The 72089-nt window shown below is 41.0% G+C and overlaps 2 protein-coding genes, 1 long non-coding RNA gene and 1 pseudogene across 3 annotated transcripts; 1 reads left to right on the forward strand and 3 right to left on the reverse strand.

The window, feature by feature from the left end:
- Window positions 1-8978: 8978 nt before the first annotated feature.
- LOC131696725 (zona pellucida sperm-binding protein 2-like) lies at window positions 8979-17429 on the reverse strand. The gene is made up of 19 exons (XM_059021072.1): window positions 17383-17429; window positions 17040-17115; window positions 15837-16007; window positions 15611-15707; window positions 15118-15341; window positions 14627-14780; window positions 14256-14464; window positions 14011-14128; window positions 12991-13193; window positions 12613-12730; window positions 11955-12124; window positions 11534-11631; window positions 11160-11293; window positions 10997-11044; window positions 10656-10839; window positions 10055-10190; window positions 9658-9754; window positions 9504-9593; window positions 8979-9115 (listed from the first exon to the last, which is right to left on the reverse strand). The coding sequence occupies exons 1-19, from the start codon at window positions 17427-17429 to the stop codon at window positions 9000-9002; spliced, it is 2490 nt and encodes an 829-aa protein (XP_058877055.1). The 3' UTR covers window positions 8979-8999.
- A 906-nt stretch (window positions 17430-18335) lies between these two features.
- LOC131730562 (uncharacterized) lies at window positions 18336-18974 on the reverse strand. Its single transcript, XR_009324100.1, has 3 exons — window positions 18881-18974; window positions 18619-18671; window positions 18336-18380 (listed from the first exon to the last, which is right to left on the reverse strand). It is a non-coding gene; the product is annotated as an uncharacterized LOC131730562 (long non-coding RNA).
- Window positions 18975-26315: 7341 nt separating this feature from the next.
- Window positions 26316-33828, forward strand: LOC131732158 (inactive ubiquitin thioesterase OTULINL-like). The gene is made up of 4 exons (XM_059021073.1): window positions 26316-26360; window positions 27438-27707; window positions 28177-28353; window positions 33748-33828. The coding sequence occupies exons 1-4, from the start codon at window positions 26316-26318 to the stop codon at window positions 33826-33828; spliced, it is 573 nt and encodes a 190-aa protein (XP_058877056.1).
- Window positions 33829-40861: 7033 nt separating this feature from the next.
- LOC131730567 (uncharacterized) lies at window positions 40862-51843 on the reverse strand (annotated as a pseudogene).
- Between the last annotated feature and the right edge of the window lie 20246 nt (window positions 51844-72089).

Consider the following 72089-nt stretch of genomic DNA (forward strand, 5'->3'; position numbering starts at 1 on the left):
AGAGGTAACATAACTTACCTTCTAGCCTTTAGCGAAGATGAACCGGTCTGAAAATTCCAAATCTTCTCGCGCAGCTGTTCAAATTTTATTGCAACTGTAAAGCTGCATCAGTAGCGCGCGTGTAACAACCATTAACCGACAACGGGGAATGACGACAGAGACAAGAGGAGCCAGCGGTTTCGAGAAACTTCCAAAAGGTATGTTAAACCAAAAATTAATCACAATACTTAACAAAAGTATATAGTGTATTAAAACTTAATACCCTTTTGTTTGTAATATTTTTAGTATTTTTTATTATAAATTAATAGTTTTTTTCTCTTGTTATTCATAATTGTTAAGTGAAAGTAAACAAAAATATTGTATATGTTTCAGCAGAATTAAAAAATGGAAAGGCCTTCAAAATATAAAAGATATTTAGAACCTGGAGTAGAAGATTACAGGCCGCGCTCAACACAGTGGCTGCATGAAAGAAAACATCATATTGCTTTATCAGAGGTGCCTTTGGTAAGTATCCATTCATTTGTTTTGCATGAGTTATAAAACAGCAGTAGCAGTTTATTTCACATTTTAAATTGATTGCAAGTTGTCTGTAATGTTTTCTAGTGATAACATCCTGTTCCCCCCCCCCCCCCCCAAAAAAAAACAAAAAAAACCAAAAACATAACGTTATTACATGTATTCTGCCTTTATTTAACAGACTGAGAATGATGAAACTATAGAACAGTTAGTGGGAGATTCTGACAGACTCTCAGGCAGCAGTTGTTCTACGGTAAGAAACACCATGAATATAACAAACAGTAATGCATAATATATTGTAGCTGGGGTAACTGCTGCCGCTGCTCCGGGACTCATACCTGCAACTGGGTCTGGGTCTGCCGCTTATTATGTGAAAACTAAATTATTCTTTATAAAGCCAACACTTTAATTTTACTCTTTTAAAATACATATTTTACAGATACACTCTGGAACAGAAGACATAACTTACAGCCACAACAGTGAAGAACTGGCTTATGAAGTAAATATTCAAGACCTTCCTGATGAGTTTGATGAACCAGACAGTGATCAAGAACACATGTCATCTGGAACAGCGGTAAATGTGGAAAGTCCTGGTCCTGGTTTCTCAAATGATCCCTTACATATGTTGGGGTCAAATCCAGACCTGAATTTCAATCTGTGCGATTTTGTTTCTACAACAAAAGCAGAGGCACTTTTAATGGTTATGACATTTGCCATGAGGCACTCCCTTACTGGTGTTGCTGTAGTGGATCTCCTTCAAATAATTAACAAATTGTTTGAGAGAGAAGTTGTCCCAGATACGAAACATCTTTTCAGTAAGGTTTTTAGTAAATCATGTGAGTTGACAAAATTTCATTTTTATTGTACATTTTGTCAAACATATGTAGGAAATTACTGTAAGGGTTTTGATGAAAAAGAGAAAAAATGCCCCCAGTGTCACAGTGTTTGTAACATAGACAACTTGGATGAAGGAAATTTCTTTATAAGTGTACCACTTGATCCTCAGATTCAATGTTTACTAGAAAAGCTGGAGGGTACTGATGTGTTGTCGTATAGAATGTCCAGAAAAATGACTCACCGTGAGTCTATATGTGACATTTATGATGGCGAATGTTATAGGCAGATATCACAGCCTGGAAAAATTTTAAGTAAACCAGAAAACTTTTCGTACAATTTCAATTGTGATGGCAGTTCGGTGTTTAATTCATCTTCCTTCTCTATATGGCCTATTCAGATAATGATTAATGAACTACCTCCCAGTGAAAGGGGTAAACATTTGATTTTAGCAGGTTTGTGGTTTGGCAAGGGGCATCCAAATATGGATATATTTCTTGGGCATTTTGTAGAAGAGGCCAAAATGCTTACAGAATTAGGTGTAAAATGGAGGAAAAAGGACAAGACCATAGTAACAAGTTAAATTGTAGGTATTTGTTGCTGTGTAGATTCTGTAGCAAGACCTGCCATGCAAAATTCTGCACAGTACAATGGATACTTTGGTTGCAGCTGGTGCTATCACCCTGGTATGTTGGTTTCAGGGCAGGTCAAATACCCAGTTTCAGAAGTAGAGTATGCAGATAGGACAGACAGGGGAATGCTGAATGACATGAAAACTGCATTAAGAGAAAGGATTATATACAACGGAGTTAAAGGTCCTTCTCCTTTAATTAATCTTCCCTACTTTGGAATAGTCTGGGGCTTTACTCCATACTACATGCACTGTGTGCTCTTGGGTGTTACACGGCAACTTACAGAGCTGTGGCTTCAGTATGCAAACGAAGAATGTTATATAGGCTCACCATCATGTCTAGCTGTCATAGATTCAAGACTACTTAGCATTAAACCACCGCAGAATATGGCACGATTACCAAGATCAGTAAAAGACCGAAAGTACTGGAAAGCATCTGAATGGAGAAATTGGTTACTATTTTATAGTTTGCCCTGTCTGAAAGGAATACTGCCAGAGAGGTATCTGAAGCACTTTGCACTTCTTGTTGAAGCAATTTATCTTCCGTTACAATCTCCGATTTTACCTCAAGATGTGAATAATGCTGATATTCTCCTGCTCGAATTTGTAGTAAAGCTGCAATCATTATGTGGTGAAGCTAACATGACATCAAATGTCCATCTTTTGCTTCATTTGGCAAAAAGTGTGAAACTCTGGGGTCCACTGTGGGCACATTCAGCATTTGTTTTTGAGTCTGGTAATGGTAAATTATTACAATTAGTGAAAGGTACAAAAGGTGTAGCTAAACAAGTCGCTAACAAATTTCTGCTTTACAAAGCAATTCCATTATTTAAAGAGATCCACAATATTAAAACAAGCATTGCTGAGTTCTGCACAAAATTAACAGATTATCCAGAACTTCAGGCTTCTGATACAAGCAATGGAATAACACTACTGGGTCCAGGCTATGTACAAAGTAGTTTAGGACAGGAAGAGCAGACACTATTCAGAGAAGCTGGTAAAGAGATACCGTCGACTTTGGTTGTTTACAGCAGAATGGTTGTAAATGGGCAAAAGTATGAAAGTAACAGGGCAAAGAATGGGAGAAATAATAAAAATTGCTAGAAGCAATGCCACCATTGAAAACGAGATTACTATATTTTTAAAAATGTTTGATATAGAGCAAAGACAAGACATTGCCGGTATCATATGTGGTATCACATTGCCGGTAACAATGTGTTCAGAATACAAACGAGCACGACTTCTTGTACCGAGTGCAACGGATATTGTATGTAAATGTATTTTCATTTGTTTTGGTCAGACTGCATATATTTGCAAATTTCCAAATGTATATGAGAGGGACTAAAAAGTGTAGGGTAAATGTATTCTGTAAGCCCACCAAATCTAGTTTACACATGTCGTCCATGTGTGTTCCAATTAAGCCCATATATTCAAGACTCTTGTACTAGCCTACAGATGCCTTGACCAGTCTGCACCCAGCTACCTCCAGACCCTCATCTCTCCCTACACCCCCACTCGACCTCTCCGCTCCGCCTGCACTAGAAGACTAGCTCTACCACCGCTACGCTCCCCTGCCTCCAAAGCCCGCTCCTTCTCCACCCTTGCTCCGCAGTGGTGGAATGACCTTCCTACAGATGTCAGGACTGCCCAGTCCCTGACCACATTCCGGCGCCTCCTTAAGACTCACCTCTTCAAAGAGCACCTGTAGAACTCCTCTGTTTGTATCCTGGGACACTATCACCCTTCATGTAAATGTGCTTTATTTTGCGCTTATCAGCCCCTATTTTACTGCATTTAATCCTGTACTTCAGAATACTGTAATCTGCCAAGTTTTTAACCTGTAGTACTTTGTATTTAATCACATCCTGATGTAACTATCACTATTTAATCATATCCTGATGTAACTATCACTATTACCTGCTGTATTATTGAATTGTGGTTTGTCAAACTTGTACTTTACTTGAACAAAAGTTATTGTATTTCTTGCTCTTATTGTATTACTTGTATTGTAACGCTTGAAATGTTTTTGCTTACGATTGTAAATCGCCCTGGATAAGGGCGTCTGCTAAGAAATAAATAATAATAATAATAATATACAGTGCCCATCGTAAGTATTGGGACAGTGAAGTCAGAATTGGTATTTTTTTCTGTATACTGGAGCAATTTGGATTTGAAATGAAAAGATGAATATGAGGCAAAAGTACAGAACGTCACCTTTTATTTTAAGTGTTATTATTCTAAAATGGTAAAACATATATGCACAGAAATACCCAGAAATAAAAGGTGACATTCTGTACTTTTGCCTCATATTCATCTTTTCATCTGAAATCCAAATTGCTTGAGTATACTGCAAAAATACAAATTTTGACTTCACTGTCTCAATACTTACAGATCGTGCAGTGTTAGAGAATACAGCTGTGAAATGTCAAGGAATCAATTCCACTAGATGCTCACAGATATCTGTGAAGTTATGGGACCACTCAGCTCTGATAATAAGTGCTGGTGGGGGTACACTTACCCTGATATATTAAGACGCTCCCTGTCATTTATTTCTTTAGGTATCCAGACTGAAGATTTCATTAGTTACCATTACATTTTGTGATAGAAAAAGAACCTTGGTAGAACCTTGTTTTGGTATTTTTTTATTTACATATTTTTTACTTGTTTGTTATTTTAACCTCTCATAGACTAAGAGAAAAGGTACATTTTAAATTGTAATATGTTTTCTATGCAATGTTATTGTGATATGTTAAAAAAACCCCAGCAATTCTGCAACCTGTTCATCAGTCCATTGTAAATGAATTGTAAAATAATATATACTGTTTGTTTTTTCATATTTTATAACTGTGACCAGTTTTTATAAAATATTAATGGAATGACTAGATTTTGTACTTTCTTATTGTTCTTAACATAATTAAACAAATATAATATCAGAAATTAAGTGTCCTTTTCTTTTTAAACTTCCATTGAAAAAGAGGTAGCTAAGGTAAGACATTGTATTCATTTCTAATACATTATTTTGCTATAATTTAGAATTTTGAATAAAAGCTTACACGAGTAACATATATATACTCAAATAGGAGCCTATTATTGTGGATGCAGACACATACTACTATAATTAGCTACTATCAGTAGCTTGCAATTACACCGTGTAACAAAATGTATTTATTTTTTTTTGGTTCCTGGGTAGTAAGTGTTATTTCCTAATAGCTGATGCCTCAAATGTATAGAAAACGGCTATTATTCCCCACAAACTTTGCTTTTGTGACAGAGGACAGTGATATTTTGAAACTTACCTATTTCCAATGAGAAAACGGGCGAATGTGTGTCTTTTCGTTCACATAAAGTCAGAAAAAAACAACATATGAATCCAAATTAACATGTATTTATACTAAAGTAATACAAAAATGACTACAAAAGATTTAGAAGTGAGTAGTTTTTCGAGATTTACGATTATACTGTAAATCACTTTCACGAATCAGCCCCCAAATGTAGTCTCCCATCATGTTCCCGTTATACTGTCCTTGGTAGCGGCGTTCAAAGTCCAGTATATCCTGGTGGAAGCGCTCGCCTTGCTCCTCCGAGTACGCTCCCATGTTCTCCTTGAATTTATCAAGATGAGCATCAAGGATATGGACTTTGAGGGACATCCTACAGCCCATTGTGCCGTAGTTCTTCACCAGAGTCTCAACCAGCTCCACATAGTTTTCGGCCTTGTGATTGCCCAGGAAGCCCCGAACCACTGCGACAAAGCTGTTCCAAGCCGCTTTCTCCTTACTAGTGAGCTTCTTGGGGAATTCATTGCACTCCAGGATCTTCTTTATCTGTGGTCTGACGAAGACACCGGCTTTGACCTTTGCCTCAGACAGCTTAGGGAAGAAGTCTTGAAGGTACTTGAAGGCTGCCGACTCCTTATCTAGAGCTCTGACAAATTGTTTCATAAGGCCCAATTTGATGTGCAGTGGTGGCATCAGCACCTTCCGGGGGTCCCAGCCATACTCATGATACTTCAAGGCGTCCAGCAAGGTCTTGATGCTGTTGTAATCCTCTTTGAGGTGCACCGAGTGAGCCAGGGGAAGAGACGGGTACTTGTTACCATTATGGAGTAGCACGGCTTTGAGGCTCCTGGATGAGCTGTCAATGAAGGACAGTATAACGAGAACATGATGGGAGACTATATTTGGGGGCTGAATCGTGAAAGTGATTTACAGTATAATCGTAAATCTCGAAAAACTACTCACTTCTAAATCTTTTGTAGTCATTTTTGTATTACTTTAGTATAAATACATGTTAATTTGGATTCATATGTTGTTTTTTTCTGACTTTATGTGAACGAAAAGACACAAATTCACCCGTTTTCTCATTGGAAATAGGTAAATTTCAAAATATCACTGTCCTGGTCACAAAAGCAAAGTTTGTGGGGAATAGTAGCCATTTTCTATACTTTTGAGGTATAAGCAATTAGGAAATAACACTTACTACCCAGGAACAAAAATTGTGTTACATAGTGTTCTCTTTATTTGAGAGATCTACTGCTGCACTACTCACCAGTAGAGATACTGCTGAGTAGTGCAGGAGAGTTCATACCAGTTGGGACCCATTGATGAAATGGACTAATATACCATAGACCAGTAGAGATCTACTGGAGAGTAGTGTAGACCATTTCATACCAGTTGAGACCCATTGATAAGGTCTACTTGTGAGTAGTTCATACCAGTTGAGACCAATTGATACGTCTACTGGTGAGTAGTACAGACCAGTTCATTCCAGTTGAGACCAATTGATAAGATCTACTGGTTTCAACTGGAATTTTTCTGCTCACGGGCCAGATCATTTTGTGCGTGAGCGTGCTTGCGAGCGCACAACATGCTAGACGGATTTAAAAATATATATATATATATCACATATGTTTTCTTCTTGTTCAGATTAGTTTGTATAGGTTGTTTCGCTCACTAAGCTACTAACAACCAAACGAGCAAGATGGGCTGAAATGACCACCTCTCGTTTGTAAACTTTAAGTAGCACGAAGTGGTTTAAAACGTCATATGTACTTTAGTGGGTGTAAAGAAAAACACAGAGTTTCGGTTTTGTCACTTGCACTTAACCCTGGTTTTACCATTTTGTTTTTCAAAGTCAGCGTAACGCTATGCAACACAGTCCGTATAATTACTGTATGAACACAGCCTAAGTTTTAAATGTTTACAAAACTCGACAATGTTGCCGAATTTGTCATTCAAACTTGTTTTGTTTTAATCAGTTTTGTCTGCTTGTTACTTTTTTCAGCCAACACATTTAAATGACCCTTGTTTGGTACATTTTAGAAGACTGTTTTAAACGTTACAATGTAAATGTTGACTCAGTAGCTACCATTAAATGTTTCAACCTTGGTGACTTTCTTTGATGCACTATTAATTTTAGTCAACTTGCAATAGAAATGTTATATATATATATATATATATACACACACACACACTGTATATATATATATATATATATATTTACATGAGACATGTACTTTGTATATAGGTATATAAATGTCAGTTGCTATGGATAAACGCATCAGCCAAATCAATTAATATGACGTAATTTTCTAGCTTGCTATTTATACATTTATGTATTCATTTCTACATTTATTTAAATTATTTCTAAATGTATTTATGCCTCCTATGTATTTGTTTAAATCGTTTATTTCTACCAAATAAATCCCTTTATCTTTAATTTAACGAGGAACTACAATTTATCAGAGATTTAGACAAGGAAGCTACATACCACTCGTGTACAATTCCATGCTGTGGTATCTACCAAACAAACAGGAAACTAGAAATTCTCAAACAGGAAATCGAACATTCCTAGAATCGCGCAGAACTTTCAGCAAAAGCTGGTCAGGCTCGGATGCAAGCTTAAAAAATAAACCGCATTTCAACAACTGCGCAGTGGGCCAAGGTCGTGTGCTCGTCAAGAACGTCATGTTGCAAGTTCACACCACGTATTTTTTTCTGCGATGTGCCGTTTTAAAACAAATGGTTTCATATAAATGGTGTGGATATCAAAGTGCTTGCATTCTCTGGTTTATTTTGACGTTGATCAACATGTGGAATCAGTGATTTAGCTTTTCCGTTTGAAAAAGTCGCTACACACCCTTAAGAAGTAGACAGAAGAGGAAGAATAACAATGTTACCTTAGTTTGACGACTTCTATCGCATTGTGTACAAGAGGCATGTACGGTTTTATTCCCCCCACATTTGCTGTAAGGAAGTTTCAGACTTTTGATACTGGTACAGATGGGAATTCTAAATCATTTAGTTTTGCCGCTGCTACATGGCAAAAACAGCTAAACTCTTTGCGCTATACAGAGATGCTTGGTAGTTTCAAACAAGTTTTTCTAACTTGTACATTTGAGAGGAACGGTAGTTCCTCGTAGAATGGATAGACAAAATACACAGCCCCTCCCTGGATTTGAACTAATAATTAACCATTACAGCAGTCCTAGTAGCAGGTTCCCAAGACACATTGGCTTTCCTCCCCTCCTTTTCTCTAGGGCAGTGGTTCTAAACCCTGGTCGTTTTGGTTCCAACCGAGCTCTTAAGGGTTCAATTAAGTACTTGAGAGCTCGGTTGGAACAAGACACGTGGCTTGCCTGTGAACACTGTGGTAGAAACTGGACCAAATCATTACACTATGATACCGTTCCCTTGAAATAGCAAAAGGCATGTAAAAAAAGGTCTAGGTTACCGATAGAGATCTCGTCACCCTCAACCAATGCTTGGGTCACACAAGTTTTACTGCAAACCCTCTTCACTTCATGGCTGAAAACCAAAAGGTTTAAAGCATCATTTAGTGAGGCAACAGCAGAATCCTCTCATGGGAAAGAGTTATTGAAAAAGGACATTCAAAGGTTAGCTGAATAAGACTGCAGGCATCATTTTAGCCATCCAATACCCCAGTTAATTCAGATCCATTGACCGATGCAAATGGGAAAGCTAGCCACACGAGACAATTTCACATTCAAAGATTTTTATTAAATAGAAACCCAACATCTCCTAGCTTTGGCAGCAAACACTACAACAGCAAGTAGAAGGACTCCCACTGCAACTCCCAAGACTGGAATATAGGGGACCAGAGGAGGAGTCGCACCTGAAAAGTAGACAATGGCAAGCATTAGGACCCTGAGGAAGCTAAACAATACCCAATGTGTGCACTGGGGGAAGAGATGCAAGTGTTGGGTAGAAGAGGCAGAGCTAGTTAGCCTGGAGGGCTTAATTTGAAAGCACAGCTACTGGTTACATTATGTAGCGTGCCTGGGACAAGCATTTGTTTGGCTAAAACTTGCAACAGAAGAGGTCTAGAAAAAACTACAGCCCCTGCAGGTGCCCTTTTGGCGCCAGATTCCCCTTTGGTGCAATACACAAAGCTTCCCATGCAAAAGCCAAAATGGCAGCAGTTTCCTAACCTTCATCACCATGCAAAGGAACACAGTTACAGGGCAGGCAGGGGATTAGTGTCTTGGTGCTTTACTGCTTACCGGCTGCTTGAACACTGGCAACTTCCCCCTCGGGTACAATTTGGACTGGTCCAGCAGAAAGACATAGCCCAAAAGAGTTGGATCCAAAAAGGAGCAATTGGGAGTCGATAGAGCATACAAATGGGTATCATCCACTGCAAGAGAGGTCCTACACCCTGCCTACCTGATCTCTTGTCTCCAGCGATACAGGTCTGATTGCAGACACCTGCCTTCCCAGAAGCACAAACAAGAGCTAGACAGTGGAAGTACATCTGCAAAACACGAAGGTCAGACAGTGTTAGAGCCCTAGTTCAGCCTCATACACAGCCAACCAATATGTCAGCCTATAGAAAGCCATTTCTAGAGCAGGACTGCCCATTTCTGACCTTGGAGTCATTCCACACCAGTTCAAATAGGGAGCTACTTCAGGGTCTAGATGGAGGTTTAAACTATCGTTTGACATGGGAGCTTTCCTCCCCCACCCCAAACCTAGAGTAGATGGCCGTGTATTAACCAGAGGGTGAGAATGCAGATCAAAAGGCTCGGGTTGAGCTCACTGAAAAGTTACCAACCTGGTGCCACAGGGCATGGTTTGCAACAGACTGAGCCTGGACCTCAAGCCTCTTGAGGTGGTGGGGGCTCTTGGTGAGAGCGCTGGCAGACACTGGGTGGAACCGGGTCTTGTAGGAGTCGCCACTGACCAGGCAGCTGCAGAAAAGGAGGAGACGACATTGGAGGCAATCGCACACTGGGTTTCGTGGCATGGAGCTCGAGGGGTGAAGTACAGGACAAAGGTATTCATTTTAGGAAACGACTGAATCCTAGCACATTAGGAAGCCTCCAAAAGACTTCCAAGTGTGTTCTACATGCACTTCCCACCAGAGGGAAACTGCCATGGTGTGTGTTTACCATATATAGATGAACACCAATCAAGGCAAATGCAACTCATTGCAGAAGTACATGAAGCCAAAGCCCATTGCAATGCTGAAAAGGCCTTTGCCAGGTCACGTCCATCTAGGCATCCAGGTTATCATGCAATGCAAGTCTACAGCATAGCAAGAGTAGCAAGTAAAGTTTAGACCTCTACCAAGCACACATTCTAAAAGCTGGCATAAGTGACCATGAAACTCCAGCTCAATACCATCTGCCTGCTTACTCTCGCCACCCCCTTACCCGTCAGTGACCAGGTCCCATTGAGGGGTGGCGTCCAGTTCAGGGGTCTCTGTGGCCCAGCAGTCCCGCAGGACGAGGTGGTCAGCCAGGTTCTGGTGGTGGAGGAGCACAACCTCCAGGAACAAGGGCTCCAGCCCAGACTTGGACACTGGGAACTCCCGATAGAACTGGGAGAAGGTCACATCTGGCAGGAAGGAGAAAGGTTGACTGAGCGCCCATCACTGCTATGCTTTTAAAGCGCATTATGTGTACAGCCACCATTCCTGGTGGGTTATGGATGAAAGACTACAGAACCTGGCCATTAAAGGTAGGTGGGTATGAAGGGTGTACCAGGTACCAACCTCTTGCTAGACGGGCCTTCAGATTCAGAACATCTCTGGCTTTGGGGCCTGGGAAATCAAGAAATGGAGTCATAGTAGTAGGTGGATACTGGTAGTCAGGATAAAAGTTGACCAACACTGTCCCGGGACTGGGCAAGTTAAAACTAGGCACTAGAAGCCATACCTCTCTGCTCAGAGCTGTAAGGATAGAACTCCAGGGATCCAAGACTTTTTTTAGAGTAGGGGGCAGGGACAGCCTTCCTTTCAGCTAGCAATTTCATGGTGTCGTTGAGGGGGTAGCGGCAACGGATGGTCAGCCTACGGGAGACACGTTGCAGTAGTATTTGATAAGACTACCAAGGTCTTTAAAATGCAGTTGAAACACATTACTGTACACTACTTGCAATTTGTTAAATGGTTCCTTCAGAGGCAAATCTTCACAGGAAGTATACCATTATCTATTGGGCAGCATGCCCCAAGTCTAAAAAGTCAGTATCGAGAGGTGCCAGTGTAGGCCCATTTCAGGCCTTCTAGAAGTGCAGGACTCCTCACGCTCACCTGTATTCAGAGTCCCTGGTGATGACTGGAGCATTGGCTGGGAACAGAGCTCTGGTATACACTACCTCATTCTCATAGATCAGGTAGTTCTCCACAATCTGAAACATTGCCAGATCAAGCCATTAGTACAAAGCACCCCCACCCACTACTAGAAATTAGAATAGCAGCCCCATTTGAAAGAAATCTGTATGCCAATAGCACATTTAAAAAAAAGACACACAAACAGGAGTTGTCACTTGTCAAACATGCAATTTTAAAAACAGTTCAAGGGGAAGCAATCTTGTAGTCTTTACTAGGGCAGACATGCAAGGCTAGTCCACAGCACTTTTAGGGATACGTATTGCATCTAGTACAGTCCACCAATACAAGACCTGTATGAAGGGCTATTGCACGAGTCTACAGCACCATGCGGGAAACCCACCTTGCTCCTGGTCCCACACGTGTTGACAGTGAAGGTGAAGAGAGCCCTGGTTGAGTCAAACTCTTTGGGTTTGCAGGTCTTATCCAGCAGGGTGGTCTTGCTGGGTACCACTACTGGTATGGGCTCCATGGTGACAGCCACCACCGTCATCACACCATTAGGCATGCACACTGAAGAGAATGGGGTGAAGTTGAAGCATTCCATGAGAACTTGCTGCATGAACCAGTTCAAGATTGCCACACCAAATCGTGTACCAAGTAGCCTCGAGACGATACCTACAGCTATGGCGAAAAGTGCTGCGGGACCCTGTAGAATTAATTTTGCTTCAGGTCAAACAAAGCCTGCCGAATACTAAAGGATCACACTGTGGTGCACGTACTGGTAGAAGCCTTCACCAATATGCATAGAGACCTGACCGCAGACCAAGAGGCCAGGTAGACCATTTAGAAGTTGGGCAAGTGGCACTACGGATTGTTGCAAGCAATATGTGATCAGTGGAATACTCTCTATAGCAATGGAGAAGGAGGAGTCAGGTATACGGCTAAAGCATATGTTAGAGATTGCTTAGTCAACACGTGTAGAAAATGGCAAGGCATGGAAGCAGGGAGGTGCAGAGCACCAAGACAGAAAGTCAAGCCCACTTTGGGGAACTACTTACCCAACAGCTGCTTGGTAGGAAATTGACAGCGCTGTACAGCGGACAGCACTGCCACGAGTGTCCCAATATCGATTAGGGTCAGTTCTACTCGAACAAAGAGGCCTCGGAGAGAGATATCCTGGAAAAGAGGGAGACAAGCGACACGGGGGGAAAAAAACATCCCAGTTTGATGGCACACCAACAGAGGGGCAGGCTTTCCAACCTAGTCATGCAGGGAGAACTACAGATTTAACAAGGCTCAGGTTTGCTCACACACCTAAACAAAGGAAAAGAAAAAGTCTCAAACCCAGAACGAGAATGTAATCCTACAAAACACCCAGTTCAGCCTCTAGGGAGACTCTGCCAAGTACATTCCTAATGGCCCCCAGAAATGTGTACCTCATAGATGCAGCCGATACTGAAGAGCGGCACCTCTAGAATAAACTTGGTCTGGTTGGTGAGGATGTAGCCCCGTTGAGCCGCCAGCTCAGAGGTAAGCTGGTGTTTCTCAATGTACATGGCCCAGAGGTGGTCCATGTTCCCACGCGTCACTTCAAAGACTAGGCTCTTTTCAGTACAAGAGCCCTTGATCACAGGAAGTACTGGGGAGGAAAGAAGAGTCAAGAGCCTGAAGTGTATGCCAATAAAAAACTACCAACCACACCTTCAGTAATGGTCAGGCGTCGACAGTTCAAGCTTCAGCAGAGTGCTGGCAGTCTTCTTTGGGCAGCAGTGCTTTAATGAACATCATTTCTCTCAAACAGCAAGTGCCAATAGGGGTGCATGTCTGTTAGTGTGGGAGGTGTATGCAAATCCCAAGAAAGATGACAGCATGCTAGCAGCAAACATTTTTCAGGAGGCTTTCAAGAGCTTGCAAACTAGCTCAATTGAAAAAAGGGGAGACATCTTCATGATGGAATTCCCTGGGTGGGCACACAACCAGTGCACCAATCCTTTGGTTGAGAGACTTGGTCTAGTCCAGGGATGTCAACTCCAGCCCGAGGGTCGCAGGGTCTTCTGGTTTTCATGCCAAAACTCTCAATTAACAATTGAGATAATTTGTTGAATTATCAAACATTAAGGTCTTTTACAGTGGATGGTTTTAGAAATGCACTGGAGTCAAGGTACACTACCTATGAAGCATGGAGGCCTGAAGAGAAGTGTTGAATGTGTCCGGTTAATCATCATTAGACCCATTAAGTAATTTGCTCTTATTGTATTACTTGTACTGTAACACAAGAAATGTATTTGCTTACGATTGTAAGTCGCCCTGGATAAGGGCATCTGCTAAGAAATAAATAATTGAGAGCTCAGGGGGAACGAAAGCCAGAAAACACTGTAGCCCGCCAGGAACAGAGTTTGACACCCGTGGTCTAAATCAATCAGTGCTCAGGGACACTTCCCAGCCCCAATACTTACCGACATCCTTAATCTGACACACAATGGTTGCAGGGTGGAAATAAGGCGCATTCTCAGGGATGATGTTCAAGGTGTAGTTGATATTCAAGGTGAACTCCCTCACACCATTGCCAATATACTGCCAGAGAACAACAAATGGTGTAAAGAAGCAGTAACAGTCAGCAACTGTACTGGAGAATAGACCGGTACAGCTTGGGTCTTAAGCTTTGAGTTCCATCAACATATAGGCATGCTTTCATCCCTACCTTTTGTGGGATGAGTGGGTGGGTGAAGGGGACCTTCAGGACAAAAGACTTGGTGCCATTGGGGTGCTGGACCTCAGTTAGCACAATGCCTTGGTTGATGGCCTCAGGAAGGGTCAGAGGAACCCCATTGATGGTGAAGTTCTTCAGCTCAACATCAGGGTTGAAGATGCCAAGGGTCACTGTGAAGACCTTTTCTGCTGGGATGGTATCTACAAACGCAGGCATTTAGGAGGTTAAGATGGAGGAGGGTTTGCATTACAGATTTAAAGCCAGGGCTAGTGTTTTAGTCCAGGACGTCCCCCACTGCATTACACATTGGCACCACAGCAAGGCCATTAAATGCCATGCTGGAAAGCAGGCAGCGTACTCACTGTTGACAACAAAGGGGGTCTCAGCAATAGAGGGGGTGCGGACTGGCTTGAAAGAACGGTGCTGGGTCGCTTCCCACTGGTCATCTGCCCACTGGTGCTCAAGGTACAGGTCAATGGCGTAGATCCGGTTGTACTGGTTATTTATAACACGACTCTGAAGAGACAGAAGGGCATGGTCACAAGAGTAAAGCAGGAGGTGGACTCCATTAAAAGCATGCAGAACCAAGGCTGGAAAGGAAGGGTCACTGGCCAACGTGTAGATTAAAACCAGGATTTACTCAGGGTCAGCTAAACTTCTCTGCCACGGGAGCATTTCCCAGGTGTCTGGGATATCAGAAGCAGGTGTACTGTCAAAGTGCTCATCTAGAGAAACACCAAGGGCACGCAATCTAGGGGGTAGAGAGAGTCTGCAACACATCCAGAACCTGCCTGGTTGTCAGTGAAGGAACGCCAGAGCTAAACCAACCCCCCCCCCCCCCCCCCCCCATTACCTTCAGGTAGCCACCCTCCGCGCCATAAGGAACAGAGATATCTATGAAAGTCTCATTGACTTTCAGTTCATAGTTCCGTCTTCGGATAGTGGCAAGGTCAAGCAGCTTCCCCTCCACACCCATGGCAATACCCTTGTCCTGGAACTTCTCTATATGCAGGACCAGTGGAGTGAGGACTCTGGGTGCAACCCAAGCCAAATGTGTACCATCAAAAGTGCCAAGATCTAGGAGGGAAAAGACAGTTGGAGTTAAAAACTTGTATCCATTAGGAATTTCTGTATAAAAGGAAGTGCAAGCAGATGGCAATCAATATGGCCATGATCATGGCCCTTGTTTGTAGAATTCTGTAGTGCTAGCATGCAGAGATGTTCCTTTTGTAACCTAGTAGAAGTAACTGCACTAGTAATTGTCCAGTTAAAAAGAGGACCACACCATGGCAGTCGTTTTACATGGCCTCTGGACCATGGCAAGATAGCCAAGCTTTAGATCTTACTCTTGGTACAGGCAGCAGAAGTGTCCACCAATAGCAGCATCCACCTTTGCTTGTAGAAGACAGTTGCCCGGATTGCTTCCACTTGGATTCCATTAACCTGGAAGAACATAGCATGAACTCAGGCACAGAAGCAATACAAGTGTGCTTGGAGACACCGATGGAGCAATATGGAACTCTGCTAAAAACAGAACCCGATATTTTAATAGTGCTTTTGGAGAGGTCTTACTGTAAGCATTTCTGATTCCGGCATGTTATAGGGCGAGCGGAAGAGGATCCTACTGGAGGTGGAGTTGATCATGTAGCCCCGAGACTGGGCCACGGAGGCATTCATGGATTTGGCTGGCTGTCCGGTCTTGTGGAACACAACCTGCCACACTGACATGATAGCTTCCTGGGCCTGGAACACAGGAGAGACAGCAGCTGGTCAGAAGGTCTAGGGGCTAGTCTGGTTTTATGGGACTGGGGTAGGAGGCAAGAAGCCAAGTCGACTGGGAAAGTGTGGAGTGATTTTAGCTAGACAAGTTATGAAGCTTAAGACAGTTCACACTTGCATAGAGTAGCAGCAAGTCACAAGCCTGCATAGAAGACAAACTAGGACTGAAACATAGGCACTTAATATACACCTAATTAGGACACTGTTGTGCACGAGAGACCAATCGGTGGGGAGGTCCAAGTGTGATGGTCTAGTTGCTACAGAACTCCGCTGCTAGTGAGGGATTGATGGAAACAGGACTCCACAGCAATACGTTGATCAAGTCCCAAGGCCTCACTTGGTGCCCTTCTTGCAAGCCCATCCTAATAGGCCAACGTGCATGGTCTTGCAGGAATGGCCACATGTTGCTTATGTCACAACAGCTTTCTTGCACAATGGGAGAGTCATGCCTTATTCCCCAGACCCAAGCCCAATTAAACATTTGTGCGATGAACTTGGGCGGCATGTGGCGTCTAGGGCTCGGGAGACCACTGAACAGGCAGATGCTTATCCAGGCATGACAAGAGGAATGGGCCAGGATTCCACAAGACAACATCCGAAACCTGGTGCAAAGCATGCGTACTGCTTCCAACAGTGGCCACACACGCTAGCCTGTGACTAGCATAACTTCAGATGGTAAAATATCAATTGTTGGTCAGCACAGTAGAGTCACTGCACAGAGACATGTCATTTTATCCCAATATGAGCGATACATTTGATGCTCATTCATATATATGGCAGCATGAGCATCAGACATCATGTTATTAAAAGATGAGCTATACCTTTTGTTAAATTAGAAATATAGGACAGGTTGCAGAAAGACACAAGCCAATAGCCCTGCTCACAGCAGCCAACAAGATGCTACTGCGAGCTGGATAGCAGCTTGTAAGCACCCTATACAATTGCCATGCTGCATGAACATCTTCAGACCAAAACAGGAGTGGCTTTTAAACTTACTGCAGGGAGAGCAGCGTGCCAGTCTTCAGTATCCATCCCCTCCTGAGCAATAACTGGCACATTTCTCCTTAGATATCTAAAGATGACAAGGGGATAACGTTATACAATCATTTAGGTTCAGACCTCCCTATAGCTTAAAGACGATCTAGCAGCCCGTCACTTTACAGAAGTGGATGGCTAGATCAGCCAAGAGGAACCCTGTTACAGGTACTGGGCTCAAGTCACAACCAGCTAGAATTAAGCCATGCAGCAAGAAGTCTACTGAGAATTTGATACAAGCTTCTGAAGGAGTACAAGGGACAACTGTAAACAATCATGGACACTGCATTTTAGCAACACCAACAGTGGCAGGTTGCAGTTGTTGCCTGGGTTTGGTAGAGGACTGCACATCCAGATTGTGTATTGTTACTAAAGAAACAAACAAATGCACAAAGAATCAATAATTCACCTTCAGTTTAATGCTGTAAATATAAAATGCACAAATATGGGAAGCAAAAAGGCAATGCACACCAATTTGGATTTCTAATCCAAATAAATTCTACAATACTTGTAATTCAATTAGTGTTTGGTATTCTGTCCTAAACCAGTTTCAGTTGCAACATGTTGACAAAATAAGATATGGGGAAATATTGGTTGAATTAGAGTATTGTTTTATTAAAACTGGTACCACAAAAAGGTAGTTTAAAAAGAAAAGAATCTGCAGAAGGATAATGGACCAAAGGGTGAGGCATTATTGTGGGCAATGTATTATAGCTAGTGGGAGTACAGGTCAAACCCAGGACTGGAGAGGTCTTACCTCCATGTAGTTCTCTTCACAGACGATTTCGCGGGGGTACCACTGCTTGGTAATACTGCACGTCATAGAGAACGGGTAGTAAGTCTCTCTGCTGAACTGGTCGATGCGAACGAAACGGAACCTCAAGCTAAACTCCGAATCGCTCTAAAAAGAGAGAAAAGCCATTAGTTTACAAGGCGACACTGTCGCTTGTAATAATGCTGACATACATACGGAGCTGGCCGTGTGAAGTGTGACCGCACAGGACTCACATTGCTGGAGACGTGACAAGCAAAGAAAGAAGCCCTGAATATCAGGTCGCCGGGGATATTAACAGAGTAGGTAAAGCCACAGGATGCGGCGTATCTATCGTCCAGAGGGTGAATGCCGTCGTTACCTAAATACAAAAAAGGCTTAATTGTATGTTGAGGCATCCTACAAATACAAGTTCCTGTTACCGATCAAATCATATTTACCAATGATATCGAAGCGAAAGTTCCCTCCAATTAGGAAGCTTCTTTTCGTCGTCCAGAAGTATCGGTCCCGACACTCATTAACAAAGGTCCCTGCGGGCAAAGAGACAAGAGACTTACTCTCACTTGCAGTGGTTCAATAACTATTCAGAGAACTAACCGGTTTTAATGACGAACACAACGTTGGTTATGCGGCAGATACAGTGCGCTTTTAAGAGCAAGACCGTGCTAGGGCAGAGACAGCTTGTAACATTTCAGACAAACTTCCCGTTTAAGCAGGTCAAGTGGCAGCTACAAAAGACCACGTAACAATTAAATAAACGCCACTTACCTGGTGGCGCTTGCGCCTTCGCATCCAAAGGTAACAGCATACACAATACAACTCTGAGGATGAAAAAAAATACATGCAAGAAGTGTTATTCAGACACACGCTGTATCCTACACAAACTCGGGTGTACTCAAGACACTGCATACCTTTACACGGCAACGCAAGAACAAAACATATCGAAATGAAATACAGTAACGCAAGCATCTAAAACCGCGTAGCCATTAAAGACATAAACAAACCAAACACTATAACACATCAAACTCACCCTAAAAGGAGTTTACAATCCATGATACCCATCCTTCGTGCCAAAGCCAGCAACCAACCCACAAGCTGCACAGTGTGTATTTATACTAAAGAAACCGATATACTCGCTTGCTAGAGTAGGACTGGTTACAGGATTATAAAGCCGCCTGAATTAGCTTGCAACCAATCGGGGCGGCAGCACCTGAGTTTAATAATCCGTTTATTGGAATGATCTTAATTATTGACAAATAGGAGCGTGTTTATCATTTGCCCCCTCCCGAGGCAAAGCCGAGGAGTGTTGGGTTAATCTTCAGAGTGTTTTGATTACAACAACGGTATTTAATAATATAAATACACATAATAGAGTAGCGCTAAGTAGCGTGCAATTTATACCGTTTTACAATTTCAGCCGTGAACCAGTGTTTCACCAAAAGGTTCACTGATCCGAATCACCCGCAGCGCTTCATACTATAGTGCCACCTAATGGTAGATCTGCACAACCCAATGTCTTTAAAGCTAAGGCATTACCAAAATGCAACCGAACCATCAATAATAGTGACATTGTGGACAACTGCACCATTAGTTTACAGCGAAGGCAATAACCCGTAACATATTTTTGATACACATTATTAAGCAATTATTAATGCTCTCAGTTACTGTATCTTCTCAAATGTTGTTTCACTAAATGGTAAGGCATCTTGATCTCCTTGGAGTGCTTCGTAATCCATTGGTAGTAATTTAAAAATGTAAAATGAATATTGTAACAACCCCGGTGTAGTATGTTTCACGTGTTGTAATAAAGACACGACAAGCTGTTTGTGTATAGAACCATGATGAACCCCGTGACAACGCACAGGCCAAGGGTAAAACAGCAACTAGCATGCATAGCGTAATGTGGTATAACAATAAGGCACAAGGTGGCGTAGTTTACATAATAACTCTACAACATCTCCCTTTTTATATTGGTCCACTTTCCTTAATTACCCTATAAGGGAGACACAAGCAAGAGTGAATTGACCAATCGATTACATAACACTTGGTTTGATTACTATTAGTAGTATTCATAAACACTTTTTTTTAAACATGCCTTTCTGAGCAGAAAAGGAAAAGAAAGAAGGAGAGAAAAAAAAACACAAACAAACTTGAACTGAACCCTCCTGTAAAGTCCTAAACAGGTAACCTATTATTTTGCTGTTAGATCAGTTACAAATTGAGTCTGTCTGGTGTTCTTAACTGTCTTCCACTGCGAGAGAAGACAGGGATCTTGTCCGCAGGGAGCTGTTTCACTCCAGGTGTGGTGCTGCACTCTCCTCTGGCTGGTGTGCTTGGCCCTGAAACACCAACCGGTGTGCTAACTTGCTTGAAGTTCTCATCCTCGTAGCCCTCTGGAACAACAGCTGCATACTCTCCCCTTTCCTTACTTGGTCTAGCAATACTGGGGTTTGTGAGCACCTCCGTTGGGTCGTGAGCAGGCAGTCCATAGCCTTGTGCAACTGGTTGTTCTGCAACTCGCAGATCCACGCGATTACGGTGGTAAAGGTTACCCTCTACATCCACCAGATAAGAGCGAGGCGCAACCCTCTGTACACAGGTACCCAGCCTCCAGCGGCCAGTCCTATCCCCAGGGAGTGGCTTCATACGGATCGGGTAAACAGTAACTAGCATGCATAGCGTAATGTGGTAGAACAATAAGCCACAAGGTGGCGTAGTTTACATAATAACTCTACAACATAGGACGCCCAAAACACTCCACGGCATAAAAGACTAGTGTTTTGAATACATGTTGCTAACACACTGAGTGTAACGAGCATAAGTTCAAAACACTCCCTTTCAGAAAAACAAAAATACATATTTTTGTATAGAAAACGTTGTTTACAAAACTCTATGTTGTTGTGTTCTCACAGCAAAAAGTTTGTTTGCATCGGAAATCCTGAACTGAACTTAGCTCCGGATGGCATAGCAGCAATGTCATTTTTGAGTATTTTGAAATTACAAAATACTCAGGCATGTATATTTTTCAATACAAAAGACTTATACATTAGCATTTGCATTACACATTACAAAAATACAAATGCAATGAAAATACGTGTTTCAATTACATGTATTTTCAATACTGCCCATCCCTGACTGTGAAAGAATTACATAAGGAATGAAAAGGAGGCAGGCACAATACGATTGATAGAGTATTACCGATATTAACTTTTCTATACATTATTACCTTTTATATACATTTATAGTGAATTTGACACAAACACGTGGTCGCCATATAGTTGGAAATAACTGCTGTACGTTTGTTTACACGGTTTGAAAACAAGACTGCCTTGGCACATACATGGTGGTTGTAACGGAATAAGAGAGTCTTTTTATGACCTTTGCATGCTTTCCAGCGATTTGACATATCCTCAGCTGTGTAGAGTCTCTTGCACACTGAAACACAGCCAGCAGAGCTAGCAAAGCGTATTGTTATTTGCTCGTATTGAGGAGTAGCCTACAGGTACCGATAATTGTTCCGGCTGTTGTGTATTCTGAATAGCAGTTACTGTGATATTATTTTTGAACTGCTTTATCCTCAAATCACAACTGAAATAGCAAGAAACAAAATCTATCAGGTCGGCAATGAAAAAAACATCCATTCCCGGGTCTTCATTTAACAACTTTTTTTTTGTTTGTTTGTCGACTCAGCATTCTTCTCCCGTTACTTGGACTATAGCACATTTACACAGGTAAGTATAATTGTTTCACACGCAAAACTATTCAATTTTAATACATTCATAACACAATAACAATTGAGTGGTGTGGGAAGACGTACAATAAATCTATTGGTAAAGAATATATTGCAGTTCACAAATTAGGGGACAGGGGGCGCCTGAAGTCTATTCAATAATATGCAGTTGTTTATATATATATATATATATATATATATATATATATATATATATATATATATATATATATATATATATATATATATATATATATGGGTTATTTTATTTTATATTTTACTGAAAACAGTCCAATAAAATCAATTGTGCATATTTAAAAATATTTATTTTCAAATATAACAATACGTATCAGAAACCTATCTGTGTTTCGGTGTACATTTGTTCTATTTTAAATAATACTAGATTTTTAACTAAAATAGATTAACAGTTATAAAGAACGCCGAAATTAGTAGTGATATTAGGCTATATTTATTTAGCAGATGCCTTTATCCAAGGCGACTTATAGAGACTAGGGTGTGTGAACTATGCATCAGCTGCAGAGTCACTTACAATTACGTCTCACCCGAAAGACGGAGCACAAGGAGGTTAAGTGACTTGCTTAGGGTCACACAATGAGTCGGTGGCTGAGGTGGGATTTGAATCGAGAACCTCCTGGTTACAAGCCCTTTTCTTTAACCACTGGACCACACAGCCTCCATTTATTTTATTTGATTCGACGTAGGATCCTTGTTGGACTTTTCAGCAATGGCTGGCGGTCGAAACTGGTTGCGTGGTTGTTTTCATGGTGGTTCAAGAGGCTGTAATTCTTGATTCAATATTGCTTGGGTTTTAAATACCAATGTTGTATCTAGTAACAAAAAAAAAAAAAAAAAAAAATCACTAAATGTATGTTCCAATTGCCAACTCCCGACTGGTCAACAAATCACCAGCAGTTGTTGAAATGTTCGACAAAAGAAAACTTAAATAAATTAAATATGAAAAATGTAATAAGAAAACAAGGTATAGTTATTTGCACTTATTATCAGGGCGTCTAGACTTCAGACAGGTTATTTTCACACACATTTTCCAAAACGTCATAGCAATCGATTAATCGAAGTTTGCGTCATTTATTACACTAGTAAAATAAATAAATGCACCTCGGTGAGAATGAATCGTTTCGTGTAGACTTTTTTGGTGTTATCTGAAGGGCTTGACCGAATTTCACTGTCTGATATGCAAAGATCCACAGTGGGTTAGAGCGCCCTTCTGGTTAGGATTTGAACTGCCCCCAGCTAATAGCTAAAAAGTGCAATATGGGGTTTGCTTTCAAAAGATATCGCCATGGACATGCATGGAATACCTAATGTGATCGAGATCATTGACATGGATTTTGCGTAACGTATTTGTAATGTAATGAGAATATGCGTGATTAGAGGAATTCACCAAACAATTAACTGTAAATACATTATGTACTGTGTTTGGGTGTTCGGTCCTAATTTTAAAAGCTTAATAAATGTATAATGAAGTGTTACACACATGGTAGACATGTACAATAACTAACAACTACAAACACAAATGACACTTCAAATATATGTATTTATAGCCTACAATCGTACATACTAAAATACATACAAAAGTAGATGTCAGCATAAGAAAATAAATTCCAACCAATATAGATAGATGGCTTACCCCCACCCCCCACAAAAAATAAATACAAAAAGTTTTTTTTTTTTTTTTAAATCCGTGCCCTCCGATTTTTACCCACATGCCAGATAATCGTAAATCAGCATTTTATATGTGAAGTTATCTAAATAAATGTACATTCTGCATGACACAATGCACAATTTTAAATGAAGTTTACAAATTATACAAAAAATAGATATTCACATTATTTTTTTATTTCATTTCCATTTGGCTGCTGCTGGTCAGAAAGCCGTCTCGCTGGTAGTTTCCATAAATTATGCTTCCATTCATTTTTCTTGATCTCGTTAGCATGCATTTTGATTAACGAGTTCCCCTTATTTAGTCGTTGAGACAGGACGTGATGTATTTGGCCTGCGACAATTAAGCTTTTTAACGAGAAATAAGTTAACTAACAACCTCATCGACTCAATTTCAAAGCATTAACAGATTCATTTAATTAACACTAAAGCATTGCTACCAAAGCTCTCGTTACTATACCACGATTTCAATGCAATAACACTGTTTTTTGAATATCCTGCCTGGTTTTTGGAATATCTCTTTTACTGAATCATCTACCGCTGTGCATACTGGGAGAGGTATTTATTTGTGGAGTTTAGTTACAGGTTAAATCTTGCCCAGGACACAAACGCACAATTCACTGCAGAGATAACACATTTCTATGGAAACCAGGAAATGAAATCAAAATGATCGTGTATAAAATACCATATGAGTGGTTTTAGTTAGTTTGATTAGTTTGAGTTTCTAAATTAAATCAGACTGTCCACTTGTTATTTATTGGCACTCAATAATTGTGTAGACAAAGGGCAAACGAGGAAACGCTTTATTCCATTTAATTAATATTTAAAACCTTTATTTTATATTCATAATGTATTCCCCATATTACAGTAGATCCTTATCTTAAGGCATAGCCAGACAACATCATCAATACACAACAAGTTTCCTTTTGATTTAATTCCATGTCTTATGTGTGTGCTACTAGGATCTGTCAGAAGGCACTCAGGAGCTGTGTCACAGACAACACTGGTATTTCAGTGCAGTAAATTAAAAACGGAACATGTACAGCAGTGTTTTATTACTTGCAACATTCCACTTCATGACCATTCCTCTTAGATCCTGGATTATATATGAATAAAAACAAAACCTTGTAGTGACATCATTCAAAAAACAAAATTCCTTTTATAGACCTTTTGGGTTTTGATGGCTGTTTGTGCATAATTGGGAATATTTACTGGGATTGCTTTTATCATGTTGGCACTGTACTTTCTATAGTTCATATCCTATTAAAAAACATTACAAACAATAGACACCAAGGGCAGGAAACACACAATGATTTATAACCAAACAAGACACTTCACAGCATATCTTACAGTAAGCCAGGGACCTGAACCTCCAGGAAATGTGTTATCCCGAACCACCCAAGTCCCAGAACATCTTTGCTCACCACAATTTAAAGTATGGGGATATACTGACTTAGCCTTTCCTCTTTCATTTCAGTTACAAAGGATGTTTCCCAGGGATGACCAAAAGTAAGAATTCTTTCATGTATGATTCAGAATTGTATATCTGTGTCTGCATTGATGCTGTGTAGCACTTTAGTGTTTTTTTCTCTCCTCTGGTGTCAGAAAGTCTCAGTGTAACCCCAGCAATGGACCTACTAGAATACTGTGAACTGGAATGGAAAGGAATGACACCTCATGCTGATCAAATAAGGAAGGTATAAACAATCCTACAGAATCCTCCCCATGCTACTCAATTATAACCCATTAAATACATGACTATCTAAAAGTTCACTGTTGTTATTCCATGAATGTGGATGGCCAATTAACCGAGTGAGTTAGTTGTCTACAGGCATCTTCAGTAATACAAACACAGCACTCTATGAACGTTCATGCGGGAGTTTGTTTATTTAACAAGTACAATGTAACGAACATCTTTCAGATGAGTCGTGTCTCTTGTCAATTATCAGGGATGTCAACCTAAGTTTCCACAGTAAAAAATAGTCCAATATCAACCTGGCTTTAGTACCCACCACCTGTATTCCAAACTGGAATCAGGTTGTCAGTAGGGGCGAATGGGTGCAGTGTTGTTACCATAAATGTATCTGAGGGAGTCGATGATAAATACAAGAACCCACCAAACATTTGAGCATTTTCTCAGATGTGCTTGGAAGTAATCTTAGTATAGCAGTTAGTATGCATGTTAATGTAATTCATGACATTTTCATTGGGGAATTTCCTTCAACTTCTTGTTGTTGTATTGAAAACCTCTAATACAGCTTTAGATGCATGGTCATTTGTTTATCATTGTGGTCTCCATGATCTGTTTTCAGGCCTATGGAGAAATCTACAGGGTACATAATATCAGGTACATTTGCAGAGTTCATGGAGACAACTACTGTGCATTGAGAGCGACACTGTTTCAGGTGCTCAGCAATGGCATACCCTTTCCATCCTGGATGAAAGAGCAAGATATCACAAAGGTACCTTTTTAAAGAAAGGTGGCTGTACATTGGTACATATTCATATTCCTATATATTTTTTTAAATTCATACCTGTTTTTATAACTATTATATGTGTTTTGAATAATTTTGGACAGCAGTTTCTCGTTTGATTTTTTTTTTGTCCTGGTCTTACGAACTAATGTCATTTTTCAACTACAACCAAACTTTAGATTTTGGAATTATTTTCTGAGACATTAATGAAAATGTAGATAGCATGAAGTATTCCTTTTTTTACTGTAGTGTTCTAGAGGATAACTTTTTTTCTTTTCTCATGTTTTATTGGTGCTGTGTAGCTCCCTGAGAAGCCTCTCTCACCACCACAACAGTCAGATCACTGTAGAATAAAGCCAAGAAATTGACAAAATTCAAGTCTGTGTATTATGTACAGTAGATTCTGCATAAAATCCCAAGGCTGGTCTTTCACGACTACAGTGAAAGAGCATTTGTATATTCTTGTACAAAAGTAGCAGTTTCCAGAATCTTGCGGGAACCCCCTGGGTAATGTTTGCTGATCCCCAGGCCCCAGTTTGAGAATCCCTGGTCTGGAAGACATGGCAGTCACCAAGCCCTCTATCACCATTGTTGTTGTTTTAGAAGTAAATGGTTAAATCTACAAATAATTGTTTATTTTGTGACAAATCCTAAAAGGTTTGTCCATTTTATGTCAAACAATGCACAATCCTTACATTTTGAATTGAAGTTATGTCCAGTACTGTAGGTAGTGTGAATAGGGTATCAGTCTATCAGTCTTTATTTTGTTTGATAATGCAGTCATAGAGGGATAAACAATTTACCTCTTAGTTCAGACCAGACTTAGCAGGGGTCTTATAGAAACACTTTTCTCAGTGCAGGGCAAGTGGCATTCTCCATTCATGTGCATATACAGACGTGATATGTTTAACACACTCCGACTTTTTCAATGTTTCCTCAAGAGAAATTCCCCGAGAGAAACCAGTTTGAGAAACACTGAGCGGTTGTTCTAAACAGTCACTTAAAGTGTAGCAAGTAACTTCACACTTCCTATGCAGTTGTGGGAGGCTGTGTGGTCCAGTGGTTAAAGAAACGGGCTTGTAACCTGAAGGTCCCCGGTTCAAATCCCACCTCAGCCACTGACTCATTGTGTGACCCTGAGCAAGTCACTTAACCTCCTTGTGCTCCGTCTTTCGGGTGAGACGTAATTGTAAGTGACTCTGCAGCTGATGCATAGTTCACACACCCTAGTCTCTGTAAGTCGCCTTGGATAAAGGCGTCTGCTAAATAAACTAATAATAATAATAAGTTGTGATAATTAAGGCACTTTATTTGTAAAATGTACACTACATTGTAGATAGATTCACATGTTGCTGCAGCTTTGGACACTTCCACAGAAATGCACATGCATACTGTAGAAGTGTACTTGTCTTATCAGCATATTTGCATTTCAGCAAGTTGAAGTCAATGCATGCATTGTTGTGTGTTTTTTGTTTTATTTTACCATTTTAACTATATATAATATATTACTAAATACAGCTTTGTTTTGTATTAGTGGGAAATAACACCCATTTAAAAATTCTGTAAGTTGGACATTTTCCTGTAAGGGGGATTCAGATCCAAAGAAAGGGTTACAACCTGTAAGTAGCTGGGTTTCCCCTGAGTTTTCATGGGATTGTTGTAACGTTTTAATCTTTCCATAGTGGGGTGATATTTATGGACTCAAGGATAAGAAGGCACGTGAAAAGGCCTGCAAGCTCCTGTTCATGGATGAATCAAGCGAGTACAAGATGTACGAGGCAGTGAAATTCCTCATGCTCTACCTGGCCATTGAGATGTTTGAGGGCATGAGACACGGGCAAGATGTCCCCAATTTCTGTGCAATCCTTTTCTCAAGGGACACATCTTTAGACCCTTTTAGCTTCATGCTAAATCACCTGAACACCATTGGTGACTCTGGTGGCCTTGAGCAGGTAAACTAAGCCTTGAAATAAAGCAGAAAATCTATTCACAGTTCCAAAGTGATTGAGTGACTTGGCGTACAGTAGTTGTTTTGCATTCTGTCGATGTAAACATGATAGGACCTGTTTAGAATGTGCTTAGTTAAAACCTGGCTCTAGTGTTTACACAATCCCTGGAAAGGTAACATCAGTGAAATTGGAAACTGCTTCCACTTGTTTGACATGCACGGCTATTTGTGTACTTTATTACGATGAAATCATGAAAAAGTTTCCAGCCCTTTCAATTGAAATCTCAGTATAGAGCATTAACCCTTGCAGCTTAGAGACAGGTTGACTGTACCCATTTCCCCCCTCTCCGCCCACCCAAATCACTGTCTTTATAAAGTACAAAAAACTCCTTGAAAAACATGTCAATGTTTAAATCTGTTAATGTAATGTTTAAAGTTACGAATAGGATCTGGCTTTTTTTTTGTTGTTACAGATTGAGATGTTTCTTCCTGGATACACATTACAGCTGCAAATGCAAACCTTCAGACTGTACAAGTATGACACAGAGGAATTTGAAGTTAGTTTCACTGATGTATGTGGGAGGGACTGGCACAAGATCACCCTCCTGACAGAGGACGACAGACATTATAACATACAGTGCCTTGCGAAAGTATTCGGCCCCCTTGAACTTTGCGACCTTTTGCCACATTTCAGGCTTCAAACATAAAGATATGAAACTGTAATTTTTTGTGAAGAATCAACAACAAGTGGGACACAATCATGAAGTGGAACGAAATTTATTGGATATTTCAAACTTTTTTAACAAATAAAAAACTGAAAAATTGGGTGTGCAAAATTATTCAGCCCCCTTAAGTTAATACTTTGTAGCGCCACCTTTTGCTGCGATTACAGCTGTAAGTCGCTTGGGGTATGTCTCTATCAGTTTTGCACATCGAGAGACTGAAATTTTTGCCCATTCCTCCTTGCAAAACAGCTCGAGCTCAGTGAGGTTGGATGGAGAGCATTTGTGAACAGCAGTTTTCAGTTCTTTCCACAGATTCTCGATTGGATTCAGGTCTGGACTTTGACTTGGCCATTCTAACACCTGGATATGTTTATTTGTGAACCATTCCATTGTAGATTTTGCTTTATGTTTTGGATCATTGTCTTGTTGGAAGACAAATCTCCGTCCCAGTCTCAGGTCTTTTGCAGACTCCATCAGGTTTTCTTCCAGAATGGTCCTGTATTTGGCTCCATCCATCTTCCCATCAATTTTAACCATCTTCCCTGTCCCTGCTGAAGAAAAGCAGGCCCAAACCATGATGCTGCCACCACCATGTTTGACAGTGGGGATGGTGTGTTCAGGGTGATGAGCTGTGTTGCTTTTACGCCAAACATAACGTTTTGCATTGTTGCCAAAAAGTTCGATTTTGGTTTCATCTGACCAGAGCACCTTCTTCCACATGTTTGGTGTGTCTCCCAGGTGGCTTGTGGCAAACTGTAAACGACACTTTTTATGGATATCTTTAAGAAATGGCTTTCTTCTTGCCACTCTTCCATAAAGGCCAGATTTGTGCAGTATACGACTGATTGTTGTCCTATGGACAGAGTCTCCCACCTCAGCTGTAGATCTCTGCAGTTCATCCAGAGTGATCATGGGCCTCTTGGCTGCATCTCTGATCAGTCTTCTCCTTGTATGAGCTGAAAGTTTAGAGGGACGGCCAGGTCTTGGTAGATTTGCAGTGGTCTGATACTCCTTCCATTTCAATATTATCGCTTGCACAGTGCTCCTTGGGATGTTTAAAGCTTGGGAAATCTTTTTGTATCCAAATCCGGCTTTAAACTTCTCCACAACAGTATCTCGGACCTGCCTGGTGTGTTCCTTGTTCTTCATGATGCTCTCTGCGCTTTAAACGGACCTCTGAGACTATCACAGTGCAGGTGCATTTATACGGAGACTTGATTACACACAGGTGGATTCTATTTATCATCATTAGTCATTTAGGTCAACATTGGATCATTCAGAGATCCTCACTGAACTTCTGGAGAGAGTTTGCTGCACTGAAAGTAAAGGGGCTGAATAATTTTGCACGCCCAATTTTTCAGTTTTTTATTTGTTAAAAAAGTTTGAAATATCCAATAAATTTCGTTCCACTTCATGATTGTGTCCCACTTGTTGTTGATTCTTCACAAAAAATTACAGTTTCATATCTTTATGTTTGAAGCCTGAAATGTGGCAAAAGGTCGCAAAGTTCAAGGGGGCCGAATACTTTCGCAAGGCACTGTACCTGTTACCCACCAATAGGTAGAGGATGAAACCACAAGAGCCTCTGAGTAAATCATGTTGGGTGCTGGTGATAATCAATATTGAGTCATAACGGAGTGGGTCACAGCCCGATTTGTTTTTTTGAGTTGTTTAATATTCTGGTTCTATAAACATTTCCTTGTGGACAGCACTTCCTGCTAGGTACAGTAGCAACCACATAATGTATGAATCTTTTTTTGACAAATCTTCATAGGACTATGAAGTTATAATGTATATATTTGGAAAGGAGAGTGTAAAAAACTTATGTTAAATATTTTAAATAAAGCACAGGTGATGCACTTGAGTTAAGGGTAGTAATACTAAATTAATAGTATCCAATCTGATTGTAACTCTTTTGAATCTAATAACTACAACTGAGTGTCACAAAAGCATCGCTAATGGGAATGATCCTTTGGTCAGAAGGTCTGCTGTGATGCAGTATAATGTGATAGCAGCAGCGACCCCTGTAGTCTGGCCGGGCGCCTGTGGGCTTGCCTGTAAGCTGCCCAGCGCTGCGTTGTTCTCCGACGCTGTAGCTCTGAGGCGGCTGCACAGTGAGTTCGCAGTGTGTAAAAGAAGCGGGCGGCTGACGGCACACGCTTCGGAGGACAGCGTGTGTTCATCTTCGCCCCTCCCGAGACAGCGCAGGGGTGGTAGCGGTGAGCTGAGCCTAAAAAATAATTGGGCATTTCAAATTGGGGAGAAAATAATAAAAACTAATTGGCAACGACTAAATTATATTAAAAAAAAAATGGACTGGGGTAGCAGAGTCGTCGACCCCCCCTCCAATTTTTCAGAGAAAGTTCTCCTTGAAAAATAATTCGTAACCAAATCGACTATGATGTCTCTGTTTTTTCAATTATTTTTATTTTAGTGTAAAATAAAATTTGAAATAATTAGATGTTGTAAAGGTATTTGTATTTATCAATGTATATTTATAAGCAATATCGTGCAAACCCAGCTATCCTCCTAACTGCAGTGCTAACCAAGGAATATTCATGTTTTGGGGTTGCTCACTAATGATTGGTCAGCTGTCAGAGCTTTGACTTTCCCATTGGTTGCAAAAGCAGGCCCTTCAAGTGAGGCAGAGAATACCCTGGGAGATTTATGACCCACCTCTGCTCACTCCTGATTGGTCGCCTTTCTAAAAAAAAAAAAAAAAAAAAAAAGAGGACATTCTCGCCTATTGGTTAAACTCACTCAAGACCTTCAATTGAAACGGAGAATACCCTCAACTGTTTTTTTTTCTAGCATTTGGTCGTTGTTTTAGACTTATGCGGGGGAAATGCAGATCTCTTATTGGCTGATCACATCCCCTTCAGGAAACCCCTAGACTCTTAAAAAAACCTCTAGTAAACCCTGTAAGTCATCTTGGATAAAGGCATCAGACAAATGAACATATATAATAATTAGAGTAGTATGTTTCATAGTATAAGCAAGCACACTGTACGCAAGTGAGTGAGGCAACGTAATGTCATTTGACTGACGGTTTACTTGGCACTGTCTGGTCAGCAGAGAATACCTTGAAGGTCCTGACGGCACGCCACTGTTGAGTAGTGAGTTCTAAAATGCACTGCCGGTCCTATGGGAGTGAGTTTTTTTTTTTTTCTGTCTTCTGCATGCGCTTGATTATTACGAGTACAAATAAATATATTTTATTATTTAGTCACAGGGAAAGTTTTTGACTAAAAAATAACCTGTAGGCAATAAACAAAAACCAACGGGGTGGAACAACCACAACAACACGTCCTAACAAAAAAAAGAGAGAGAGAGAGAGAGAGAGAGAGATGAATAAATCATATCTGGGTAAACAGGTTGTGGGGGTGGAGGGAGTGAGAGTGTCTAATGCTTCAGCATATGATACTCCTTGAAGCATGGAGCAACGCACAGAGCTTGGCGTCGCCTCTTCGCTGTCATTTGATGTTGATGGTAAATATTCTTCGCTTATGTCTTCACTGACACACTCGCTGACATCCGATTCAGTCGAAGAATTGTGAGTATTTGAATTTAAATCCGAATCTGAATTCAGTATTATTACTAATACTTCTTTCTCACTGATTTTCTCCAGTTTACAAACACTGTTGACATTTTTGTGACTGGGATAATTATATGTAATTCAGTCAATATCTGGCAGAGGGTGCAAGAGACCAATAAAAGGTGTTACAGAAACCTAGTGTTACAACATTATGCGATCAGGATCTTTGTAGGCTCAGTAATTCAAGTTTAGAGTTGCAGAACGTACCGGTAGGTTCGTACTCCTTGGGGACCAGAGAGCAGCGAATGTACCGGTACTTTCGTACTACTCAAAGGGTTAAGTTCAGATATAGCGACCCCAGTCATTGCACTATACTGTAAAAACATACACTTAGAATGTAAGACTACCAGCAGAGATTCTGTAGTATGTTTCATTTGTAAAATTTTGAAATGTAGCACCATCTCGCCGAATCAAACAAGATGGGCTGTGAATACGAGTATAACAGGTGGGTTTACACAAATAATACATTTCGACATACTAAAATACATTAAACAAATGCAATGGCAACCCCTTTTGGGATGTACCTAAATACTTGTCGAAAGTTCGTATTTGAATGAAACTAGTATTTCTACAAATAATTACCAATAAATAAACAGCTATGGGTTTTCGATAGAATAAATCTAGACTGGGTACTCTTTCTCACAGAGCAGCAATCTTAGAATGATCTTCCAATTGCACTAAAAAATTAGTCCAGTTTTCTTTTCCAGGTCCAGAGTGGAGATAAACCTAGCAGTTCCCAGTCTATCTAGAAGCTCGTCGACCCGAGGCATGGGGAAGACTTCGAACTTGGCAATAGCGTTTATCATACGGAAATCAACGCAGAAGCGGTTGGTGCCGTCCTTTTTGACCACTATCACAATTGGACTGCACCACTCGCTCCTGGAGCGCTCAATCACCCCAAGTTCGAGCATCGCCATGACACCTGGGGGAGAGATAATGGTATATTCAATAAGGTTAGTTCTACCGGGCACGTCAGAAAAAACATCATTGAACTCCTCAATTAACCTACGCAGCTCTCATTGCTGATCAGGGAGTAACTGTTCCCCCATCGAAATGTCTTTTGTGCTAGAGGTCTCTAGACCAGGGCCTAAATCATCCTCACCTTCCCTACAGCCCGAATCACTTCATATGGCCCCTGCCATTTAGCACATCATTTCGATTCTGAGGAGGGAAGCAGCAGCATTACTTTGTCTGCTGGTCGAAAGGTTCAAATTTGTGCATTTTTCTTGTAATGCAGCTGTTGCCGGTGCTGAGCCGATTTGAGGTTGTCCTGGACCAAACGACCAACCAAATCCAGGCAATCTCTCAGTAGAAGCACATGCTGCACTACATTTTTGGACGAGCCTTTGTGCTCCTCCCACCCCTCTCTCAACAGATCGAGGGTTCCGCGAGGCTGTCAGCCGTACAAGCGCTCAAAGGGGGAAAACCCTGCCGAACTCTGCGGCACCTCTCTCACTGCAAAAAGGAAGTAGGGGAGAAGTGATGCCCAATGCTTTTGCTCTTGGTTCACCAATCGTCTCAGCATCTGCTTTAAGGTCTGATTGAAACGTTCCACCAAACCATCCGTCTGTGTATGACAAAGAGATGTCCTGATGGGATGTATTTTTAGTATTTTATAAACTTGCTGTAACGTGTTAGACAGAAAGTTAGTTCCATGATTAGTCATTATTTCCTTGGGGAGCCCTACTCTAGCCATAATCTGCAATAATTCTTACCCGCTTCAGATGTCCAATTGCACGTCGCCACGTCACCCTCCAGTGCTGATGGGCATGACCTGGCCTGGTGTCCCTGTTGGTTACATCTAAAACAGATAGGAGGGAAGGAGGGAACATTGGTTATTTGTCTGTCCCGTTGCTGGTATGGCAAAGGGGCCAGGGTAGCAGCTCCACCCCCGCTGGGGGCCAACCTTGACCTCCATGAAGAGGAGGCAAGGTTGCCCACTGGGGCCGGAGATCTACTGCATCACTCCTGCGCCCGTACACAATCAACCAATTTGCCACAGTTGCTTACAAACTTTCTGATGCACACCATTATGCACACCATTTCAGATTTATCACAAAAATATCAGAATTCAATATACAGGTAGTGAACAAAAAATGGAAACACCAATGTAAAATCACTTAATAGGGCGTTGGGCAATAACGCCCTATTAAGTGTTGCAGCAGCAAAGGTCATTCAAAATGATCTAGACAGCATTCAGAACAGGGCAGACACATGGCAAATGACATTTAATAGAGAAAAGTGTAAAGTATTGCATACAGGCAATAAAAATGTGAATTATAAATATCATATGGGAGATACTGAAATTGAAGAAGGGAACTATGATAAAGACCTAGGAGTTTATGTTGACTCAGAAATGTCTTCATCTAGACAATGTGGGGAAGCTATAAAAAAGGCCAACAAGGTGCCCCGATATATTGTGAGAAGTGTTGAATTTAAATCAAGGGATGTAATGTCAAAAGTTTACAATGCATTAGTAAGACCTCACCTAGAATATTGTGTTCAGTTCTGGTCACCGCGTTACAAAAAGGATATTGCTGCTCTAGAAAGAGTGCAAAGAAGAGCAACCAGAATTATCCCAGGTTTAAAAGGCATGTCATATGCAGACAGGCTAAAAGAATTGAATATATTCAGTCTTGAACAAAGAAGACTACGCTGCGAGCTGATTCAAACATTCAAAATCCTAAAAGGTATAGACAATGTCGACCCAGGGGACTTTTTTGACCTGAAAAAAGAAACGAGGACCAGGGGTCACAAATGGAGATTAGATAAAGGGGCATTCAGAACAGAAAATAGGAGGCACTTTTATACACAGAGAATTGTGAGGGTCTGGAACCAACTCCTCAGGAATGTTGTTGAAGCTGACACCCTGGGATCCTTCAAGAAGCTGCTTGATGATATTCTGGGATCAATAAGCTACTAACAACCAAACGAGCAAGATGGGCTGAATGGCCTCCTCTCGTTTGTAAACTTTCTTACGTTCTTATGTATCCGCTCTGTGGAGTTCTCGGCAGACCGTTGTTGAAGAAACTGGCTGCTCGCACCCCAGGTTGAAATTTGCAGTCAATTGATCTGCAGTTGCTCGTCTGTTTTGCCTTGCACTTCGAATTAATGCATGGATATCACGATCCTGGAGTATGCGCTTCCACCCACTGTTGCCCTTTGCTGATGATGTCTTTCCTTCGGAGTTCCATGTCGACATCACCTGAGACACCATTGCTCGTGAAACATCAGCAAGTTGAGCTGTCTTGGTCACTGAAGCTCCTGCCAAACGCGCCCCAACAATCACCCCTCTTTCAAAGTCACTGAGGTCTCCTCATCTTGGTGTCCCTCATTTACCCAGGTGTTTCCATCTTTTTGTTCACTACCTGTATGTATTATTATTATTATTATTATTAATAATAATGTATTTTGTTGCTTGTAGGCTTTGTTATCATTTTTTAAAAATGATCATGAGTGGACCATAACTGCCCACTGCATTGAAGGAAACAAGTACTGTGGTTGTTTCCCCTTTCTCAAAGCTTGGTTGTCTAACATCTCTGACAACTTTTATTGACACAAAGTCATCTTGGAGCCCTGTTTCATCACAATTCCAGATGTGTGAAGGAAGATTTTCAATGCCAAGCTTGGACAACAGGCTTTCATACTCCATAAACCACTTTTTTACGACCACTGGATTTAATCCAGCCGCCCGTGCAGCTGATAGTGGTTGTCGCAAGTGACGCTGAATCAGCTAGGCTGGTCAGTAAAACAATGACACCTTTTGCATGGAGGATCTCAGTAGCTACAGCTGTTGGTTCATCAATTGAATCAGATTCAGTTGTATTGTGTCTACCAACTGATGATGCGAGGCAGAACAGTAATTGGATACCAGAAAATATGAATAACAGTGAGTTTTGGCCTCCTTCAGTGTTCTGGATGGAAGGCGTACCTCGCAAAGTGACTCTGTGCGAACAAAAGGAAATATATAGAAATAATATTTACAGCTAAACGTGTCCAAGTGTCTTATAGGAATGAAGTCAGGCCATGGAAATCCACACCTGTGATGGAGAAACATTGGATCAAGGGACTTCTTGTGGAAACAACTAAGAGCGAAACCTGGTACAGAAGCTGAATCCTGCTGAGAACATATGGATATGCTGAATATGTACTAGGCAATTTCAAATATGGAATGTATTATAAAATGAAGTGTCAAAGATATTAGGAAGGATAAAGAAAGAGTATCCTTGTACCACTAGTAGGTGGCTCTCTTGCTCCATGAAATAGGTCAGTCCTCTCTTGTTTGGAATTACACATGTATTCAATTAAGTACTTAGTGGTCTGAGAATCCCTAAGAAAATATATATAATGAACGATTTACCACAAGTATATCTTATCTTCAGAAAGCATGACGCTTGATAAAAAGCACCATTCCGGCTAAAAGTGAACGTTAATCTACACATTTATGTCCTAAAAACACAAGATAAGAAGAGACTCTTTGTGACCAAAAGATTAACTAACAAGCCAGAGGTCTTGAGAAAAAAATCCTGTCTCGGCTGGATTTTTTATGAACAAATGGTCACGCCTAGTTGAATGCAGTTATACTGGCATATATTTGGATTTAAATCCTAAAAGGGATTCACCAAAATAATATTATAGCAATTGATAAACAGAGGTAAATTAATTGAAAGATTATCTTATAATGAAACAGGTTCAGTGCTAATTGAAACTGTTTATAGTTCATAACAGTTATTTCATAAGATTAATAATATGTTTTAAGTATTTGCTATAATGAGAAAACATATTATTTAAAACTGACAAGTATTATTGCTTGTTCACGACTTTGCTGTAGTGATAAGAAGATTAAAACCTGGAGCAGTATTCGATTTACTTAAATGGGAAAATGGTACAAGTTTATTCTTCTTTCCTTTGAACAATAAGACTTCTAGACATTATGATATCCATTGAAGTATAGAAGTTAAAAGGTGTTGTGTTATGTTTTTGTGTTAAGTTTGTAATAATATACTATAATGTACCTTGTTATTAATCCACTATACTATTGTCTAATGATGTTAGATGGATTCCTTATAATGTGGTGATTTGAAACTGCTACAGTGAAACCAGGGCCTCTCTTCTTATCTAGAAAGAAGGAATGTCCTTGGGTTCCACTTCAGCAGAGCTGCACGCCTCATAGAGAGGGAGTGTGAAGGTTTATGGAGTTAGTGGTTTAGTACTGATAAGTAAATGTCTTGAACTAATATGCACAAATCATGGCTTAATGGACAGGTCATATATCTAATAAAGTGCTTTGCACAGACTCTGACCTTGGAAAAAAACAAGAGACTGTGGAAACTGCTAGCAGTAACATATTCCCAGAGAGGTACAGGTCAGAGCCTGGTCAGTGCATCTCTTAGTGGATAAATAATTGTAATGAAAACTATTACCACTTAAACTTAGTGAAACTAAATGACTTGAATATTGTATGAGACAAACTTTTGTCAAATACTCTGTTAGACAATGGTGTATGGAATCAAAACTGACTCATTAACAAAATGATGAAACAATATGAAGTTAAAAGAAACACATACCTTTAATTTAGCATAATATAATCACTTAGAAGATGATGTCACATATTAAGAACATCTCTCATATATAACACATATAAAATTAGTGTTTTGCATGCAGTAGTGTTTTTATATTATATTATAAACCAAGATCCTGGGAACCTTGGTTCACTTAACGTTTCAGATAAAGGAGGGGCTCGGAGGAAAGCAAAGAAATGAGATCATAAGAGTTGAAACAAATGTGAAGTTTTGAATTTATTGAAGTCCATGACACCTATTAATTCTGAAAAGTTAGTCCGGATCTTTTGAAAACTATTATTTGTAAAATGGATAAGAACTGTCCCACCTGCGTAATGATTGGATTTAATTGAGGCGTCCCATGTATTCCAATGAGACGAAAAACCTATAAAACTCCAGAGTAATTTCAATGGAGTACCACACTCATCCCAGACAGGGCAAGGTGGTCCATCTTTTGCAAACCTACACAATTGAGCTGATTGAATTCAGTTTCATTTGCCTGGTGAAGACAGCCATATCCTTTTACGATTTATATTAAAGGGTAAGCATTAAGCAATTATTATTATTATTTATCTCACATGTATTACCATAAGGGACTCACGCTATGTTTTAGAAATAAGAGAGAGTTTTGTTGAATGTGCTGAAATAGACCATTGGGTACTTTAGGTGACGTGTTCTTGGCCTGCTTGTCGGCCTTGATTAACACATATATACATGTATTAAAGTGTTAACGTTGATATCTGTTAAGACACTGGACTGCCCAGTGTGTCTTTCAGCTGGGGATACGACGTAGCCTGTAGCTACTCTATCCAATATTTAACCGTTAATAAACCGAGCGAGTACTGATCATACTCCGATTCGTAAAAAACTTTAAATACATGAGTCTGTCAATTTCTTGAGTTCTGTATTAGTCATCTGGGTATACTGCGGGTCCAGAGCACGAACTGTATCTCACTAGGAGTAATAACATCTCTGTCCTCCTAACGTCTCCCCTGAGATAAGAGTGTATGCTGAGCAGTTCATAAGAGTACGTAAAGAAATCTGACCACGCGGATTTCGTGACATGGTTCAGGTTTTCAGATGTTGAGGGAAGGATTACAGTTCATGAAATCCTGAAACTAATAGAATCCTGCCGCCTTTTTGCTTTCTGAGAATATGCCTTTGCCCTTTGCAAATTGAAAAGCCAGGCTCTGGACTTCCTGCTTACTCAGAGGAAACACTCACTGGGCTAAAGTCTTTACAAGACTTGCCAGCTCACCTTCACCCTGCAGAAGATGACATCTTCTGCTGTAACCTTTTAGAATAGTCGATTCACAAAAGTCAGTTACACATGCAGGTTAGGTAACAATGCATATTCTTTATTTCAAAGTTGTGCTCATTATGTGGTCAAGTAAGTATAGGTAAGTATAGGTAAGCTAATAATAATGTTATGAGGAACATACAATACAGTACAACAACGTTTTACAATATCGATCCTCTTTTCACAAGTAACACATAGCGTAAAGGGGAGGCTGTAGCTCAATCTCCCCTTTCAATGACAAGAAAAGCTGCAAGTGAGCAGATTGTGTTGTTGACTTGTACATTTAAGAAAGAACCATTTTCCAAAGCAGCAATTCACTGGTATCCTCAAACTCCAGGGGCCAGCATAATTCTTCTGTATTGCTGTTCATTACTGCTTTATTTAATTATTCTGTTCCCTCCAAAGTTTAGTTCAAGCGATCGATTGCTGGGAAGGTGCAAATGCTACTGAAACCACTCTGTTGGGTGGTATTTGCCCAATTGTAATAAAAAGCTTTTGAGCCTACCTGCGTCTGCGGTATCTCTCTGGCATTACCCAACAACCGAGTTTATGAGCACTGTTGTGCTCCTGAAGATTCCAAGAAACTGTTCTTTGCAAAGCAGTAAGCACCTAAACACATGCGTATAGAAGTTTGAGAACGCAGAGGCAGGAAGAGGTTTGGATACACTGTTTTTAAAGATGGTGGTTCAGTTAAAGTTGCATTTAGGACATGTCCCCTACACCTGCTCATAATTGGTGTGTGTGTGAGGGTTACACATGAGAATGTGGAATCAATTGATTTGTGCAACTCACAATTATACACAGATGAGCAAAAGCACAACTTTTACACTACACAAAGTACATAAACAGTCCCAGGATGTGTGTGGATATCACTGGAGTCAGAATCCACCAATAGGAAAAGTGAACACCTGGAAATCAGCCTTGAGCCACTGATTTACAAGATGGTTCACGGAGCAGATGACACATGCTCTTCAGTGTCGTCTAATGGTAGAGCTGCACAATCCAAGGTATAATTAAATGTGCAATTGATGTATAAAATACACAGCCCATGGCTGGATTTGAACTAATACTTAACCATTACAGCAGTCTTAGTAGCAGGTTCCCAATACACATTGGCTTTCCTCCCCTCCTTTTCTCTAGGGCAGTGGTTCTCAACCCTGGTCGTTTTTGTTCCAACCGAGCTCTCAATAACTTAACCCTTCATGGAACCAAGCTTTTTACTTTTTTAAAAATGAGTTGGAGATTAAAATTAAATATAAAATGATTTAAAACAGAACTTGAATTCTCCAACAGTTAAGTTAATCAATTTAAAAAAAGTCAAATTTTTCATTCAAGTACTTGAGAGCTCAGTCAGAACAAGACACACCAGGACAGTGGGTGCCCAGGACCAGGGTTGAGAAGCACTGCTCTAGGATTTTCATGGAATTGAATCCTATTTGCACAACAGCAGTGCTAGCTCTAAAAACAGGTTACAACTTACCCCTCCACTAACTAGGAAGGCAATGTTTCCTCCTAGGAGTACATGTTGGTACAGATTGCAAGGGGAGGGTGAATAAAAACATATTCAATTTATAAACTGTAAAAATGTGGCTTGCCTATGAACACTGTGGTAGAAACTGGACCAAATCATTCTTTGATACCGTTCCCTTGAAAAGGGCAAAAGGTGTCCAGGCATGTAAAAAGGTCTAGTTGATTGTTAGAGATCTCGTCACCCTCAACCCATGCTTGAGAGTCACACAAGTTTTACTGCAAACCCTCTTCATTTCATGGCTGAAAACCAAAAGTTTTAAAAGCATCATTTAGTGAACCAACAGCAGAATCCTCTCATGGTAAAGCAAGCTACTGAAAAAGGACATTCAAATGTTAGCTGAATAAGGCTGCAGGCATCATTTTAGCCATCCAATACCCAGTTAATTCAGACCCATTGATAGATGAAAATGTGAAAGCTAAACGGCACGAGACAATTTCAGTCAAAGATTTTTATTAAATAGAAACCCAACATCGCATAGCTTTGGCAGCAAACACTACAACAGCAAGTAGAAGGACTCCCACTGCAACTCCCAAGACTGGAATATAGGGGACCAGAGGAGGAGTCGCACCTGAAAGCAGACAATGGCAAGCATTAGGACCCTGAGGAAGCTACACAATACCCAATGTGTGCACTGGGGAAGAGATGCAAGTGTTGGGTACAAGAGGCAGAGCTAGTTAGCCTGGAGGGCTTAGTTTGAAAGCACAGCTACTGGTTACATTATGTAGCGTGCCTGGGACAAGCATTTGTTTGGCTAAAACTTGCAACAGAAGGAGGTCTAGAAAAACCACAGCCCCTGCAGGTGCCATATTGGCTCCAGATTCCCCTTTGGTGCAATACACAAAGCTTATCATGCAAGAGCCAAAATGGCAGCAGTTTCCTAACCTTCTCCGTCACCATGCAAAGGAACGCAATTACAGGGCAGGCAGGGGATTAGTGTCTTGGTGCTTTACCGCTTACCGGCTGCTTGAACACTGGCAACTTCCCCCTCAGGTACAATTTGGACCGGTCCAGCAGAAATATAGCCTTTGACAGAGTCAGCCAGCTCAACACTGCGGGCTGGAAGACATACCCCAAAAGAGTTGGATCCAAAAAGGAGCAATTGGGAGTCGATAGAACATACAAATGGGTATCATCCACTGCAGGAGAGGTCCTACACCCTGCCTACCTGATCTCTTGTCTCCAGCGATACAGGTCTGATTGCAGACACCTGCCTTCCCAGAAGCACAAACAAGAGCTAGACAGTGGAAGTACATCTGCAAAACACAAAGGTCAGACAGTGTTAGAGCCCTAGTTCAGTCAAATACACAGCCAGCCAATAGAAAGCCATTTCTAGAGCAGGACTGCCCATTTCTGACCTTGGAGTCATTCCACACCAGTTTAAATAGGGAGCCACTTCAGGGTCTGGATGGAGGTTTAAACTATCGTTTGACATGGAGTAGATGGACATGCATTAACCCGAGGGCGAGAATGCAGATCAAAAGGTTCGGGTTGAGCTCACTGAAAAGTTACCAACCTGTTGCCACAGGGCATGGTTTGCAACAGACTGAGCCTGGACCTCAAGCCTCTTGGCGAGAGGGCTGGCAGACACTGGGTGGAACCGGGTCTTGTAGGAGTCACCACTGACCAGACAGCTGCAGAAAGGAGGAGACGACAACATTGGAGGCAATCGCACACTGGGTTTCGTGGCATGAAGTACAGGACAGAGGTATTCATTTTAGGAAACTACTGCATCCTAGCACATTTGGAAGCCTCCAGAAAAGACTTCCTAGTGTATTATACATGCAGTTCCCACCAGAGGGAAACTGTCATGGTGTGTTTTCTACCATACGTAGGTGAACACCAATCAAGGCAAATACAACTCATTTCAGAAGTACATGAAACCAAAGCCCATTGCAATGCTGAAAAAGGCCTTTGCCAGGTCACGCCGACAAGATTACAAGTCATATCCATCTAGGCATCCAGGTTATCATGCAATGCAAGTTACTGCAAGTCTACAGCATAGTAAGAGTAGCAAGTAAAGTTTAGACCGCTACCAAAGCACACATCCTAAAAGCTAGCATAAATGACAATGAAACTCCAGCTCAACACCATCTGCCTGCTTACTCTAGTCACCCCCACCCCCTTACCCGTCAGTGACCAGGTCCCATTGAGGGGTGGCGTCCATTTCAGGGGTCTCTGTGGCCCAGCAGTCCCGCAGGATGAGGTGGTCAGCCAGGTTCTGGTGGTGGAGGAGCACAACCTCCAGGAACAAGGGTTCCAGCCCAGACTTGGACACAGGGAACTCCCGATAGAACTGGGAGAAGGTCACATCTGGCGGGAAGGAGAAAGTTTGACGGAGCGCCCATCACTGCTATGCTTTTAAAGCGCTTTACGTGTATAAACACCATTCCTGGTGGGTTATGGATGAAAGACTACAGAACCTGGCCATTAAGGTAGGTGGGTATGAAGGGGTGTACCAGGTACCAACCTCTTGCTAGACGGGCCTTCAGATTCAGAACGTCTCTGGCTTTGGGGCCTGGGAAATCAAGAAATGGAGTCATAGTAGTAGGAGGATACTGGTAGTCAGGATAAAAGTTGACCAATAGTGTCCCGGGACTGGGCAAGTTAAAACTAGGCACTAGAAGCCATACCTCTCTGCTCAGAGCTGTAAGGATAGAACTGCAGGGATCCAGAGTAAGGGGCAGGGACAGCCTTCCTTTCAGCTAGCAATTTTATAGTGTCATTGAGGGGGTAGCGGCAGCGGATGGTCAGCCTACGGGAGACACGTTGCACAGAAACCACTTCATTGGAGTAGCATTTGATAAGACTACCAAGGTCTTTAAAATGCAGTTGAAACACATTACTGTACACCATTTCCAATTTATTAAATGGTTCCTTCAGAGGAAAATCTTCACAGGAAGTACACCGTTATCTATTGGACAGCGTGCCCCCCCCCCCCCCCCCAAGTCTAAAAAGTCAGTATCGAGAGGTGCCAGTGTAGGCCCATTTCAGGCCTTCTAGAAGTGCAGGACTCCTCATGCTCACCTGTATTCAGAGTCCCTGGTGATGACTGGAGCATTGGCTGGGAACAGCGCTCTGGTATACACCACCTCATTCTCATAGATCAGGTAGTTCTCCACAATCTGAAACATTGCCATATCAAGCCATTAGTACAAAGCGCCCCCACCCAATACTAAATTAGAATAGCAGCCCCATTTGAAAAATCTGTATTCCAATAGCAAATTTTAAAAAGACACACCAACAGGAGTTGCCACTTGGGTTTATCAAATATGCAATTAAAAGCAGTTCAAGGGGAAGCAATCTTGGAGTAGTGTTTACGAGGGCAGACATGCCAGGCTAGTCCACAGCACTTTTAGGGATACGTATTGCATCTCGTACAGTCCACCAATACAAGACCTGTATGAAGGGCTATTGCACGAGTCTACAGCACCAAGCAGGAAACCCACCTTGCTCCTGGTCCCACACGTGTTGACAGTGAAGGTGAAGAGAGCCCTGGTTGAGTCAAACTCTTTGGGTTTGCAGGTCTTATCCAGCAGGGTGGTCTTGCTGGGTTCCACTACTGGTATGGGCTCCATGGTCACAGCCACCACTGTCATCACACCATTAGGCATGCACACTGAAGAGAATGGGGTGAAGTTGAAGCATTCAATGAGAACTTGCTGCATGAACCAGTTCAAGATTGCCACACCAAATCGTGTACCAAGTGGCCTTGAGACAATACCTACAGCTATGGCCAAATGTCCTGTGGGACCCTGTAGAATTAAATTGCTTCAGTCAAACAAAGCCTGCTGAATACTAAAGGATCATGCCGTGGTGCAGGTTTACTGGTAGATGCCTTCACCAATATGGGTAGAAACATGACCGCAGACCAAGAGGCCAGGTAGACCATTTAGAAGTTGGGCAAATGGCATTACGGATTGTTGCACTGAAACAATATGTAATCGGTGGAATATTCTCTCTAGCAATGGAGAAGGAGGAGTCGGGTATATGGCTAAAGCATATGTTAGAGATTGTTTAGTCAACACGTGTAGAAAATGGCAAGGCATGGAAGCAGGGAGGTGTAGAGCACCAAGACAAAGTCAAGCCCACTTTGGGGAGCTACTTACCTAGCAGCTGCTTGGTAGGAAATTGACAGCGCTGTACAGCGGATAGCACTGCCGCGAGTGTCCTAATATCAATTAGGGTCAGTTCTACTCGAACAAAGAGGCCTTGGAGAGAGATATCCTGGAAAAGAGGGAGACAAGCGACACGGGGGAAAAAAAACATCCCAGTTTGATGGCACACCAACAGAGGGGCAGGCTTTCCAACCTAGTCATGCAGGGAGAACTACAGATTTAACAAGGCTCAGGTTTGCTCACACACCTAAACAAAGGAAAAGAAAAAGTCTCAAACCCAGAACGAGAATGTAATCCTACAAAACACCCAGTTCAGCCTCTAGGGAGACTCTGCCAAGTACATTCCTAATGGCCCCCAGAAATGTGTACCTCATAGATGCAGCCGATACTGAAGAGCGGCACCTCTAGAATAAACTTGGTCTGGTTGGTGAGGATGTAGCCCCGTTGAGCCGCCAGCTCAGAGGTAAGCTGGTGTTTCTCAATGTACATGGCCCAGAGGTGGTCCATGTTCCCACGCGTCACTTCAAAGACTAGGCTCTTTTCAGTACAAGAGCCCTTGATCACAGGAAGTACTGGGGAGGAAAGAAGAGTCAAGAGCCTGAAGTGTATGCCAATAGAAAAGCCAGCCACACCTTCAGTAATGCAGTCAAGCGTCAACAGTTCAGACAGACAGTCTTCTTTGGGCAGCAGTGCAGTAACATCATTTCTCTCAAATCAGCAAGCGCCAATAGGGGTGCATGGCTGTTAGTGTGGGAGGTGTATGCAAAACCCCAAGAAAGAGGCAACCGCATGCTAGCAGCAAACATTTTCTGGAGTCTTTCAAGCTAGCTCAACTGAAAAACGTGGAGACAGACACCTTCATGAGGTAATTCCCTGGGTGGGCACACAACCAGTGCACCAATCCTTAGGTTGAGAGACTTGGTCCAGCCAGAGGGTCTTCATGCCAACAAAGCTCTCAATTAACAATTGATCTAATTTGTTGATTTTGACTCAAACATTAAAGTCTCTTACAGTTGATGGTTTTAGAAATGCACTGGATTCAAGGTACACTACCCACATTGAGGCCTGAAGAGAAGTGTTGAATGTGTCCAGTTAAATCAAATAATTAGACCCATTAAGTAATTGAGAGCTCAGGGGGAACGAAAACCAGAACACACTGTAGCCCGCCAGGAACCGAGTTTGACACCCCTGGTCTAGTCAGTCAGTGCTCAGGGACACTTCCCAGCCTTAATACTCACCGACATCCTTAATCTGACACACAATGGTGGCAGGGTGGAAATAAGGCGCATTCTCAGGGATGATGTTCAAGGTGTAGTTGATATTCAAGGTGAACTCCCTCACACCATTGCCAATATACTGCCAGAGAACAACAAATGGTGTAAAGAAGCACCAACAGTCAGCAACTGTACTGGAGAATAGACCGGTACAGCTTGGGTCTTAAGCTTTTCGATCCATCAACATATAGGCATGCTTTCATCTCTACCTTTTGTGGGATGAGTGGGTGGGTGAAGGGGACCTTCAGGACAAAAGACTTGGTGCCATTGGGGTGCTGGACCTCAGTTAGCACAATGCCTTGGTTGATGGCCTCAGGAAGGGTCAGAGGAACCCCATTGATGGTGAAGTTCTTAAGCTCAACATCAGGGTTGAAGATGCCAAGGGTCACTGTGAAGACCTTTTCTGCTGGGATGGTATCTACGAACGCAGGCATTTAGGAGGTTAACAAGATGGAGAAGGATTTGCATTACAGATTTAAAGCCAGGGCTAGTGTTTTAGTCCAGGACATCCCCCACTGTCCCTCCCAGGGGCAAGAACCAAAGCAGGCCTAAAAAAGGGACATCATGCTTTAGGCTGCATTACACATTGGCACCAGAGCAAGGCCATTAAAATTCCATGCTGGAAAGCAGGCAGCGTACTCACTGTTGACGACAAAGGGGGTCTCAGCAATAGAGGGGGTGCGGACTGGCTTGAAGGAACGGTGCTGGGTCGCTTCCCACAGGTCATCTGCCCACTGGTGCTCAAGGTACAGGTCAATGGCGTAGATCCGGTTGTACTGGTTATTTATGACACGACTCTGAAGAGACAGAAGGGCATGGTCACGAGACTGAAGCAGGAGGTGGACTCCATTAAAAAAGCATGCAGAATCAAGGCTGGAAGGGAAGGTTAATTTGGCCAGTACACACTATGCAAGTCACAGCTCCCAACATGTAGATTAAAACCCGAGTAAATCCTGGTCAGTTAAAACTTCTCGGCCACGGGAGCATTTCCCAGGTGTCTGGGATATCAGAAGCAGGTGGACTGTCAAAGTACTCATCTAGAGAAACACCAAGGGCACACGATCTAGGGGTATATAGAGTCTGCAACACATCCAGAACCTGCCTGGTTGTCAGTGAAGGAACGCCAGAGCCAAACCCTCCACCCCCTCTCCTGTAAAACCCCCGTTACCTTCAGGTAGCCACCCTCCGCGCCATAAGGAACGGAGATTTCTATGAAGGTCTGTGACAGAAATACAATGAGTTCTGGTGATAAATCTTCCTCCCGACCTGTGAGGGCGCTAAAGAACGGGAGGAGAAGTATCTGGAAGGGCTGGCCTGACAGTTCGTTTCCGGGACCGGAAAGTGGGTCAGCCTGGAAGGAAGCGAGACTCTGTTGTAAGACCGTATTGATTTGACAGGTAAACAAGGGGCAGCTGCAAGTAATAAGGCAGCTGCAACCGTTTACCTAGATATCATGCGGGATTACATATAGGGGCCAGGGTAACGCTGTTCTTTTCCTTCGTTTGGGTTAAACGTTTGGAGAGAGAAGGATCGAGAGAGGAGCTCTCATCGTTAAAGAAAATAACTACGTGTTGTGTTGGTCTGTGTTTTTCACCACCAGACAGTTAAAGCACTACTCCGGAGCTGTCGCCAAGGGTCAGCACTATCCGGAGCACCACTGCACCCCGCGCTATCTGTGTTTGCCCCAGCAATACTGCACTCACCCAGGACTGGTGACCGTCTGTTTGTTTTTGTTCAGGACTGTGCCTTGTTTATTGTTATCCCCGTGCGTTACACATCGTTGTGTATCGCCGGGGATTTAGTTGCTTTGCGGTCACCAGACCTGGAAAAAAGAATAAAGCACTGTTTTCACTGGAATACCGTTGTCTGCCTGTCACTCCTGCACCGCATCACCGCTACACCTGTTCCCCTTACTTACCACAAGGTCTCATTGACTTTCAGTTCATAGTTCCGTCTACGGATAGTGGCAAGGTCAAGCAGCTTCCCCTCCACACCCATGGCAATACCCTTGTCCTGGAACTTCTCTATATGCAGGACCAGTGGAGTGAGGACTCTGGGAGCAACCCAAGCCAAATGTGTACCATCAAAAGTGCCAAGATCTAGGAGGGAAAAGACAGTTTGCTTTAAAAACTTGTATCCATTAGGGATTTCTGTATAAAAGGAAGTGCAAGCAGAAGGCAAGCAATATGGCCCTTGTTTGTAGCATTCTGTAGTGCTAGCATGCAGAGATGTTCCTTTTGTAACCTAGTAGAAGTAACTGTACTAGTAATTGTCCAGTTAAAAAAAAGGACCACACCATGGCAGTCGTTTTACATGGCCTCTGGACCATGGCAAGATAACCAAGCTTTAGATCTTACTCTTGGTACAGGCAGCAGAAGTGTCCACCAATAGCAGCATCCACCTTTGCTTGTAGAAGACAGTTGCCCGGATTGCTTCCACTTGGATTCCATTAACCTGGAAGAACATGGCATGAACTCACAGGCACAGAAGCAATGCAAGTGTGCTTGGAGACACTGATGGAGCAATATGGACCTCTGCTAAAAACAGAACCCGATATTTTAATAGTGCTTTTGGAGAGGTCTTACTGTAAGCATTTCTGATTCCGGCATGTTATAGGGCGAGCGGAAGAGGATCCTACTGGAGGTGGAGTTGATCATGTAGCCCCGAGACTGGGCCACGGAGGCATTCATGGATTTGGCTGGCTGTCCGGTCTTGTGGAACACAACCTGCCACACTGACATGATAGCTTCCTGGGCCTGGAACACAGGAGAGACAGCAGCTGGTCAGAAGGTCTAGGGGCTAGTCTAGTTTCATGGGACTGGGGAAGGAGGCAAGAAGCTAAGTTGACTGGGAAAGTGTCTAGTGATTTTAGCTAGACAAGTTATGAAGCTTGAGAGTTCACACTTGCATAGATTAGCAGCAAGTCACAAGCCTGCATAGAATATAAACTAGGACTGAAACATAGGCACTTAATATACACCCAATTAGGGATACGGTTGTGTACGAGAGACCAATCGGTGGGGAGGTCCAAGTGTGATGGTCTAGTTGCTACAGAACTCCGCTGCCAGTGAGGGATTGATGGAAACAGGACTCCACAGCAATATGTTGATCAAGTCCCAAGGCCTCACTTGGTGCCCTTCTTGCAAGCCCATCCTAATAGGCCAACGTGCATGGTCTTGCAGGAATGGTTACATGTTGCTCGTGTCACGACAGCTTTCTTGCAGAAAGGCGAGAGTCATGCCATGGATGCCTTATTCCCCAGACCCAAGCCCAATTGAACATCTGTGGGATGAACTTGGGCGGCATGTGGCTTCTAGGGCTCGGAGACCACTGAACAGGCAGATGCTTATCCACGCATGACGAGAGGAATGGGCCAGGATTCCACAAAACATCCAGAAACCTGGTGCAAAGCATGCATACTGCTTCCAACAGTGGCCACACATGCTAGCCTGTGACTTACAGTATCCCCTGTCCCCCCCCCCCCCCCCCCCCATTACATCAGATGGTAAAATATCAATTGTTGGTCAGCACAGTAGAGTCACTGCAGCGAGACAAAGTCCTTTTTCAAATAGATCTAGTGCATTTTATCCAAATATGAGATACATTTGATGCTCATTCATATATATATGGCAGCATGAGCATTTGCAGCAAACAGCAATCATGTTGTATTAACATGAGCCATACCTTTTGTTAAATTAGAAATATAGGACAGGTTGCAGAAAGACAAGCTAATAGTACTGCTCACAGCAAGATGCTACTGTGAGCTGGATAGCAGCTTGTAAGCAAACAGGAGTGGTTTTTAACTTACTGCAGGGAGAGCAGCTTGCCAGTCTTCAGTATCCATCCCCTCCTGAGCAATAACTGGCACATTTCTCCTTACAGATATCTAAAGATGACAAGGGGATAACGTTATACAATCATTTAGGTTCAGACCTCCCTATAGCTTAAAGACGATCTAGCAGCCCGTCACTTTACAGAAGTAGATGGCTAGATCAGCCAAGAGGAACCCTGTTACAGGTACTGGGCTCTGAAGTCACAACCAGCCAGAATTAAGCCATGCAGCAAGAAGTCTGCTGAGAATTTGATACAAGCTTCTGAAGGAGTACAAGGTATAACTGTAAACAATCATGAACACTGCATTTTAGCAACACCAACAGTGGCAGGTTGCATTTGTTGCCTGGGTTTGGTAGAAGACTACGCAACCAGATTCTGTGTATTGGTGCTAGAGAAAGAAACAAATGCACCCCACACTTGCAATGAAACAGAACCACTACAAGAGTCTGTAGAAAGTGCCAAGCAATGAAAGTTAAATTAACTTTTTGGATATTATGTTGACTGGGGGGGGGGGGGGGGGAGGGAGACAGAGAGAATCAATAATTCATCCTTCAGTTTAATGCTGTAAACAATATAAAATGCACAATTGTGCAAATATGGGAAGCAAAAAGGCAATGCACACCAATTTGGATTTGTAATAAAAGCAGACAAAAGGTTTCCAAAGAGATTCTACAATACTTGTAATTCAATTAGTGTTTGGTATTCTGTCCTAAACCAGTTTCAGTTGCAACATGTTGACAAAATAAAATATGGGGAAATATTGGTTGAATTAGAGTATTGTTTTATTAAAACTGGTACCACAGTGGCGCAAAAAGGTAGTTTAAAAAGAAAAGAATCTGCAGAAGGATAATGGACCAAAGGGTGAGGCATTATTGTGGGCAATGTATTATAGCTAGTGGGAGTACAGGTCAAACCCAGGACTGGAGAGGTCTTACCTCCATGTAGTTCTCTTCACAGACGATTTCGCGGGGGTACCACTGCTTGGTAGTACTGCACGTCATAGAGAACGGGTAGTAAGTCTCTCTGCTGAACTGGTCGATGCGAACGAAACGGAACCTCAAGCTAAACTCCGAATCACTCTAAAGAGAGAAAAGCAATTAGTTTACAAGGAGACACTGTCGCTTGTAATAATGCTGGCATACATACGGAGCTGGCCGTGTGAAGTGCGACCGCACAGGACTCACATTGCTGGAGACGTGACAAGCAAAGAAAGAATCCCTGAATATCAGGTCGCCGGGGATATTAACAGAGTAGGTAAAGCCACAGGATGCGGCGTATCTATCGTCCAGAGGGTGAATGCCGTCGTTACCTAAACACAAAAAAGGCTTAATTGGATGTTGAGGCATCCTGCAAATACAAGTTACCGATCAAATCATATTTACCAATGATATCGAAGCGAAAGTTCCCTCCAATTAGGAAGCTTCTTTTCGTCGTCATCCAGAAGTATCGGTCCCGACACTCATTAACAAAGGTCCCTGCGGGCAAAGAGACAAGAGACTTACTCTCACTTGCAGTGGTTCAATAACTATTCAGAGAACTAACCGGTTTTAATAACGAAAACAACGTTGATTATACGGCAAATACAGTGCGCTTTTAAGAGCAAGACCGTGCTAGGGCAGAGACAGCTTGTAACATTTCAGACAAACTTCCCGTTTAAGCAGGTCAAGTGGCAGCTACAAAAGACCACGGAACAATTAAATAAACGCCACTTACCTGGTGGCGCTTGCGCCTTCGCATCCAAAGGTAACAGCATACACAATACAACTCTGAGGATGAAAAAAATACATGCAAGAAGTGTTATTCAGACACACGCTGTATCCTACACAAACTCGGGTGTACTCAAGACACTGCATACCTTTACACGGCAACGCAAGAACAAAACATATAGAAATGAAATACAGTAACGCAAAATCATTGTATTTATCTTGCTCTTAATTGTATTATTACTTGTACTGTGATACTTGAAATGTATTTGCTTATGATTGTAATTCGCCATGGATAAGGGCGTCTGGTAAGAAATAATAATAATAATAATAACGCAAGCATCTAAAACCGCGTAGCCATTAAAGACATAAGCAAACCAAACACTATAACACATCAAACTCACCCTAAAAGGAGTTTACAATCCATGATACCCATCCTTCGTGCCAAAGCCAGCCACCAACCCACAAGCAGCACAGCGTGTATTTATAATAAAGAAACCGATATACTCGCTTGCTAGAGTAGGACTGGTTACAGGATTATAAAGCCGCCTGAATTAGCTTGCAACCAATCGGGGCGGCAGCACCTGAGTTTAATAATCCGTTTATTGGAATGATCTTAATTATTGACAAATGGGAGGGTGTTTATCATTTGCCCCCTCCCGAGGCAAAGCCGAGGAGTGTTGGGTTAATCTTCAGAGGGTTTTGATTACAACAACGGTATTTAATAATATAAATACACATAATACAGTAGCGCTAAGTAGCGTGCAATTTATACCGTTTTACTATTTCAGCCGTGAACCAGTGTTTCACCAAAAGGTTCACTGATCCGAATCACCCGCAGCGCTTCATACTATAGTGCCACCTAATGGTAGATCTGCACAACCCAATGTCTTTAAAGCTAAGGCATTACCAAAATGCAACCGAACCATCAATAATAGTGACATTGTGGACAACTGCACCATTAGTTTACAGCGAAGGCAATAACCCGTAACATATTCTTGATACACATTATTAAGCAATTATGAATGCTCTCAGTTACTGTATCTTCTCAAATGTTGTTTCACTAAATGGTAAGGCATCTTGATCTCCTTGGAGTGCTTCGTAATCCATTGGTAGTAATTTAAAAATGTAAAATGAATATTGTAACAACCCCGGTGTAGGATGTTTCACGTGTTGTAATAAAGACACGACAAGCTGTTTGTGTATAGAACCATGATGAACCCCGTGACAACGCACAGGCCAAGGGTAAAACAGTAACTAGCATGCATAGCGTAATGTGGTATAACAATAAGCCACAAGGTGGCGTAGTTTACATAATAACTCTACAACATCTCCCTTTTTATATTGGTCCACTTTCCTTAATTACCCTATAAGGGAGACACAAGCAAGAGTGAATTGACCAATCGATTACATAACACTTGGTTTGATTACTATTAGTAGTATTCATAAACACTTTTTTTTAAACATGCCTTTCTGAGCAGAAAAGGAAAAGAAAGAAGGAGAGAAAAAAAAACACAAACAAACTTGAACTGAACCCTCCTGTAAAGTCCTAAACAGGTAACCTATTATTTTGCTGTTAGATCAGTTACAAATTGAGTCTGTCTGGTGTTCTTAACTGTCTTCCACTGCGAGAGAAGACAGGGATCTTGTCCGCAGGGAGCTGTTTCACTCCAGGTGTGGTGCTGCACTCTCCTCTGGCTGGTGTGCTTGGCCCTGAAACACCAACCGGTGTGCTAACTTGCTTGAAGTTCTCATCCTCGTAGCCCTCTGGAACAACAGCTGCATACTCTCCCCTTTCCTTACTTGGTCTAGCAATACTGGGGTTTGTGAGCACCTCCGTTGGGTCGTGAGCAGGCAGTCCATAGCCTTGTCCAACTGGTTGTTCTGCAACTCGCAGATCCACGCGATTACGGTGGTAAAGGTTACCCTCTACATCCACCAGATAAGAGCGAGGCGCAACCCTCTGTACACAGGTACCCAGCCTCCAGCGGCCAGTCCTATCCCCAGGGAGTGGCTTCATACGGATCGGGTAAACAGTAACTAGCATGCATAGCGTAACGTGGTAGAACAATAAGCCACAAGGTGGCGTAGTTTACATAATAACTCTACAACATAGGACGCCCAAAACACTCCACGGCATAAAAGACTAGTGTTTTGAATACATGTTGCTAACACACTGAGTGTAACGAGCATACGTTCAAAACACTCCCTTTCAGAAAAACAAAAATACATATTTTTGTATAGAAAACGTTGTTTACAAAACTCTATGTTGTTGTGTTCTCACAGCAAAAAGTTTGTTTGCATCGGAAATCCTGAACTGAACTTAGCTCCGGATGGCATAGCAGCAATGTCATTTTTGAGTATTTTGAAATTACAAAATACTCAGGCATGTATATTTTTCAATACAAAAGACTTATACATTAGCATTTGCATTACACATTACAAAAATACAAATGCAATGAAAATACGTGTTTCAATTACATGTATTTTCAATACTGCCCATCCCTGACTGTGAAAGAATTACATAAGGAATGAAAAGGAGGCAGGCACAATACGATTGATAGAGTATTACCGATATTAACTTTTCTATACATTATTACCTTTTCTATACATTTATAGTGAGTTTGACACAAACACGTGGTCGCCATATAGTTGGAAATAACTGCTGTACGTTTGTTTACACGGTTTGAAAACAAGACTGCCTTGGCACATACGTGGTGGTTGTAACGGAATAAGAGAGTCTTTTTATGACCTTTGCATGCTTTCCAGCGATTTGACATATCCTCAGCTGTGTAGAGTCTCTTGCACACTGAAACACAGCCAGCAGAGCTAGCACAGCGTATTGTTATTTGCTCGTATTGAGGAGTAGCCTACAGGTACCGATAATTGTTCCGGCTGTTGTGTATTCTGAATAGCAGTTACTGTGATATTATTTTTGAACTGCTTTATCCTCAAATCACAACTGAAATAGCAAGAAACAAAATCTATCAGGTCGGCAATGAAAAAACATCCATTCCCGGGTCTTCATTTAACAACTTTTTTTTGTTTGTTTGTCTACTCAGCATTCTTCTCCCGTTACTTGGACTATAGCACATTTACACAGGTAAGTATAATTGTTTCGCACGCAAAACTATTCAATTTTAATACATTCATAACACAATAACAATTGAGTGGTGTGGGAAGACGTACAATAAATTTATTGGTAAAGAATATATTGCAGTTCACAAATTAGGGGACAGGGGGCGCCTGAAGTCTATTCAATAATATGCAGTTGTTTATATATATATATATATATATATATATATATATATATATATATATATATATATATATATATATATATATATATATATGGGTTATTTTATTTTATATTTTACTGAAAACAGTCCAATAAAATCAATTGTGCATATTTAAAAATATTTATTTTCAAATATAACAATACGTATCAGAAACCTATCTGTGTTTCGGTGTACATTTGTTCTATTTTAAATAATACTAGATTTTTAACTAAAATAGATTAACAGTTATAAAGAACGCCGAAATTAGTAGTGATATTAGGCTATATTTATTTAGCAGATGCCTTTATCCAAGGCGACTTATAGAGACTAGGGTGTGTGAACTATGCATCAGCTGCAGAGTCACTTACAATTACGTCTCACCCGAAAGACGGAGCACAAGGAGGTTAAGTGACTTGCTTAGGGTCACACAATGAGTCGGTGGCTGAGGTGGGATTTGAATCGAGAACCTCCCGGTTACAAGCCCTTTTCTTTAACCACTGGACCACACAGCCTCCATTTATTTTATTTGATTCGACGTAGGATCCTTGTTGGACTTTTCAGCAATGGCTGGCGGTCGAAACTGGTTGCGTGGTTGTTTTCATGGTGGTTCAAGAGGCTGTAATTCTTGATTCAATATTGCTTGGGTTTTAAATACCAATGTTGTATCTAGTAAAAAAAAAAAAAAAAAAAAAAAAAAATCACTAAATGTATGTTCCAATTGCCAACTCCCGACTGGTCAACAAATCACCAGCAGTTGTTGAAATGTTCGACAAAAGAAAACTTAAATAAATTAAATATGAAAAATGTAATAAGAAAACAAGGTATAGTTATTTGCACTTATTATCAGGGCGTCTAGACTTCAGACAGGTTATTTTCACACACATTTTCCAAAACGTCATAGCAATCGATTAATCGAAGTTTGCGTCATTTATTACACTAGTAAAATAAATAAATGCACCTCGGTGAGAATGAATCGTTTCGTGTAGACTTTTTTGGTGTTATCTGAAGGGCTTGACCGAATTTCACTGTCTGATATGCAAAGATCCACAGTGGGTTAGAGCGCCCTTCTGGTTAGGATTTGAACTGCCCCCAGCTAATAGCTAAAAAGTGCAATATGGGGTTTGCTTTCAAAAGATATCGTCATGGACATGCATGGAATACCTAATGTGATCGAGATCATTGACATGGATTTTGCGTAACGTATTTGTAATGTAATGAGAATATGCGTGATTAGAGGAATTCACCAAACAATTAACTGTAAATACATTATGTACTGGGTTTGGGTGTTCGGTCCTAATTTTAAAAGCTTAATAAATGTATAATGAAGTGTTACACACATGGTAGACATGTACAATAACTAACAACTACAAACACAAATGACACTTCAAATATATGTATTTATAGCCTACAATCGTACATACTAAAATACATACAAAAGTAGATGTCAGCATAAGAAAATAAATTCCAACCAATATAGATAGATGGCTTACCCCCACCCCCCACAAAAAATAAATACAAAAAGTTTTTTTTTTTTTTTTAAATCCGTGCCCTCCGATTTTTACCCACATGCCAGATAATCGTAAATCAGCATTTTATATGTGAAGTTATCTAAATAAATGTACATTCTGCATGACACAATGCACAATTTTAAATGAAGTTTACAAATTATACAAAAAATAGATATTCACATTATTTTTTTATTTCATTTCCATTTGGCTGCTGCTGGTCAGAAAGCCGTCTCGCTGGTAGTTTCCATAAATTATGCTTCCATTCATTTTTCTTGATCTCGTTAGCATGCATTTTGATTAACGAGTTCCCCTTATTTAGTCGTTGAGACAGGACGTGATGTATTTGGCCTGCGACAATTAAGCTTTTTAACGAGAAATAAGTTAACTAACAACCTCATCGACTCAATTTCAAAGCATTAACAGATTCATTTAATTAACACTAAAGCATTGCTACTAAAGCTCTCGTTACTATACCACGATTTCAATGCAATAACACTGTTTTTTGAATATCCTGCCTGGTTTTTGGAATATCTCTTTTACTGAATCATCTACCGCTGTGCATACTGGGAGAGGTATTTATTTGTGGAGTTTAGTTACAGGTTAAATCTTGCCCAGGACACAAACGCACAATTCACTGCAGAGATAACACATTTCTATGGAAACCAGGAAATGAAATCAAAATGATCGTGTATAAAATACCATATGAGTGGTTTTAGTTAGTTTGATTAGTTTGAGTTTCTAAATTAAATCAGACTGTCCACTTGTTATTTATTGGCACTCAATAATTGTGTAGACAAAGGGCAAACGAGGAAACGCTTTATTCCATTTAATTAATATTTAAAACCTTTATTTTATATTCATAATGTATTCCCCATATTACAGTAGATCCTTATCTTAAGGCATAGCCAGACAACATCATCAATACACAACAAGTTTCCTTTTGATTTAATTCCATGTCTTATGTGTGTGCTACTAGGATCTGTCAGAAGGCACTCAGGAGCTGTGTCACAGACAACACTGGTATTTCAGTGCAGTAAATTAAAAACGGAACATGTACAGCAGTGTTTTATTACTTGCAACATTCCACTTCATGACCATTCCTCTTAGATCCTGGATTATATATGAATAAAAACAAAACCTTGTAGTGACATCATTCAAAAAACAAAATTCCTTTTATAGACCTTTTGGGTTTTGATGGCTGTTTGTGCATAATTGGGAATATTTACTGGGATTGCTTTTATCATGTTGGCACTGTACTTTCTATAGTTCATATCCTATTAAAAAACATTACAAACAATAGACACCAAGGGCAGGAAACACACAATGATTTATAACCAAACAAGACACTTCACAGCATATCTTACAGTAAGCCAGGGACCTGAACCTCCAGGAAATGTGTTATCCCGAACCACCCAAGTCCCAGAACATCTTTGCTCACCACAATTTAAAGTATGGAGATATACTGACTTAGCCTTTCCTCTTTCATTTCAGTTACAAAGGATGTTTCCCAGGGATGACCAAAAGTAAGAATTCTTTCATGTATGATTCAGAATTGTATATCTGTGTCTGCATTGATGCTGTGTAGCACTTTAGTGTTTTTTCTCTCCTCTGGTGTCAGAAAGTCTCAGTGTAACCCCAGCAATGGACCTACTAGAATACTGTGAACTGGAATGGAAAGGAATGACACCTCATGCTGATCAAATAAGGAAGGTATAAACAATCCTACAGAATCCTCCCCATGCTACTCAATTATAACCCATTAAATACATGACTATCTAAAAGTTCACTGTTGTTATTCCATGAATGTGGATGGCCAATTAACCGAGTGAGTTAGTTGTCTACAGGCATCTTCAGTAATACAAACACAGCACTCTATGAACGTTCATGCGGGAGTTTGTTTATTTAACAAGTACAATGTAACGAACATCCTTCAGATGAGTCGTGTCTCTTGTCAATTATCAGGGATGTCAACCTGAGTTTCCACAGTAAAAAATAGTCCAATATCAACCTGGCTTTAGTACCCACCACCTGTATTCCAAACTGGAATCAGGTTGTCAGTAGGGGCGAATGGGTGCAGTGTTGTTACCATAAATGTATCTGAGGGAGTCGATGATAAATACAAGAACCCACCAAACATTTGAGCATTTTCTCAGATGTGCTTGGAAGTAATCTTAGTATAGCAGTTAGTATGCATGTTAATGTAATTCATGACATTTTCATTGGGGAATTTCCTTCAACTTCTTGTTGTTGTATTGAAAACCTCTAATACAGCTTTAGATGCATGGTCATTTGTTTATCATTGTGGTCTCCATGATCTGTTTTCAGGCCTATGGAGAAATCTACAGGGTACATAATATCAGGTACATTTCGTGGAGACAACTACTGTGCATTGAGAGCGACACTGTTTCAGGTGCTCAGCAATGGCATACCCTTTCCATCCTGGATGAAAGAGCAGGATATCACAAAGGTACCTTTTTAAAGAAAGGTGGCTGTACATTGGTACATATTCATATTCCTATATATTTTTTTTTAATTCATACCTGTTTTTATAACTGTCATATGTGTTTTGAATAATTTTGGACAGCAGTTTCTCGTTTGATTTTTTTTTTTGTCCTGGTCTTACGAACTAATGTCATTTTTCAACTACAACCAAACTTTAGTTTTTGGAATTATTTTCTGAGACATTAATGAAAATGTAGATAGCATGAAGTATTCCTTTTTTTACTGTAGTGTTCTAGAGGATAACTTTTTTTCTTTTCTCATGTTTTATTGGTGCTGTGTAGCTCCCTGAGAAGCCTCTCTCACCACCACAACAGTCAGATCACTGTAGAATAAAGCCAAGAAATTGACAAAATTCAAGTCTGTGTATTATGTACAGTAGATTCTGCATAAAATCCCAAGGCTGGTCTTTCACGACTACAGTGAAAGAGCATTTGTATATTCTTGTACAAAAGTAGCAGTTTCCAGAATCTTGCGGGAACCCCCTGGGTAATGTTTGCTGATCCCCAGGCCCCAGTTTGAGAATCCCTGGTCTGGAAGACATGGCAGTCACCAAGCCCTCTATCACCATTGTTGTTGTTTTAGAAGTAAATGGTTAAATCTACAAATAATTGTTTATTTTGTGACAAATCCTAAAAGGTTTGTCCATTTTATGTCAAACAATGCACAATCCTTACATTTTGAATTGAAGTTATGTCCAGTACTGTAGGTAGTGTGAATAGGGTATCAGTCTATCAGTCTTTATTTTGTTTGATAATGCAGTCATAGAGGGATAAACAATTTACCTCTTAGTTCAGACCAGACTTAGCAGGGGTCTTATAGAAACACTTTTCTCAGTGCAGGGCAAGTGGCATTCTCCATTCATGTGCATACACAGACGTGATATGTTTAACACACTCCGACTTTTTCAATGTTTCCTCAAGAGAAATTCCCCGAGAGAAACCAGTTTGAGAAACACTGAGCGGTTGTTCTAAACAGTCACTTAAAGTGTAGCAAGTAACTTCACACTTCCTATGCAGTTGTGGGAGGCTGTGTGGTCCAGTGGTTAAAGAAACGGGCTTGTAACCTGAAGGTCCCCGGTTCAAATCCCACCTCAGCCACTGACTCATTGTGTGACCCTGAGCAAGTCACTTAACCTCCTTGTGCTCCGTCTTTCGGGTGAGACGTAATTGTAAGTGACTCTGCAGCTGATGCATAGTTCACACACCCTAGTCTCTGTAAGTCGCCTTGGATAAAGGCGTCTGCTAAATAAACTAATAATAATAATAAGTTGTGATAATTAAGGCACTTTATTTGTAAAATGTACACTACATTGTAGATAGATTCACATGTTGCTGCAGCTTTGGACACTTCCACAGAAATGCACATGCATACTGTAGAAGTGTACTTGTCTTATCAGCATATTTGCATTTCAGCAAGTTGAAGTCAATGCATGCATTGTTGTGTGTTTTTTGTTTTATTTTACCATTTTAACTATATATAATATATTACTAAATACAGCTTTGTTTTGTATTAGTGGGAAATAACACCCATTTAAAAATTCTGTAAGTTGGACATTTTCCTGTAAGGGGGATTCAGATCCAAAGAAAGGGTTACAACCTGTAAGGAGCTGGGTTTCCCCTGAGTTTTCATGGGATTGTTGTAATGTTTTAATCTTTCCATAGTGGGGTTATATTTATGGACTCAAGGATAAGAAGGCACGTGAAAAGGCCTGCAAGCTCCTGTTCATGGATGAATCAAGCGAGTACAAGATGTACGATGCAGAGAAATTCCTCATGCTCTACCTGGCCATTGAGATGTTTGAGGGCATGAGACACGGGCAAGATGTCCCCAATTTCTGTGCAATCCTTTTCTCAAGGGACACATCTTTAGACCCTTTTAGCTTCATGCTAAATCACCTGAACACCATTGGTGACTCTGGTTACCTTGAGCAGGTAAACTAAGCCTTGAAATAAAGCAGAAAATCTAATCACAGTTCCAAAGTGATTGAGTGACTTGGCGTACAGTAGTTGTTTTGCATTCTGTCGATGTAAACATGATAGGACCTGTTTAGAATGTGCTTAGTTAAAACCTGGCTCTAGTGTTTACACAATCCCTGGAAAGGTAACATCAGTGAAATTGGAAACTGCTTCCACTTGTTTGAAATGCACGGCTATTTGTGTACTTTATTACGATGAAATCATGAAAAAGTTTCCAGCCCTTTCAATTGAAATCTCAGTATAGAGCATTAACCCTTGCAGCTTAGAGACAGGTGGACTGTACCCATTTCCATCCCGCCCCCGCCCCCGCCCCCGCCCACCCAAATCACTGTCTTTATAAAGTACAAAAAAACTCCTTGAAAAACATGTCAATGTTTAAATCTGTTAAAGTAATGTTTAAAGTTACGAATAGGATCTGGCTTTTTTTTTGTTGTTACAGATTGAGATGTTTCTTCCTGGATACACATTACAGCTGCAAATGCAAACCTTCAGACTGTACAAGTATGACACAGAGGAATTTGAAGTTAGTTTCACTGATGTATGTGGGAGGGACTGGCACAAGATCACCCTCCTGACAGAAGACGACAGACATTATAACATACCTGTTACCCACCAATAGGTAGAGGATGAAACCACAAGAGCCTCTGAGTAAATCATGTTGGGTGCTGGTGATAATCAATATTGAGTCATGACGGAGTGGGTCACAGCCCGATTTGTTTTTTTGAGTTGTTTAATATTCTGATTCTATAAACATTTCCTTGTGGACAGCACTTCCTGCTAGGTACAGTAGCAACCACATAATGTATGAATCTTTTTTTGACAAATCTTCATAGGACTATGAAGTTATAATGTATATATTTGGAAAGGAGAGTGTAAAAAACTTATGTTAAATATTTTAAATAAAGCACAGGTGATGCACTTGAGTTAAGGGTAGTAATACTAAATTAATAGTATCCAATCTGATTGTAACTCTTTTGAATCTAATAACTACAACTGAGTGTCACAAAAGCATCGCTAATGGGAATGATCCTTTGGTCAGAAGGTCTGCTGTGATGCAGTATAATGTGATAGCAGCAGCGACCCCTGTAGTCTGGCCGGGCGCCTGTGGGCTTGCCTGTAAGCTGCCCAGCGCTGCGTTGTTCTCCGACGCTGTAGCTCTGAGGCGGCTGCACAGTGAGTTCGCAGTGTGTAAAAGAAGCGGGCGGCTGACGGCACACGCTTCGGAGGACAGCGTGTGTTCATCTTCGCCCCTCCCGAGACAGCGCAGGGGTGGTAGCGGTGAGCTGAGCCTAAAAAATAATTGGGCATTTCAAATTGGGGAGAAAATAATAAAAACTAATTGGCAACGACTAAATTATATATATATAAAAAAAAATGGACTGGGGTAGCAGAGTCGTCGACCCCCCCTCCAATTTTTCAGAGAAAGTTCTCCTTGAAAAATAATTCGTAACCAAATCGACTATGATGTCTCCGTTTTTTCAATTATTTTTATTTTAGTGTAAAATAAAATTTGAAATAATTAGATGTTGTAAAGGTATTTGTATTTATCAATGTATATTTATAAGCAATATCGTGCAAACCCAGCTATCCTCCTAACTGCAGTGCTAACCAAGGAATATTCATGTTTTGGGGTTGCTCACTAATGATTGGTCAGCTGTCAGAGCTTTGACTTTCCCATTGGTTGCAAAAGCAGGCCTTTCAAGTGGTTAAACTCACTCAAGACCTTCAATTGAAACGGAGAATACCCTCAACTGTTTTTTTTCTAGCATTTGGTCGTTGTTTTAGACTTATGCGGGGGAAATTCAGATCTCTTATTGGCTGATCACATCCCCTTCAGGAAACCCCTAGACTCTTAAAAAAACCTCTAGTAAACCCTGTAAGTCATCTTGGATAAAGGCATCAGACAAATGAACAAATAATAATTAGAGTAGTATGCTTCATAGTATAAGCAAGCACACTGTACGCAAGTGAGTGAGGCAATGTAATGTCATTTGACTGACGGTTTACTTGGCACTGTCTGGTCAGCAGAGAATACCTTGAAGGTCCTGACGGCACGCCACTGTTGAGTAGTGAGTTCTAAAATGCACTGCCGGTCCTATGGGAGTGAGTTTTTTTTTTTTTTTCTGTCTTCTGCATGCGCTTGATTATTGCGAGTACAGCTTACAAACAAGCTATAAGCTATATGTTTGTATGTATGTAGTGAACACTAATGAAATACATCCACATCATTTTTACCATGAATAAATAAAACAAATAAATATATTTTATTATTTTGTCAGAGGGAAAGTTTTTGACTAAAAAATAACCTGTAGATGTTGTAAAGGTATTTGTATTTATCAATGTATATTTATAAGCAATATCGTGCAAACCCAGACGCCCTGGATAAGGGCGTCTGCTAAGAAATAAATAATAATAATAAACAAAAAACAACGGGGTGGAACAACCACAACAACACGTCCTAACAAAAAAAGGGCAAGAGAGAGAGAGAGAGAGAGAGAGAGAGAGAGAGAGAGAGAGAGAGAGAGAGAGAGAGAGAGAGAGAGAGAGAGAGAGAGAGAGAGAGAGAGAGAGAGAGAGAGAGAGAGAGAGAGAGAGAGAGAGAGAGAGAGAGAGAGAGAGATGAATAAATCATATCCGGGTAAACAGGTTGTGGGGGTGGAGGGAGTGAGAGTGTCTAATGCTTCAGCATATGATACTCCTTGAAGCATGGAGCAACGCACAGAGCTTGGCATCGCCTCTTCGCTGTCATTTGATGTTGATGGTAAATATTCTTCGCTTATGTCTTCACTGACACACTCGCTGACATCCGATTCAGTCGAAGAATTGTGAGTATTTGAATTTAAATCCGAATCTGAAGTCAGTATTATTACTAATACTTCTTTCTCACTGATTTTCTCCAGTTTACAAACACTGTTGACATTTTTGTGACTGGGATAATTATATGTAATTCAGTCAATATCTGGCAGAGGGTGCAAGAGACCAATAAAAGGTGTTACAGAAACCTAGTGTTACAATATTATGCGATCAGGAGCTTTGTAGGCTCAGTAATTCAAGTTTAGAGTTGCAGAACATACCGGCAGGTTCGTACTCCTTGGGGACCAGAGAGCAGCGAATGTACCGGTACTTTCGTACTACTCAAAGGGTTAAGTTCAGATATAGCGACCCCAGTCATTGCACTATACTGTAACAACATACACTTAGAATGTAAGACTACCAGCAGAGATTCTGTAGTATGTTTCATTTGTAAAATTTTGAAATGTAGCACCATCTCGCCGAATCAAACAAGATGGGCTGTGAATACGAGTATAACAGGTGGGTTTACACAAATAATACATTTCGACATACTAAAATACCTTAAACAAATGCAATGGCAACCCCTTTTGGGATGTACCTAAATACTTGTCGAAAGTTCGTATTTGAATGAAACTAGTATTTCTACAAATAATTACCAATAAATAAACAGCTATGGGTTTTCGATAGAATAAATCTAGACTGGGTACTCTTTCTCACAGAGCAGCAATCTTAGAATGATCTTCCAATTGCACTAAAAAATTAGTCCAGTTTTCTTTTCCAGGTCCAGAGTGGAGATAAACCTAGCAGTTCCCAGTCTATCTAGAAGCTCGTCGACCCGAGGCATGGGGAAGACTTCGAACTTGGCAATAGCGTTTATCATACGGAAATCAACGCAGAAGCGGTTGGTGCCGTCCTTTTTGACCACTATCACAATTGGACTGCACCACTCGCTCCTGGAGCGCTCAATCACCCCAAGTTCGAGCATCGCCATGACACCTGGGGGAGAGATAATGGTATATTCAATAAGGTTAGTTCTACCGGGAACGTCAGAAAAAACATCATTGAACTCCTCAATTAACCTACGCAGCTCTCATTGCTGATCAGGGAGTAACTGTTCCCCCATCGAAATGTCTTTTGTGCTAGAGGTCTCTAGACCAGGGCCTAAATCATCCTCACCTTTCCTACAGCCCGAATCACTTCATATGGCCCCTGCCATTTAGCACATCATTTCGATTCTGAGGAGGGAAGCAGCAGCATTACTTTGTCTGCTGGTCGAAAGGTTCGAATTTGTGCATTTTTCTTGTAATGCAGCTGTTGCCGGTGCTGAGCCGATTTGAGGTTGTCCTGGACCAAACGACCAACCAAATCCAGGCAATCTCTCAGTAGAAGCACATGCTGCACTACATTTTTGGACGAGCCTTTGTGCTCCTCCCACCCCTCTCTCAACAGATCGAGGGTTCCGTGAGGCTGTCAGCCGTACAAGAGCTCAAAGGGGGAAAACCCTGCCGAACTCTGCGGCACCTCTCTCACTGCAAAAAGGAAGTAGGGGAGAAGTGATGCCCAATGCTTTTGCTCTTGGTTCACCAATCGTCTCAGCATCTGCTTTAAGGTCTGATTGAAACGTTCCACCAAACCATCCGTCTGTGTATGACAAAGAGATGTCCTGATGGGATGTATTTTTAGTATTTTATAAACTTGCTGTAACGTGTTAGACAGAAAGTTAGTTCCATGATTAGTCAGGATTTCCTTGGGGAGCCCTACTCTAGCCATAATCTGCAATAATTCTTACCCGCTTCAGATGTCCAATTGCACGTCGCCACGTCACCCTCCATTGCTGATGGGCATGACCTGGCCTGGTGTCCCTGTTGGTTACATCTAAAACAGATAGGAGGGAAGGAGGGAACATTGGTTATTTGTCTGTCCCGTTGCTGGTATGGCAAAGGGGCCGGGGGTAGCAGCTCCACCCCCGCTGGGGGCCAACCTTGACCTCCATGAAGAGGAGGCAAGGTTGCCCACTGGGGCCGGAGATCTACTGCATCACTCCTGCGCCTGTACACAATCAACCAATTTGCCACAGTTGCTTACAAACTTTCTGATGCACACCATTATAGATTTATCACAAAAATATCAGAATTCAATATACAGGTAGTGAACAAAAAATGGAAACACCAATGTAAAATCACTTAATAGGGCGTTGGGCAATAACGCCCTATTAAGTGTTGCAGCAGCAAAGGTCATTCAAAATGATCTAGACAGCATTCAAAACAGGGCAGACACATGGCAAATGACATTTAATAGAGAAAAGTGTAAAGTATTGCATACAGGCAATAAAAATGTGAATTATAAATATCATATGGGAGATACTGAAATTGAAGAAGGGAACTATGATAAAGACCTAGGAGTTTATGTTGACTCAGAAATGTCTTCATCTAGACAATGTGGGGAAGCTATAAAAAAGGCCAACAAGGTGCCCCGATATATTGTGAGAAGTGTTGAATTTAAATCAAGGGAAGTAATGTTAAAAGTTTACAATGCATTAGTAAGACCTCACCTAGAATATTGTGTTCAGTTCTGGTCACCGCGTTACAAAAAGGATATTGCTGCTCTAGAAAGAGTGCAAAGAAGAGCAACCAGAATTATCCCAGGTTTAAAAGGCATGTCATATGCAGACAGGCTAAAAGAATTGAATATATTCAGTCTTGAACAAAGAAGACTACGCGGCGAGCTGATTCAAACTTTCAAAATCCTAAAAGGTATAGACAATGTCGACCCAGGGGACTTTTTTGACCTGAAAAAAGAAACGAGGACCAGGGGTCACAAATGGAGATTAGATAAAGGGGCATTCAGAACAGAAAATAGGAGGCACTTTTTTACACAGAGAATTGTGAGGGTCTGGAACCAACTCCCAGGAATGTTGTTGAAGCTGACACCCTGGGATCCTTCAAGAAGCTGCTTGATGAGATTCTGGGATCAATAAGCTACTAACAACCAAACGAGCAAGATGGGCTGAATGGCCTCCTCTCGTTTGTAAACTTTCTTACGTTCTTATGTATCCGCTCTGTGGAGTTCTCGGCAGACCGTTGTTGAAGAAACTGGCTGCTCGCACCCCAGGTTGAAATTTGCAGTCAATTGATCTGCAGTTGCTCGTCTGTTTTGCCTTGCACTTCGAATTAATGCATGGATATCACGATCCTGGAGTATGCGCTTCCACCCACTGTTGCCCTTTGCTGATGATGTCTTTCCTTCGGAGTTCCATGTCGACATCACCTGAGACACCATTGCTCATGAAACATCAGCAAGTTGAGCTGTCTTGGTCATTGAAGCGCCTGCCAAACGCGCCCCAACAATCACCCCTCTTTCAAAGTCACTGAGGTCTCCTCATCTTGGTGTCCCTCATTTACCCAGGTGTTTCCATCTTTTTGTTCACTACCTGTATGTATTATTATTATTATTATTATTAATAATAATGTATTTTGTTGCTTGTAGGCTTTGTTATCATTTTTTAAAAATGATCATGAGTGGACCATAACTGCCCACTGCATTGAAGGAAACAAGTACTGTGGTTGTTTCCCCTTTCTCAAAGCTTGGTTGTCTAACATCTCCGACAACTTTTATTGACACAAAGTCATCTTGGAGCCCTGTTTCATCACAATTCCAGATGTGTGAAGGAAGATTTTCAATGCCAAGCTTGGACAACAGGCTTTCATACTCCATAAACCACTTTTTTACGACCACTGGATTTAATCCAGCCGCCCGTGCAGCTGATAGTGGTTGTCACAAGTGACGCTGAATCAGCTAGGCTGGTCAGTAAAACAATGACACCTTTTGCATGGAGGATCTCAGTAGCTACAGCTGTTGTTTCATCAATTGAATCAGATTCAGTTGTATTGTGTCTACCAACTGATGATGTGAGGCAGAACAGTAATTGGATACCAGAAAATATGAATAACAGTGAGTTTTGGCCTCCTTCAGTGTTCTGGATGGAAGGCGTACCTCGCAAAGTGACTCTGTGCGAACAAAAATAAATATATAGAAATAATATTTACAGCTAAACATGTCCAAGTGTCTTATAGGAATGAAGTCAGGCCATGGAAATCCACACCTGTGATGGAGAAACATTGGATCAAGGGACTTCTTGTGGAAACAGCTAAGAGCGAAACCTGGTACAGAAGCTGAATCCTGCTGAGAACATATGGATATGCTGAATATGTACTAGGCAATTTCAAATATGGAATGTATTATAAAATGAATTGTCAAAGATATTAGGAAGGATAAAGAAAGAGTATCCTTGTACCACTAGTAGGTGGCTCTCTTGCTCCATGAAATAGGTCAGTCCTCTCTTGTTTGGAATTACACATGTATTCAATTAAGTACTTAGTGGTCTGAGAATCCCTAAGAAAATATATATAATGAACGATTTACCACAAGTATATCTTATCTTCAGAAAGCATGACGCTTGATAAAAAGCACCATTCCGGCTAAAAGTGAACGTTAATCTACACATTTATGTCCTAAAAACACAAGATAAGAAGAGACTCTTTGTGACCAAAAGATTAACTAACAAGCCAGAGGTCTTGAGAAAAAAATCCTGTCTCGGCTGGATTTTTTATGAACAAAGGGTCACGCCTAGTTGAATGCAGTTATACTGGCATATATTTGGATTTAAATCCTAAAAGGGATTCACCAAAATAATATTATAGCAATTGATAAACAGAGGTAAATTAATTGAAAGATTATCTTATAATGAAACAGGTTCAGTGCTGATTGAAACTGTTTATAGTTCATAACAGTTATTTCATAAGATTAATAATATGTTTTAAGTATTTGCTATAATGAGAAAACATATTATTTAAAACTGACTAGTATTATTGCTTGTTCACGACTTTGCTGTAGTGATAAGAAGATTAAAACCTGGAACAGTATTCGATTTACTTAAATGGGAAAATGGTACAAGTTTATTCTTCTTTCCTTTGAACAATAAGACTTCTAGACATTATGATATCCATTGAAGTATAGAAGTTAAAAGGTGTTGTGTTATGTTTTTGTGTTAAGTTTGTAATAATATACTATAATGTACCTTGTTATTAATCCACTATACTATTGTCTAATGATGTTAGATGGATTCCTTATAATGTGGTGATTTGAAACTGCTACAGTGAAACCAGGGCCTCTCTTCTTATCTAGAAAGAAGGAATGTCCTTGGGTTCCACTTCAGCAGAGCTGCAAGCCTCATATAGAGGGAGTGTGAAGGTTTATGGAGTTAGTGGTTTAGTACTGATAAGTAAATGTCTTGAACTAATATGCACAAATCATGGCTTAATGGACAGGTCATATATCTAATAAAGTGCTTTGCACAGACTCTGACCTTGGAAAAAAACAAGAGACTGTGGAAACTGCTAGCAGTAACATATTCCCAGAGAGGTACAGGTCAGAGCCTGGTCAGTGCATCTCTTAGTGGTTAAATAATTGTAATGAAAACTATTACCACTTAAACTTAGTGAAACTAAATGACTTGAATATTGTATGAGACAAACTTTTGTCAAATACTCTGTTAGACAATGGTGTATGGAATCAAAACTGACTCATTAACAAAATGATGAAACAATATGAAGTTAAAAGAAACACATACCTTTAATTTAGCATAATATAATCACTTAGAAGATGATGTCACATATTAAGAACATCTCTCATATATAACACATATAAAATTAGTGTTTTGCATGCAGTAGTGTTTTTATATTATATTATAAACCAAGATCCTGGGAACCTTGGTTCACTTAACGTTTCAGATAAAGGAGGGGCTCGGAGGAAAGCAAAGAAATGAGATCATAAGAGTTGAAACAAATGTGAAGTTTTGAATTTATTGAAGTCCATGACACCTATTAATTCTGAAAAGTTAGTCCGGATCTTTTGAAAACTATTATTTGTAAAATGGATAAGAACTGTCCCACCTGCGTAATGATTGGATTTAATTGAGGCGTCCCATGTATTCCAATGAGACGAAAAACCTATAAAACTCCAGAGTAATTTCAATGGAGTACCACACTCATCCCAGACAGGGCAAGGTGGTCTATCTTTTGCAAACCTACACAATTGAGCTGATTGAATTCAGTTTCATTTGCCTGGTGAAGACAGCCATATCCTTTTACGATTTATATTAAAGGGTAAGCATTAAGCAATTATTGTTATTATTTATCTCACATGTATTGCATGTATTGCCATAAGGGACTCACGCTATGTTTTAGAAATGAGAGATTTTTGTTGAATGTGCTGAAATAGACCATTGGGTACTTTAGGTGACGTGTTCTTGGCCTGCTTGTCGGCCTTGATTAACACATATATACATGTATTAAAGTGTTAACGTTGATATCTGTTAAGACACTGGACTGCCCAGTGTGTCTTTCAGCTGGGGATACGACGTAGCCTGTAGCTACTCTATCCAATATTTAACCGTTAATAAACCGAGCGAGTACTGATCATACTCCGATTCGTAAAAAACTTTAAATACATGAGTCTGTCAATTTCTTGAGTTCTGTATTAGTCATCTGGATATACTGCGGGTCCAGAGCACGAACTGTATCTCACTAGGAGTAATAACATCTCTGTCCTCCTAACGTCTCCCCTGAGATAAGAGTGTATGCGGAGCAGTTCATAAGAGTACGTAAAGAAATCTGACCACGCGGATTTCGTGACATGGTTCAGGTTTTCAGATGTTGAGGGAAGGATTACAGTTCATGAAATCCTGAAACTAATAGAATCCTGCCGCCTTTTTGCTTTCTGAGAATATGCTTTTGCCCTTTGCAAATTGAAAAGCCAGGCTCTGGACTTCCTGCTTACTCAGAGGAAACACTCACTGGGCTAAAGTCTTTACAAGACTTGCCAGCTCACCTTCACCCTGCAGAAGATGACATCTTCTGCTGTAACCTTTTAGAATAGTCGATTCACAAAAGTCAGTTACACATGCAGGTTAGGTAACAATGCGTATTCTTTATTTCAAAGTTGGGCTCATTATGTGGTCAAGTAAGTATAGGTAAGCTAATAATAATGTTATGAGGAACATGCAATATAGTACAAAAACGTTTTACAATATCGATCCTCTTTTCACAAGTAACGCATAGCGTAAAGGGGAGGCTGTAGCTCAATCTCCCCTTTCAATGACAAGAAAAGCTGCAAGTGAGCAGATTGTGTTGTTGACTTGTACATTTAAGAAAGAACCATTTTCCAAAGCAGCAATTCACTGGTATCCTCAAACTCCAGGGGCCAGTATAATTCTTCTGTATTGCTGTTCATTACTGCTTTATTTAATTATTCTGTTCCCTCCAAAGTTTAGTTCAAGCGATCGATTGCTGGGAAGGTCCGAATGCTACTGAAACCACTCTGTTGGGTGGTATTTGCCCAATTGTAATAAAAAGCTTTTGAACCTACCTGCGTCTGCGGTATCTCTCTGGCATTACCCAACAACCGAGTTTATGAGCACTGTTGTGCTCCTGAAGATTCCAAGAAACTGTTCTTTGCAAAGCAGTAAGCACCTAAACACATGCGTATAGAAGTTTGAGAACGCAGAGGCAGGAAGAGGTTTGGATACACTGTTTTTAAAGATGGTGGTTCAGTTAAAGTTGCACTTAGAAAATGTCCCCTATACCTGCTCATAATTGGTGTGTGTGGGTGTGTGTGTGAGGGTTACACATGAGAACGTGGAATCAATTGATTTGTGCAACTCACAATTATACACAGATGAGCAAAAGCACAACTTTTACACTATGCAAAGTACATAAACAGTCCCAGGATATGTGTGTATATCACTGGAGTCAGAATCCACTAATCAGCGATAGGAAAAGTGAACACCTGGAAATCAGCCTTGAGCCACTGATTTACAAGAAGGTTCACGGAGCAGATGACACATGCTCTTCAGTGTCATCTAATGGTAGAGCTGCACAATCCAAGGTATAATTAAATGTGCAATTGATGTATAAAATACACAGCCCATGGCTGGATTTGAACTAATACTTAACCATTACAGCAGTCTTAGTAGCAGGTTCCCAATACACATTGGCTTTCCTCCCCTCCTTCTCTAGGGCGGTGGTTCTCAACCCTGGTTGTTTTTGTTCCAACCGAGCTCTCAATCACTTACCCTTCATGGAACCAAGCTTTTTACTTTTAAAATGAGTTGGAGATTAAAATTAAATATAAAATGATATAAAACAGAACTTGAATTCTCCAACAGTTAAGTTAATCAATTTAAAAAAAGGCAAATTTCTCATTCAAGTACTTGAGAGCTCAGTCGGAACAAGACACACCAGGACAGTGGGTGCCCAGGACCAGGGTTGAGAAGCACTGCTCTAGGGGATTTTCATGGAATTGAATCCTATTTGCACAACAGCAGTGCTAGCTCTAAAAACAGGTTACAACTTACCCCTCCACTAACTAGGAAGGCAATGTTTCCTCCTAGGAGTACATGTTGGTACCGATTGCGAGGGGAGGGTGAATAAAAACATATTCAATTTATAAACTGTAAAAATGTGGCTTGCCTATGAACACTGTGGTAGAAACTGGACCAAATCATTCTTTGATACCGTTCCCTTGAAAAGGGCAAAAGGTGTACAGGCATGTAAAAAAGGTCTAGTTGATTGTTAGAGATCTCGTCACCCTCAACCCATGCTTGAGAGTCACACAAGTTTTACTGCAAACCCT

This window comes from Acipenser ruthenus, chromosome 3, assembly GCF_902713425.1.
Source record: "Acipenser ruthenus chromosome 3, fAciRut3.2 maternal haplotype, whole genome shotgun sequence".
Classification (NCBI taxonomy): Eukaryota; Metazoa; Chordata; class Actinopteri; order Acipenseriformes; family Acipenseridae; genus Acipenser; species Acipenser ruthenus.

What these genes read in the sequence shown, in the direction of transcription:
- LOC131696725 (XM_059021072.1), bottom strand. Translation starts at nt 17,429, where the DNA reads ATGTGCAGTCCTCTACCAAACCCAGGCAACAACTGCAACCTGCCACT. An exon ending in CGGAATCAGAAATGCTTACA is followed by an intron (nt 15,708 to 15,836) that starts GTAAGACCTCTC and finishes ATGTTCTTCCAG; the next exon opens with GTTAATGGAATCCAAGTGGA. An exon ending in GAAGGCCCGTCTAGCAAGAG is followed by an intron (nt 10,840 to 10,996) that starts GTTGGTACCTGG and finishes CCTTCCTGCCAG; the next exon opens with ATGTGACCTTCTCCCAGTTC.
- LOC131732158 (XM_059021073.1), top strand. Translation starts at nt 26,316, where the DNA reads ATGGCAGTCACCAAGCCCTCTATCACCATTGTTGTTGTTTTAGAA. An exon ending in ACTCTGGTGGCCTTGAGCAG is followed by an intron (nt 27,708 to 28,176) that starts GTAAACTAAGCC and finishes TTGTTGTTACAG; the next exon opens with ATTGAGATGTTTCTTCCTGG. An exon ending in ACATACAGTGCCTTGCGAAA is followed by an intron (nt 28,354 to 33,747) that starts GTATTCGGCCCC and finishes TACCCGCTTCAG; the next exon opens with ATGTCCAATTGCACGTCGCC.